The 72,089-nt window shown below is 47.2% G+C and overlaps 1 long non-coding RNA gene across 5 annotated transcripts; it reads right to left on the bottom strand.

The window, feature by feature from the left end:
- Positions 1-24,801: 24,801 nt before the first annotated feature.
- LOC147096025 (uncharacterized) lies at positions 24,802-48,906 on the bottom strand. 5 transcript variants are annotated; one of them, XR_015074859.1, is made up of 5 exons: positions 48,736-48,879; positions 42,132-42,243; positions 33,036-33,143; positions 27,593-27,751; positions 24,802-24,988 (listed from the first exon to the last, which is right to left on the bottom strand). It is a non-coding gene; the product is annotated as an uncharacterized LOC147096025 (long non-coding RNA). The 5 variants fall into 5 exon arrangements; XR_015074860.1 differs by lacking the exon at positions 24,802-24,988 and adding an exon at positions 43,974-43,987 and having other exon boundaries at positions 25,020-27,751; positions 48,736-48,880; XR_015074862.1 differs by lacking the exon at positions 24,802-24,988 and having other exon boundaries at positions 25,020-27,751; positions 48,822-48,906.
- Positions 48,907-72,089: the final 23,183 nt, after the last annotated feature.

The following is a 72,089-nucleotide window of genomic DNA, read 5'->3' on the forward strand; positions in this document are numbered from 1 at the left end:
TGGTCCTGCTCGTAGCAATACCTCTCGCGAGCAGGTACTGCCGAAGTTCGTCGCTCATGAAAGATGAGCCCCGGTCGCTATGTATATAGCTAGGGAACCCGAACAAGGCGAAGAGGTCATTCAGGCATTTGATGACCGTGGCACTGGTCATGTCTGGGCAAGGGATGGCAAAAGGGAAACGGGAGTACTCATCAACTATGTTGAGGAAGTACACGTTGCGGTCAGAGGAAGGGAGAGGCCCCTTAAAGTCGATGCTCAAGCGCTCGAAGGGGTGAGTGGCCTTGATCAGGCGTGCTCTGTCTGGCCTATAAAAATGCGGTTTGCATTCGGCACAGATTTGGCAGTTCCTGGTCATAGTCCTGACCTCCTCGATGGAGTAGGGCAGGTTGCGGGCCTTAATGAAGTGGCAGAATCTGGTGACCCCGAGGTGGCAGAGGTCATTGTGGAGGGTCCGCAGTCTATCAACTTGCGCGTTGGCGCATGTACCTCGTGATAGAGCATCTGGGGGCTCATTGAGTTTCCCGGGCCGGTACAAGATATCGTACTTGTAGGTGGAGAGTTCAATTCTCCACCTCAAGATCTTGTCATTCTTGATTTTGCCCCTCTGCTTATTATTGAACATAAAAGCAACTGAACGCTGGTCAGTGAGAAGGGTAAATCGTTTTCTGGCCAGGTAATGCCTCCACTGTCGCACCGCTTCCACAATAGCCTGGGCCTCCTTTTCGACAGAGGAGTGTCGAATCTCGGGGCCCTGGAGGGTCCTTGAGAAAAAGGCCACGGGTCTCCCCGCCTGGTTAAGGGTTGCAGCTCGGGCGAAGTCGGATGCATCGCTCTCCACTTGGAAAGGGATTGACTCATCCACTGCGTGCATTGTGGCCTTCGCAATATCACTCTTAATAAGAGTGAAGGCTGCACACGCCTCTGATGTCAGGGGGAAGGAGGTGGACTTGATGAGGGGTCTGGCTTTGTCCGCATAGTTGGGCACCCACTGAGCGTAGTAAGAGAAAAACCCTAGGCATCTCTTCAGTGCTTTTTAGCAGTGGGGGAGGGGGAGCTCCATAAGGGGGCGCATTCTGTTGGGGTCGGGGCCGATGACTCCGTTCTCCACTACGCAGCTGAGAATGGCAAGGCGCGTGGTGCGAAACATACATTTCTCCTTATTGTATGTTAAATTCAGCCGCTGGGCCGTACGGAGGAATTTCTCTAGATTAACGTCATGGTCCTGCTGGTCGTGGCCGCAGATGGTGACGTTATCCAGATAGGGAAAGGTGGCCTGCAGCGCGTTCTGGTCAACCATCCGGTCCATCTCCCTTTGGAAGACCGAAACCCCGTTGGTGACGCCGAAGGGAACCCTAAGGAAGTGGTAGAGGCGGCCGTTTGCCTCGAAGGCAGTATACTGGCGGTCCTCAGGGCGGTTAGGGAGTTGGTGGTATGCTGACTTAAGGTCAATGGTGGAGAATACCCTGCATTGCGCAATCTGATTGACCATATCAGATATGCGGGGAAGGGGGTACGCGTCCAGCTGAGTGTACCGGTTTATGGTTTGGCTGTAGTCAATGACCAGGCGGTTTTTATTGCCGGTCTTAACGACTACAACCTGGGCTCGCCAGGGGCTGGTGCTCCCTTCGATAATGCCCTCCTTCAGGAGCCGCTCCACCTCAGAGCTAATAAAAGCTCTGTCCCCGGCGCTGTACCGCCTGCTCTTGGTAGCGATGGGTTTACAGTCGCGAGTGAGGTTAGCGAACAAGGGAGGGGGGGAGACTTTGAGTGTGGAAAGACTGCAAATGGTGCGCGGCGGGCAATTTAAAAGCTGTTGGTTGCAGACTGTGAGTGGGGGGAGGGGTCCACCGTATGCCAATGTGACACTTTTAAGGTGGCACTGAAAATCCAACCCTAGCAGAATGGCAGCGCAAAGACGGGGCAGGACAAGAAGTTTAAAATTTTTATATTCAGTGCCCCTAACCGAAAGGGTCACCACACAGTAGCCGCCGACGTCCGTTGAATGGGACTTGGACGCCATAGAAATCCGATGGCGCGTTGGCAGGAACGTGAGGGAGTGGCTACGCACCGTGTCGGGGTGAATAAAACTCTCCGTGCTCCCGCTGTCAAACAGGCAAGTAGTGGCGCGGCCGTTTACCGTAATGTCCATCATGGACCTGGACAGATGATGAGGGAGAGCTTGATCCAGCGTAACGGAGGCCAGTGTATGGCTGAGTGAGCCGATGTGGTCGTCAGACGAGACGGTGGTCGAGTCCGGAGACAAAATGGCGGTTGAGTGCGGCGGACAAAATGGCAGCGGCCATGATTCCGATCCCCACGCGGCCGGAGGTGCACAAAATGGCGGATAAGATGGCTGCCCCCACGGTTCACACGCGGCGCTGCTGGCGTTCGCAGGTTTCCCTCTGCAGGCGTTGGCGTAATGGCCTTTCTTCCCGCAGCCAGAGCAGGTAGCGGTCTTCGCCGGGCAGCGCGCTCTAGGGTGTTTTAACTGGCCACAGAAATAGCATTTTTGGGCCTGGTTATGGGACATCGCTGCAGTAGTTGGTACCAGGGGCGGCGGTCCCAGTTGATTTTGGGACATCGCTGCAGTAGTTGGTACCGGGGGCGGCGGTCCCATGTCCCAAGGTCGCTATGACCATGGCGCGGCACCATTACGTGAGTATGCTTCGAGGTTTCGGTGGGCCGCATCTAATGAGAGTGCGAGGGCTACGGCCGTCTTCAGGTCGAGCTCCTTGCTTTTGAGCAGTCTCTGCCGGGAGTAGTTGGACTGGAGGCCCTTAACGAAGGCATCACAGATAAGTCCCTCCGCGTGCGCCGCAGCCGATACCGCCTTACAGTCGCAGTCCCTGCAGAGTGTCTGTAATGCCCGTAAAAATGCCTCTACCGATTCCCCCGGTTGCTGCCTGCGGGATCCCAGGAGGTGTCTGGCGTAAATCGTATTCACTGGGCGCGTGTATTGCCCTTTTAGCAGGTCGAGAGCCGCCGTGTACGTAGTAGCGTCCCGGATGAGTGTATATACTTGAGGGCTCACCTGGGCGGTCAGAACTTTTAATTTGTTCTCCTCCGATATCACGGCGGAGGCTTCTAGGAAGGATTCAAAACAGCTCAGCCAGTGTTCGAAATTGGTAGCTGAACCCGCCGCTTGAGGGTCGAGGTCCAGGCATGCTGGTCTGAGGGCTCGCAGCAACGCCTGCTGCTGTTGCTGTTGCTGCTGCTCAGGTCCCGACATTTTAATTTAGTTAATAAAATTGATACGCTTATCAATTAATCCATAAAAAGCGATGAATTAGGATAGTAATGAAAAGGTTTTTATTAACTAAAGAACAGAGCATGCCTCTCGTGGATGACTGGTTCCAAGAAGGAAGTGGGTTGCCGAGCAGCCACCTTTATACCAGGTCATGTAGGCGGAGCCATGGGTGGAGCCAGCTGAGGCATGCATTGGTACACAGTGAGTAGCAAGAGGTAACAATGTGTAATAACGATAACAGTAGTGAACAACAGTGAACAACAAAGAAAGCGATAACAGTGGTTTACCACAGGGATCAAGTGTAGAAATGGGGTATCAAGTGTAGTAATGGGGGATCAAGTATATTAATGGGGGATCAAGTGTAGTAATGGGGATCCAGTGTAGTACTGCGGGGATCAGGTGTAGTAATGGGGGATCAAGTGTAGTAATGGGGGAACAAGTGTAGTAATGGGGGTTTCAAGTGAAGTAATGGGGATCAGGTGTAGTAATGGGGGTTCAAGTGTAGTAATGGTGAGTTCAAGTGTAGTAATGGGTGGTTAAAGTGAAGTAATGGGGGATCAAGTGCAGTAATGGGGGATCAAGTGTAGTAATGGGGGATCAAGTGTAGTAATGGGGTGTTCAAGTGAAGTAATGGGGGATCAAGTGCAGTAGTGGGGGGTTCAAGTGTAGTAATGGGGAGTTCAAGTGTAGTAATGGGTGGTTCAAGTGAAGTAATGGGGGATCAAGTATAGTAATGGGGGATCAAGTGTAGTAATGGGGGGATCAAGTGTAGTAATGGGTGGTTCAAGTGAAGTAATGGGGGATCAAGTGTAGTACTGGGGGGATCAAGTGTAGTAATGAGGGGATCAAGTGTAGTAATGGGGATTTCAAGTGTAGTAATGGGGGATCAAGTGTAGCAATGGGCGATCAAGTGTAGTAATGGGGGATCAAGTATAGTAATGGGGATTTCAAGTGAAGTAATGGGGGAACAAGTGTAATAATGGGGGATCAAGTGTAGTAATGGGGGATCAAGTGTAGTAATGGAGGATCAAGTGAAGTAATGGGGGATCAAGTGTAGTAATGGGGGATCAAGTGTAGGAATGGGGGATCAAGTTTAGTAATGGGGGATCAAGTGTAGTAATGGGGGATCAAGTGTAGTAATGGTGATCGAGTGTAGTATTGCAGGGATCAGGTGTAGTAATGGGGAATCAAGTGTAGAAATGGGGGATCAAGTGTAGTAATGGAGATTTCAAGTGTAATAATGGGGGATCAAGTGTAGTACTGGGGGATCAAGTGTAGTAATGTGGGTTCAAGTGGAGCAATGAAGGATCAAGTGTAGTAATGGAGGATCAAGTGTAGAAATGGGGGATCAAGTTTAGTAATGGGGGTTCAAGTGTATTATTGGGGGGATCAAGTGTAGTAATGGGGGATCAAGTGTAGTAATGGGGGATCAAGTGCAGTAATGGGGGAATCAAGTGTAATAATGAAGGTTTCAAGTGTAGTTATGGGGATCAAGTGTAGTAATGGGGGGTTCAAGTGAAGTAATGGGGATCGAGTGTAGTAATGGGGGATCAAGTGAAGTAATGGGGATTTCAAGTGAAGTAATGGGGGATCAAATGTAGTAATGGGGGACCAAGTGTAGTAATGGGGGACCAAGTGTAGTAATGGGGGATCAAGTGCTGTAATGGGGGATCAAGTGTAGTAATGGGGATCAAGTGTAGTACTGCGGGGATCAGGTGTAGTAATGGGGGATCAAGTGTAGTAATGGGGATCAAGTGTAGGAATAGGGAATCAAGTTTAGTAATGGGGATCAAGTGTAGTAATGAGGGATCAAGTGTAGTAATGGGGATCAAGTATAGTAATGGGGGATCAAATGAAGTAATGGAGTTCAAGTGTAGTAATGGGGGATCAAGTGTAGTAATGGGGGATCAAGTGTAGTAATGGGGATCAAGTGTAGTAATGTGGGATCAAGTGTAGTAATGGCGATCAAGTGTAGTAATGGGGGGTTCAAGAGTAGTAATGGGGGATTCAAGTGAAGTAATGGGGAATCAAGTGTAGTAATGGGGGTTCAAGTGAAGTAATGGGGGATCAAGTGTAGTAATGGGGGGATCAAGTGTAGTAATGGGGGTTTCAAGTGAAGTAATGGGGATCAAGCATAGTAATGGGGGTTCAAGAGTAGTAATGGGGAGTTCGAGTGTAGTAATGGGTGGTTCAAGTGAAGTAATGGCGGATCAAGTGTAGTAATGGGGGATCAGGTGTAGTAATGGGGGATGAAGTGTAATAATGGGTGGTTCAAGCGAAGTAATGGGGGATCAAGTTTAGTAATGGGGATCAAGTGTAGTAATGGTGGATCAGGTGTAGTAATGTGGGATCAATTGGAGTAATGGGTGATTTAAGTGAAGTAATGGAGGATCAAGTGTAGTACTGGGGGATTAAGTGTAGTAATGTGGGATCAAGTGTAGTAATGGGGGACCAAGTATAGTAATGGGGATCAAGTGTAGTACTGGGGAGTTCAAGTGTAGTAATGGGCGGATCAAGTGCAGTAACGGGGAATTCAAGTGCAGTAATGGGGGATCAAGTGTAGTAATTGGGGATCCGTTGTAGTTATGGGGGATCAACTGTAGTAATGAGGGGATCAAGTGTAGTAACGGTGGGATCCAGTGTAATAATGGGGGATTCAAGTGTATTAATGGGGATTCAAGTGTAGTAATGGGGGATCAAGTGTAGTAATGGGGGGATTAAGTGTAGTAATGGGGGGTTCAAGAGAATTAATGGAGGATCAAGTATAGTAATGGGGGATCAAGTGTGGTAATGGGGGATCAAGTGAAGTAATGGAGGGATCAAGTGTAGTAATGGGGAATCAAGTGTAGTAACCGGGGATCCGTTGTAGTGATGGGGGATCAACTATAGTAATGAGGGGATCAAGTGTAGTAATGGGGGATCAATTGTAGTAATGGGGGGATCAAGTGTAGTAATAGGGGAATGCAGTGTAGTAATGGGGATTCAAGTGTAGTAATGGGGGATCAAGTGCAATAATGGGTGGATTAAGTGTAGTAATGGGGGATCAAGTGTATTAATGGGGGGATTAAGTGTAGTATTGGGGGATTCAAGTGTACTAATGAAGGATCAAGTGTAGTAATGGGGGATCAAGTGTAGTAATGGGGGATCAAGTGCAGTAATGGAGGGATCAAGTGTAGTAATGTGGGCTCAAGTGTACTAATGGAGGATCAAGTGTACTAATGGGGGTTCAAGTGAAGTAATGGGGGATCAAGTGTAGTAATGGGGATCAAGTCTTGTAATGGGGGTTCAAGTGAAGTAATGGGGGATCAAGTGTAGTAATGGGGGATCAAGTGTAGTAATGGGGGATCAAGTGTAGTAATGGGGGATCAAGTGTAGTAATAGAAACATAGAAGATAGGAGCAGGAGTGGGCCATTCGGCCCCTCAAGCCTGCTCCGCCATTCAATGTGATCATGGCTGATCATCCAAATTCAGTACCCGGTCCCTGCTTTCTCCCCATATCCCTTGATCCCTTTAGTCTTGAGAAATATATCCAACTCCTTCTTGAATATATTTAATGAATTGGCCTGAACTGCCTTCTGTGGTAGAGAATTCCACAGGTTCAACAGTCTCTGGATGAAGAAATTCCTCCTAATTTCAGTCCTAAATGGCTTACCCCTTATCCTTAGTCTATGACCTCTGGTTCTGGACTCCCCAGCATCTAGTCTGTCTAGTCCTGTTAGAATTTTATCAGTTTCAATGGGGGATCAAGTGTAGTAATGGGGGATCAAGTGTAGTAATGGGGGGTTCAAGTGAAGTAACAGGGGTCAAGTGAAGTCATGGGGGATCAAGTGTAGTAATGGGGGGATCAAGTGAAGTAATGGGGATCAAGTGTAGTAATGGGGGATCAAGTGTAGTAATCGGGGATCCGGTGTAGTAATGGGGGGTCGAGTGTAGTAATGGAGGGATCAGGTGTAGTAATGGGGGGATCAAGTGTAGTAATGGGTGATCAAGTGAGTAATAGGGGATAAGGTGTAGTAATGGGGGATCCAGTGTAGTAATGGGGGATCAAGTGTAGTAATGGGGGGAACCAAGTTTAGTAATGGGGGATCAATTATAGTAATCGGGTGTTCAAATGTAGTAATAGGGAATAAGTGAAGTAATGGGGGATCAAGTGCAGTAATCGGGGATCCGGTGTAGTAATGGGGGATCGAGTGCAGTAATAGAGGGATCAGGTGTAGTAATGGGTGGATCAAGTGTAGTAATGGGGGATCAAGTCAGTAATAGGGCATAAGGTGTAGTAATGGGGATCCAGTGTATTAATGGGGTATCAAGTGTAGTAAAGGGGCGATCAAGTGTAGTAATGGGGTTCAAGTGTAGAAATGGGTGATCAAGTGTAGTAATGGGGGTCAAGTGTACTAATGGGGGATCAAGTGTAGTAATGGGGGAACAAGTGTAGTAATGGGGGATCAAGTGTAGTAATGGGGGGTTCAAGTGTAGTAATGGGGGAACAAGTGTAGTAATGGGGGATCAAGTGTAGTAATGGGGAGTTCAAGTGTAGTAATGGGTATCAAGTGTAGTAATGGGGGACCAAGTGTAGTAATGGGGGAACAAGTGTAGTAATGGGGAGTTCAAGTGTAGTAATGGGTATCAAGTGTAGTAATGGGGGATCAAGTGTATTAATGGGGGATCAAGTGTAGTAATGGGGGACCAAGTGTATTAATGGGGTTTCAAGTGTAGTAATGGGGGGAACAAGTGTAGTAATGGGGATCAAGTGTTGTAATGGGGATGAATTGTAGTAATGGGGGAACAAGTGTAGTAATGTGGATCAAGTGCTGTAATGGGGATGAATTGTAGTAATGGGGGAACAAGTGTAGTAACAGAAACATAGAAACATAGAAGATAGGAGCAGGAGTAGGCCATTCGGCCCCTCGAGCATGCTACGCCATTCAATGAAATCATGGCTGATCATTCAAATTCAGTACCCTGTCCCTGCCTTCTCTCCATATCCCTTGATCCCTTTAGCCTTAAGAAATATATCCAACTCCTTCTTGAATATATTTAATGAACTGGCCTCTACTGCCTTCTTTGGTAGAGAATTCCATAGGTTCACCACTCTTTGGTGAAGAAATTCCTCCTCATCTCTGTCCTAAATGGCTTACCCCTTATCCTTAGACTGTGACCCCTGGTTCTGGACTCCCCAACCTTCGGGAACATCCTTCCAGCATCTAGTTTGTCTAGTCCTGTTAGAATTTTATAAGTTTCAATGAGATCCCTTCTCATTCTTCTAAACTCCAGTGAGTACAAGCCCAATCAACCCAATCTCTCCTCATATGTCATTCCTGCCATCCCAGGTATCAGCCTGGTGAATCTTCACTGTACTCCTTCCATGGCAAGATCATCCTTCCTCAGATAAGGCGACCAAAACTGCACACAATACTCAAGATGTGGTCTCACCAAGGCCCTGTACAACCGCAGCAAGACATCCTTGTTCCTGTACACAAACCCTCTCGCTACGAAGGCCAACATACCATTTGCCTTCTTAGCCGGCTGCTGCACCTGCATGCTTACTTTCAGCGACTGGTGCACAAGGACGACCAGGTCTCGTTGCACTTCCCCTTCTCCCAATCTCTTGCCATTCAGATAATAATCTGCCTTCCTGTTTTTGACACCAAAGTGGATAACCTCACATTTATCCACATTATATTGCATCTGCCATGCTTCTGCCCAATCACCCAACCTGTCCAAATCATACTGGAGTTTCTCAGCATCCTCCTCACAGCACACACGCCCACCCAGCTTTGTGTCGTCTGCAAACTTGGAGATATTACATCTAGTTCCCTCGTCCAGATCATTAATATATATTGTGAATAGCTGGGGTCCTAGCACCGATCCCTGTGGTACCCCACTAGTTACTGCCTGCCACTCGGAAAAAGAGCCGTTTATTTCAACTCTTTGCTTTCTGTCTGCCAACCAGTTCTCTATCCAAGTCAATACCTTGCCCCCAATCCCATGTGCCTTAATTTTACACGCTATTCTCTTATGCGGGACCTTAACGAAAGCCTTTTGAAAATCCAAATACACCACATCCACTGGTTCTCCCTTATCTATTTTACCAGTTACATCCTCAAAAGATTCCAGTGGATTAGTCAAGCACAAATTACCTTTTGTAAATCTATGTTGACTTTGTCCGATCCGGTCACTTTTTTCCAAGTGCTCTGCTATTACATCCTTTATAATGGACTCTCGCATTTTCCCCACTACCGATGTCAGGCTTACTGGTCTGTAATTCCCCGATTTCTCTCTACCACCCTTTTTGAACAGTGGGGTAACATTTGCTACCCGCCAATCCATGGGTACTGTTCCAGAGTCTATTGAATTTTGGAAGATGACCAGCAATGCATCTACTATTTCTAGGGCCACTTCCTTAAGCACCCTAGGCAGGCCCTGGGGATTTATCGGCCCTCAATCCCATCAATTTCCCTAACACCATTTCCCTACAAATACTGATTTCTATCAGTTCCTCCCTTTCATTGGACCCTATGTTCCCCGACATCTTTGGGAGGTTATTTGAGTCCTCCTTTGTGAAGACAGGACCAAAGTATGTATTTAATTGGTCTTCATTTCTTTGTTCCCCATTATAAATTCCCCTGATTCTGACTGCAAGGGACCTACGCATGACTTCACCAATCTTTTTCTCTTCACATATCTATAAAAGCTTTTACAGTCAGTTTTTATGTTCCGTGCAAGCTTACTCTCATACTCTATATTCCCCCCTCTTAATGAATCCCTTTGTCCTCCTTTGTTGAATCCTAAACTGCTCCCAATCCTCAGGTTTACTGCTTTTTCTGGCCAATTTATATATCCTCTCCTTGGATCTTATGCTATCCCTAATTTCCCTTGTTAGCCACGGTTGAGTCACCTTTTTTGTTTTATTTTTATGCCAAACTGGGATGAACAAATTCTGTAGTTCATCCATGCGATCTTTGAATGTTTGCCATTGCTCATCTACCGTCAACACTTTGAGTGACATTCCCCAATCAATCCTACCCTACTCGCACCTCATACCATTGTAGTCTCCTTTATTTAAATTCAGGACCCTGGTCTCTGAGTCAGCTACTTCACTCTCCATCTTAATAAAGAATTCTATCATATTATGATTGCTCTGACCCAAGGGGCCTCGCACAACAAGATTGCTAATTAATCCTTTCTCATTACATAATGCAGGAAACTTTGTGCTATCCGGCACCGACGGGACCGAGCTGTTGCCGTCCCATCAAAACTGCCGGACAAACCAGCGCTAATGTTGAAACATATGGAGATTTTGAGCTCCGTATCTGGCAACAGACCACAGCTTCTAAACAGTCGGCTGTACCTTGCAAGCGTCTCTGTAGCTTAGCAACAGCTTCAGCGACACCTTGCAGAGCCTGACTGGTGAAAAAAAAGCAACGAAAAGAAAAAAAAACTAACGAAACGGCTCCTGATTTTTGCCAGTGGCTCGAGCATTCCGGACAGTTAACCTCCAGATAAACCAAAGTTTCCTGTACTCAGTCAAAGATGGCCTGATCTCTAGTTTGTTCCTCAACATATTGGTCCAGGAAACCATCCTGTATACACTCCAGGAATTCCTCCTCCACAGTATTGTTACTAATTTGGTTAGCCCAGTCTACATGTAGATTAAAGTCACCCATGATAACTACTCTGCCCTTATTGCACGCTTCTCTAATTTCCCGTTTAATGCCATCCCTGACCTCTGCATTACTGTTTGGAGGTCTATATACCAATCCCACTAACGTTTTCTGCCCCTTGGTATTTCTCAGTTCTACCCATACAGATTCCACATCATCAGAGCTAATATCCTTCCTTTCAATTGTGTTAATCCCCTCTTTAACCAGCAATGCTACCCCACCTCCTTTTCCTTTTTGCCTATCTTTCCTGAATATTGAATACCCCTGGATGTTGAGTTCCCAGCCTTGGCCACCCTGGAGCCATGTTTCCGTAATCCCAATCATATCATATTCGTTCACCTCTATTTGCGCAGCTAATTCATCAACCTTATTATGAATGCTCCTCGCATTAAGACACAAAGGCCTAGAAATTCAGTATAGCCACGTTTGGGGCGCTACAACCTGGCGTTCGCTAAATTTTGCACCCGGCGCAACTTAGCGCCACCTTCGCTGATATTCAGTTGCATCGCCCCAAGAGGTTGCTGCTGCGCTAAAGCAGGTGATGCACGACTATCATAAGGCGCTAAGCCGGCGAGCCAGGGCGCTACCACCGAGGGCGGGCACAGCGCAGGTGCGGCGAGTTGCTGATTGAAGGCAGACACGCTGGCGCCGGTCAGCTCTTAAAGGGGGAGGGTGGATTTGTTTGGCTGCCATGCCCTGTACACTGCAGCCCTGAAGCAAGGCCTGACCATTGCTGCTTGAACAGTTCAACGCCCAGGACAATGGAGAAGGCCAGGGAGAGAGCGCAGCGCTTCAGCGAGGGTGACCTGAAGGTACTGGTTGGCGCAGTGGAGCACAGGCGCCTTGTCCTCTTCCCTGAAGGTGGCAGGAGGCCGCTGCCCAACGAGTATTGAAAAGCCTGGAGGGAGGTGGCAAACAGGGTGACCTCCAACAGCAGCAAAAAGTTCAACGACCTCACTCGGGTTGTCAGGGTGCATACCCTTTCCAGTATCCTCCTCATCCCTGCATGTGCACCTCACTTTATGGCCAAAGGGACCTGAAAGCCCTAATGCCCAGCCCTCATCCAGCAGCTATGGGACTGTCATGAAAATCGCTTGCACATTCAGGACTTTACACACTGTCAGGGCTATTCCACCATGGGAGGCAGTGCAGGCAAGATGAGGGCTTCACACTGTCAGGGCTATTCCAGCATGGGAGGCAGTGCAGGCAAGATGAGGGCTTCACACTGTCAGGGCTATTCCACCATGGGAGGCAGTGCAGGCAAGATGAGGGCTTCACACTGTCAGGGCTATTCCACCATGGGAGGCAGTGCAAGCAAGATCAGGGCTTGACACTGTACTTAGAGGCCGTCCTTTCTCTTGCGGGGCAAGCTGGCCCACAACCGAAGGCAGCAGCGACAGACCGGGGGAGGCCGTCCTGACTTCAAACAGCTCAGCGACCTGGAGCAGCGTGTGGAGCGCATTATGTAAGGCCGGCTGATTGGCCCCGTCGCCAGTAGAGATGTCGACCCTGTTCTGGGCCCCAATGGTAAGGGCATTACCTTTTTGGCCTCTCTCTTTCCACTTGTGCCTCACACCAGCATCCTTTACCACTATCGAACCAATGCAGTGCATAGCAGCACTCATGCCTCCCTCGCTACCGCCCTGTCCTCACTCTAAAGCAACTCTTGTGCCTCCCTGCTTTCAGATGGTGAATCACCAGGTGAGGAGGCGGGCCCTCAAGCTGGCACTGTGTCTGAATCGGAAATCGAGGAGGAGGAAGAGGAAGCCGGCCATGATGGGGACACGTCTTCCCTGGAGGGGAGCAGGGGGGAAGGGTCTGAGGAGAGTGAAGCTCTGGGACACAGCAGGCTGCAGCACGCGGGAGGGGTGGGGAAGCTCGACGGCCTTCTCCCCAGAGGGTGAGTGCGGCCTCCAGCCCTGCTTCGGTGAGCGCAGAGGAGGTGCGGCTCCTTGCTGAAATGGGCGCCCAGGCTGAGCACAGGCACACTGAGCTCATGGCTGCAGTGGCAAGGATGCCTGACTCCAGAGAGTCACTGGCAAGGAGTGTACAGGAATTCGGGGCAGCACAGGCCAGGAGTCAGCAGGACTTCGCTGCATCACAGGCGGCTTCCAGCCAAGTGCTCAGTCGTGCCGTGCATTCACTGGCTGGTGTCATGCAGACACAGACCAGGGCCACACGGGCACTAACTGCTGCCACCCTTGCTGGATTGGCCAGGCATCGCCGGGGCACTCGCCGTGCCGCAGCAGCCCAGCAGTCTGTGCTTCAGCAGATTGCTGCGCATGCTGCAGTGCTGGTCCGTGCGAGTGCCAGTGCATCAGCCGACCAGGGAGTGCCTGTGCTCTGTCAGGTTGGCAGCATTCCTGCAGCCAACACTGTCACTCCTCCACTGCAGCTGCCACCACCCATAGGACAGACTGCTGCCGCCCAAGCAGAGTTGGAGCAGTCAGCAGCCGGCCCCTCCAGGCCCAGAGCTGGTCCAGGCCGACCCCCAAGGGCATCTGCCGTCTCACCATCTGACCCTCAGCAGCCTTCCCCCAGCCTTGCTGCAGCCACTGGGGTCCCATTGAGGAGCTGCAGGGCGGGAAGGGGCCACTCGCGGAAGCAAGACGGATCACCCTCGTAGAGGAAAAAGTAGAAGGTGTGGTCAAATGATTTTTTTATATATGAGGCCGCCATTAGCGCCCCGCTAAATTTCGCGGGAGGCATGTCCAGTGGCGCTAAACCCACTAAGTGCCCTCTTTGGGTGCTAACTGGTGGCGCAGTCCACTGAATTTCTAGGCCCCAAAGTTTGCATTCTCTCCCAATGATTCTTGAGGCATAAAAATAATCCTTTGACTGTTTCAAGTGTGTATTAGAAAAGCCATGTCAGCTGTTCTATGTATTCTGAAACTAAGTTAGCTGTGGCTCAGTGGGCAGCACTCTTGCCTCTGAGTCAGAAGGTTGTGGGTTTAAGTCACACTCCAGAGCACAAAAATCTAGGCTGACACTCCCAGTGCAGTGCTGAGGGAGCGCTGCCCTGTCAGAGGTGCCGTCTTTCAGAGGTGCCGTCTACATCTGTTTTCAGCTGGATGTAGAAGACCCCATGGCCACTATTTCGAAGATGAGCAGGGGAGTTCTCCCCGGTGTCCTGGCCAATATTTATCCCTCAACCAACATCACTAAAACAGATTATCTGTTCATTACCACATTGCTGCGTGTGGGAGATTGCTGTGCACAAATTGGCTGCCACGTTTCCTACATTACAACAGCGACTACACTTCAAAAAGTAATTAATTGGCTGTAAAGCGCTTTGGGGTGAAAGGCGCTATATAAATGCAAGTCTTTCTTTAACCGCAAACATTTTTCAGGTTTGATGGCAGACTGGTCACGAAGTTAAAAGCCCATGGAATCCAGGGCAAAATGTCAAGTTGGATTCAAAACTGGCTCGGAGACAGGAAGCAGAGGGTAATGGTTGACGGGTGTTTTTATGACTGGAAGGCTGTTTCCAGTGGGGTTCCACAGGGCTCAGTACTGGGTCCCTTGCTTTTTGTGGTATATATATCAACGATCTTGACTTGAATATAGCGGGTATGATTAAGAAGTTTGCAGCTGATACTAAAATCGGCTGTGTGGTTGATACTGAAGAAGGAAGCTGTAGACTGCAGGAGGATATCAATGAATTGGTCAGGTGGGCAGAACAGTGGCAAATGGAATTCAATCCAGAGAAGTGTGAGGTAATGCATTTGGGGAGGGCTAACAAGGAAAGGGAACACACTATAAATGGTAGGACACTGAGTAGTGTAGAGGAACAGAGGGACCTTGGAGTGCATGTCCACAGAACCCTAAAGGTAGCAGGCCAGGTAGATAAGGCGGTTAAGAAGGCATACGGAATGCTTGCCTTTATTAGCCGTGGCATAGAATACAAGAGCAGGGGGGTTATGCTTCAAATGTATAAAACACTAGTTAGGCCTCAGCTAGAGTATTGTGTGCAGTTCTGGTCACCACATTAAGGAAAGATGTGATTGCACTAGAGAGGGTACAAAGGAGATTTACAAGGATGTTGCCAGGAGTAGAGAATCTTAGCTATGAGGAAAGACTGGATAGGCTGGGTCTGTTTTCCTTGGAAAAGAGGAGGTTGAGGGGAGACCTTACTGAGGTGTATAAAATTATGAGGGACATAGATAAAGTGGATAAAAAGGACCTATTTCCCTTAGCAGGGGGGTCAAAAACCAGGGGGTACAGATTTAAAGTAATTGAGGGAAAGTTTAGAGGGAATTTTAGGGGAACTTTCTTCACCCAGAAGGTTGTGGGGGGTCTGGAACTCACTGCCTCACAGGGTGGTAGAGGCAGGAACCCTAACCACATTTAAAAAGTACTTGGATGTACACTTGGGATACTCTAACCTGCAGGGCTACGGACCAAGAGCTGGGAAGTGGGATTAGGCTGGATAGCTCTTCGTTGGCTGGTGCGGACACGATGGGCCGAAATGGCCTCCTTCCGTGCTGTAACTTTCTATGATTCTATGATTGATCTGAAGCTGAAGGACGTCTTTCCTCATCTCTCTTTAACCTCTCAAAAAAGTTAAAAATGAAACACATTTAGATTTTAATGGTTGTTGTCAGCATCATCATGTTGGGTAAGAAACAAATCTACAGCATATAATGAAATTAAAACTGAAGAATGATTTGTTTTTTCAATTTGAATATTTTTTCCTGACCATTTACTAGTTGTGTTACATTTCTGATATAAATGATTTCATATCGAAGATTGTTATGCTAACTTTACATTTACCATTCATATGCAAGGATGACTGGAGCCATCAATTGCATATATCAACTGGAAATGGGTCCCTTCATCTTATATTTTCATATTTTTAGAAATAATAATTAACCTTCTGTTTGTGATTATTACCTGTTAATAAAACTGTTGTGACTCATCTTGGCTTCCTCCAGTCAGATTTGTGCCTTGTGAATTCAATAATCTCACCAGGCTGTATTTAGCTAATCATCATGTATGTATAACTTGTGGGTATTTTTACTTTACAAGCAGCTGATAAGCTGCTTATCACCATTTCTTCCAGGTGGGCTGTCAATACTGCTGTGTAGTAAGGAAATCAGAATGCACAAGTAATAGCTGCTTGGTTTCTAACTGCGCCCTCACTACCCTTCTTTCCAGGCTTGATGAAAAAGCCGAGTGAGCTTTTCAGGACCAGAGGGCAATCCATTAACCTAGTTCAGTGCTAAGCTATCTGGATGTGGGTTACACAGCATACAGTAACTGGAGTGGCCACCGCAGTATGCTGTGGTGGAATCCATCAAAGAAGGGTTACAGGCATCTGCTGAGAGAGAGTCAGGAACATCAGAGATGCGCAGTCTTCTGTCTCTGACAGATGAGTGAGTTATCTAAGGATGTCTTCACAAACAGCACGCATGTACAAGCACAGGGGCAGCCAAGTGAGGGAGTTGTCAGCATGAGCTCTGCCAGCCTCAAGTTGTTTGGGTATGTTTAGCATTGTGACTACTAGGTGTCTTTCCACTTCACCCTCAGTTATTTCAACACCGTTAATGGAGTACTGCTGATTTTTCCATCCAAAAGCAGTTCTTTACACTTGTCTACACTGAAATTCATCTGCAATTCATCTGCCCGCATATTTAATCAATTCAACTCTGTCATTTTTTGAGCTGCTTTCTAAAATTCCATGGCCCCTCCTAGTTTACTATCAACAGCAAATTTGACCACATCACACTGAGATTCTGAGTCCAGGTCATTTATCTAAACGAGCCGTGGGGCACCTTCACTGATACCTGGGATGGCAGGAATGATGTATGAGAGATTGGGTCGATTGGGCTTATATTCGCTAGAGTTTAGAAGAATGAGAGGGGATCTCATTGAAACTTATAAAAGTCTAACAGGACTAGACAGACTAGATGCAGGAAGGATGTTCCCGATGGCAGGGGGGGGAGGCCCTGAACCAGGGGTCACAGTCGAAGGATAAGGGGTAAGCCATTTAGGACGGAGATGAGGAGGAATTTCTTCACCCAGAGAGTGGTGAACCTGTGGAATTCTCTACCACACAAGGCAGTTGAGGCCAATTCATTAAATATATTCAAGAAGGAGTTAGATATATTTCTTAAGGCTAAAGGGATCAAGGGATATGGGGAGAAAGCAGGGACAGGGTACTGAATTTGGATGATCAGCCATGATCTCATTAAATGGCGGAACAGGCTCAAGGGGCCGAATGGCCTACTCCTGCTCCTATATGTTTCTATGTTTCAGTACGTCCACCACAACGACCTATCTCGTAAGAACATAAGAAATTCAGAAATAAAACACTCTGTTGAAGTCCATTCTGTTTAATCCCACTCTGTGCAGACCTCTCTGTGCTCGCAGGAATGTTTACTTTTATACACTAGGAGCCTCACCCAATTTACAAGTGATGACTCTGCTCCCCTGCTCCTGGTCATAGAGTCATAGAGTCATAGAGTTTTACAGCACAGAAAGAGGCCCTTCGGCCCATCGTGTCTGCGCCGTCCATCCATCCCTGTCCAGTCTAATCCCATTTTCCAGCATTTGGTCCATAGCCTTGTATGCAATGGCGTTTCAAGTGCTCATCCAAATGCTTCTTGAATGTTGTGAGGGTTCCTGCCTCTACCACCCTTTTAGGCAGTGAGTTCCACATTCCAACCACCCTCTGGGTGAAAAAGTTCCTCCTCAAATCCCCTCTAAATCTCCTGCCCCTTACCCTGAATCTATGCCCCCTTGTTATTGACCCCCCTACTAAGGGGAAAAGTTCCTCTTTATCTACCCTATCTATGCCCCTCATCATTTTGTACACCTCAATCAGGTCCCCCCTCAGCCTTCTTTGCTCCAAGGAAAACAGCCCCAGCCTGTTTAGTCTTTCTTCATAGCTGAGGCGCTCCATCCCAGGTAACATCCTGGTGAATCTTCTCTGCACCCTCTCCAAAGCAATCACATCCTTCCTATAGTGAGGCGACCAGAACTGCACACAGTACTCCAGCTGTGGCCTCACCAGCGTTTTGTACAGCTCCATCATAACCTCCCTGCTCTTATATTCTATGCCTCGGCTAATGAAGGCAAGTATCCCATATGCCTTTTTAACCACCCTATCTACCTGTTCCGCTGCCTTCAGGGATCTATGTACATGTACACCAAGGTCCCTCTGACCCTCTGTACTTCCTAGGGTCCTACCACTCATTGTGTATTCCCTTGCCTTATTTGTCCGTCCAAAATGCATTACCTCGCACTTTTCAGGGTTAAATTCCATTTGCCACTTTTCCGCCCATCTGACCAACCCGTTTATATCGTCCTGTAGCCTGAGGCTTTCCTCCTCGCAATTTACCACCCCACCAATTTTCGTGTCATCTGCAAACTTACTGATCATACCTTTCACATTCTCATCCAAATCATTTATGTAGATCACAAACAACAAGGGACCCAGCACCGATCCCTGAGGTACCCCACTGGACACAGGCTTCCAGTCACAAAAGCAACCTTCGACCATCACCCTCTGCCTCCTGCCACTCAGCCAGTTTAGGATCCAACGCGCCAAGGCACCCTGGATCCCATGGGCTCTTACCTTCTTGACCAGTCTCCTATGCGGGACTTTGTCAAAAGCTTTACTGAAGTCCATGTAAACCACATCCACAGCATTTCCCTCATCCACCCCCCTAGTCACCCCCTCGAAAAATTCAATCAGATTTGTCAGACATGATTTACCCTTGACAAAGCCATGCTGACTATCCCCGATTAATCCCTGCCTCTCCAAGTGGAGACTAATTTTGTCCCTCAGAATTTTTTCCAATAATTTCCCTACCACAGATGTTAGGCTCACTGGCCTGTAATTCCCTGGTTTATCCCTGCTACCCTTCTTGTATAATGGTACTACATTAGCTGTTCTCCAGTCCTCTGGTACATCCCCTGTGGCCAGAGAGGTTCTGAAAATTTGTGTCAGAGCCCCTGCAATCTCCTCCTTTGCCTCCCACAGCAGCCTGGGATACATCTCGTCCGGGCCTGGGGATTTATCCACTTTTTGGCCTGCTAAAACCGCGAGCACCTCCTCCCTCTCGATGCTAATGGTGCAGTAATTCGGGTCCGGGGCTTGCCGCGCGTGCAAGGCCCCGATATGCACTTACCTGACGCGCCGGCCATTCACCTCCAGGGACGCCTGGAATTTGATTTTGAAAAAGAAGAATCCCGGGCAGCGTCTGACGTCACGCCGCCCAGGAGTGCAGCCAGCGCAAAGCCTGTAGCGCGCTGTGCAACTGAGACACGCCCCTTGAGGTCTCAGTTTAACGGGACATGCCCCCAATGTTTCTGACAAGCTGCTAAGCATTTTTACATGCAAAGCAGCAGTTTAAATAGGTTTTTGGAAGTTTTTTGAAGATTTTGGTAACTTTTATAAACTTTTAAAAACGTTTACATTATTTTGAAGAATCTGAAGTAGTTTTAAACAGAATTAAAGCAATTTAAAGACTTTTAAAAGCCCTAAAAGAATTTTTTTAATTCCATTTATTTATTTAGCAATGTCGTCATACGTGTCTTCACACTGTTCCCTTTGGGGAACTGTATGAAGTGGTGGAAGGATTTATGGCCATGAGTAACGCTCATTCCGTGACCGTAACCATCTTTGAACCAGCCATTAGGCGGTTAGTCCTATGGTGGGAGGGTTTTACGGGCTCCCACAAGCTATACAAGGAGGGGGGGCCACCCACACCCATGGACGCAAATATCCCACTGGATGTCAACCCAGAATTTAGAGCCGGAGCTCCGACTCCACTTGCCGGGACTGTCTGGAGCGGGGTTCAAAACCCTACCCTGTCTGGCCCAGCGGCGGGGATCCTACCGCTATGCCAAAGGCCCAATCAGATTAGCAATGTGAAATGGCTGGAATGAGCACAATTCACGGCATTAAAAGAACTCACAATTGAACTGATGATGACCTCAGCAATCTCCTCAAGGAGGTGGAGGCGCAGCGCCTGCTCATCATTGGTAATGAGAAGTCAAAGGCGCCGCAAAAAGGGCAGATGTTAGCTTGGTCTTTCAAGTGGCAGCATAGGGCTCCAGTCACGGGGAGGGAAAAGGCGCAGGAAACGTATGGGTGTCACCTTTTGTGCAGAGTGGGCCTTTTGCGTAGCAGTAAGCATCCCCGCCGCTGGGCCAGAAGGAGTAGGGTTTCGAACCCCACTCCAGACAGTCCCGGCAAGTGGAGTCGGAGCTCCAACTATAAATTCTGGGTGGACATCCAGCGGGATACTTGCGTCCGTGGGTGTGGGTGGCCCCCCCCGCCTCAGATGGGTTTTGGGAGCCCGTAAAACCCTCATGCCATAGGACTAACCACCCTAATGGTTGGTTCAAAGATGGTTATGGTCACGGAATGAGCGTTAATCACGGCCATAAATCCTTCCACCACTTCATACAGTTCCCGAAAGGGAACAGTGTGAGGATACGTACGACGATGACCTCTTGCGCAATGCACCTCCTTGGACCCTCAGTCGCAGATGCGACGGGGCAAATCGTGCAATTGTTAAATTTTTCATTTTATTGACATGTAAAATGTTGGCCCAGTGATTCCCTTCCAAACGCGCGAGTACGGTCAGGGTACTTACGCGTCTGGCCGGAGGAAATGCCGGTTTTCAGCATGCACAGCGCATGCGGGGAAAACCGGCATTTCCTGTCCTCTGAACGAAGGGGTTCAGAGGCAGAACGCATGCGACTGCACAGGCAGCGCATGCGCAGTAAAATTCGCCGCTTTCATTCATGCTTTCAGTGAGGTCAAGTCCTTACAACTTACACATGAAAAAAGCATGGGTACAGTTGCTCCAGAGGCTGCGGAGGAAGATATTTCTTATCGTGGAGCTTCTGAAAGTATGTATATGTCTGTATATATTCCTTTGCGTGTTATGTATATATTCCTTTACTTATGTGTATGAATGTATTATTTAATTATGACTTTCAGAGAAAGTAACTTATTGGAAAATCATAATTAAAAACATACATTCATACACATAAGTAAAGGAATATAAAACATACATACATATATGTAAAGGAATATGTGCGGACATACATACATAATTACTTATTACTGATGAAAAGTTTCTTTCTTAAAAGTGCTGGAAATGTTACATTACTCATTTTAGAACACTCATTTTCACATCCAATTCACACAGCCACAATTGCTCCTTCTACCTACCGTACTGAAAACCCGTTTAAAAAAAAAATTTAAACGTTAAAACTTACTTAAAATTTCTTAAAATAACTTTCCTCCCTTTCCCAAACAAAAATATTGCCTTTCAGAAGCTCCACGATAAAATATATCTTCCTCCGCAGCCTTGGAACAATTTTACACATGCTTTTTTCAAGTGTAACTTGTAAGGACTTACCCTCACTGAATCCATGAATGAAATCGACGAAGTTCACTGCGCAAGCGCTGCCTGTGCAGTCGCACGCGCTGTGCCTCTGAACCCCTTCGTTCAGAGGACTGGAAATGCCGGCGTTCCCCGCATGCGCTGTGCATGCTGAATGCTGGCATTTCCACCGGCCAGATGCATGAGTACCCAGACCGTACTCACGCATTTGGACCCAAATTACTGGCCCAATATGTTCAAGTATGTCACAGTCCCCTTGCCCGATTTCTATGTCTGCATCGTCTTTCTCCATAGTGAACACAGATGCAAAAACTTCATTTAAAACCCCGCCTACATCATCTGGCTCTACACACAGAGTGCCACTTTGGTCCCTAATGGGCCCTACCCTTTCCCTGGTTATCCTCTTGCCCTTAATATACTTATAAAACATCTTAGGATTTTCCTTTATTTTGCACGCCAGTGTTATTTCATGGCCCCTCCTCGCCCTCCTAATTTCTTTTTTAAGTATGCCCCTGCACTTTTTATACTCCTCTAGGGCTTCTTCCGTCTTTAGTCTTTTGTAACTGCCAAAAGCCCCCCTTTTATTTCTAATGCATTTTTGTATATCCCTTGTCATCCAAGGTTCCCTTTGCTTGTTGGTCCCACCCTTGACCTTTACAGGAACATGTTGGCGTTGTACTCTCTCTATTTCCCTTCTGAAAGTCTCCCACTGTTTTGATGTGGATTTTCCTATAAGTAGCTGCTCCCAGTCCACTTTGGCCAGATCCTGCCTTATCATATTAAAATCGGCCTTCCCCCAATTTAGAACCCTTATTTCCGGGCCGTCTTTGTCTTTTTCCATGACCACCCTAAATCTCACCAAATTATGGTCACTGTCGCCAAAATGCTCTCCTACTGACACTTCCACCACTTGCCCAGCTACATTCCCCAGAATTAGGTCCAGTACCGCCCCCTCTCTTGTAGGACTTTCTACATGTTGGCTCAAAAAGCTCTCCTGGATGCACTTTAAGAATTCTGCACCCTCTAAGCCTTTCACACTCTGACTATCCCAATTAATATTGGGGAAGTTGAAATCCCCCACTATTATTACCCTATTATTTTCGCACTTTTCTGAGATTTGCCTACATATCTGTTCCTCTATCTCCCCCTGACTGTTTGGGGGCCTATAGTACACTCCCAGCAAAGTGCTTGCCCCCTTTTTGTTTTTAAGTTCTACCCATATGGCCTCATTAGAGGAACCCGCTAATATATCATCCCTCCTTACAGCAGTGATTGACTCCTTAATTAATATTGCAACACCCCCTCCCCTTTTACACCCCCCTCTGTCTCGCCTGAAGATTCTATACCCCGGAATATTGAGCTACCAGTCCTGACCCTCCCTCAACCATGTCTCCGTGATAGCAACAATATCGTACTCCCATGTGTTCAACAACAACTTCAGTTCATCCACCTTATTTGCAAGACTCCTTGCATTAAAATAAATGCCTTCCAGCCCTGCCATATTCCCTTTTGCCTTCACATATTTGCTCTGCCTTCCCAGCTGACTTGTTTTTTCCTCTGTATTTGGCTGTAAGTCACCCCCTACTATAGCTCCACTCTGTACCCCATCCCCCTGCCAAGTTAGTTTAAACCCCCCCCAAGTTAGTTTAAACCCCCCCCCAGCAGTGCTAGCAAACCTCCCCGCAAGGATATTGGTTCCCCTCTGGTTCAGGTGTAAACCGTCCGACTTGTACAAGTCCCACCTTTCCCAGAAGCAGACCCAGTGATCCAGGAAACTAAAGCCCTCCCTCCTGCACCATCCCTTTAGCCACGCATTCATCTGTTCTATCTTCCTATTCCTATACTCACTAGCACGTGGCACCGGGAGTAATCCAGAGATTACAACCTTTGAGGTCCTGCTCTTTAATCCTTCACCTAGCTCCCTAAATTCTTGCTGCAGGACCTCATCCCTCTTTTTACCTATGTCGTTGGTACCAATGTGGACCACGACCTCTGGCTGTTCACCCTCCCCCTCCAGAATGCCCTGCAGCCGCTCAGTGATATCCTTGACCCTGGCACCAGGGAGGCAACAAACCATCCTGGATTCATGTCTACGGCCACAGAAACGCCTATCTGTTCCCCTTACTATAGAATCCCCTACCACTATTGCTCTCCCACTCTTTTTCCCCCCTTCCTGGGCAGCAGGAGCACCCCCAGTGCCAGGAAGTTGGCTGCTGCTGCCTTCCCCTGGTGAGTCATCCCCCTCAACAGTATCCAAATCGGTATACCTGTTTGAGAGTGGAATTGTCACAGGGGTCTCCTGCACTACCTGCCTGCTTCTATTGCTCCACCTGGTGGTCACCCATTTCCTATCTTCCTGTGCAGCCCTTCCCTGCGGTGTGACCAACTCACGAAACGTGTTATTCACGAACCTCTCAGCATCGTGAATGCTCAACAACCCATCCACCCGCAGCTCCAGCGCCTCAATGCGGTCTGCTAGTAGCTGCAGATGGATGCATCTCCGGCACACGTGGTCATCAGGGGCACCGGGGTCCCTGAATTCCCACATAGAGCAAGAGGAGCATATCACGGGGCTGGGCTCACCTGGCATGACCTTCCCTTTACTTAATTTAAATTAATTTACTATCACCAATTAAAGATATCTCTAAGGCGCTTGTATAGTCTACCAACAGTCCCTGCTACACCAGAAAAGACCCGAGTAACTATAAACTACAGAGTTTAAGTTTAAGTTTAAAAAAGAGAAATACTCACCAACCAATTGATTAGAGTCTATTCAAGACAAACACTTACAGCTGACTGACAGTTAAATGCCACTGGCAGTGAGCTTGTTAACTACAGTTTTAGTTCTAGGTTAAAATCAAAATCTTAAACTAAATTTCACTTTTTACCGTTTCTACTTACCCAATACTTGCCAGAAATGTAGGTTTTAAGGAGCACCATAAAAGGAAGAAAGAGATGTAGAGAGGTTTAGGGAGGGAATTCCAGAGCTTAGGGCCTCGGCAGCTGAAGGCACGGCCATCAGCGGTGGAGCGATTAAAATTGGGAATGTTCAAGAGGCCAGAATTAGAGGAGCGCAGATATCTTGGAGGGTTGTGGGGCTGGAGGAGATTACAGAGATAGGGAGGGGGCGAGGCCATGGAGGGATTTGAAAACAAGGATGAGAATTTTAAAATCGAGGCACTGCTTAACTGGGAGCCAATGTAGGTCAGCGAGCACAGGGGCGATGTGTAAACGGGACTTGGTGCGAGTTAGGACACGGGCAGCAGAGTTTTGAATGACCTCAAGATTACGGAGGGTAGAACGTGGGAGGCCGGCCAGGAGTGCGTTGGAATAGTCAAGTCTAGAGGTAACAAAGGCATGGATGAGGGTTTCAGCAGCAGATGAGCTGAGGCAGGGGTGGAGTCGGGCGATGCACCCTTGTATTATTCATTTATGCTGTAATAGGACATCAAAAACCTCCCCTACTACCTGATCAGATTTTCCATTTGATTTTGCAGCAATAGAATACTGCACAGGTTCCTCATTGATGGCTTTAAAAAGCCTGAACACTAATTGGTTCTTTATTTTTGGAGGGGAAGCAATGCTCAGAGCAGGACTAAACACAGATAAATAGTTTGTATATTCAATCTTCTGGATATGCCATGGTCCAACGGATAATTCCGTAAGTGTAGTTTTCATGTTTGCAATCCGACACTTCACTGTGTATCTCCTGCAAGTACAATTTTTTTTTAATCTGTTCATCACTTTAAATAACAAAACAATTTTAATGAAAAATGTAACAGGGGACCAATTCTATCAATTGGGAATAAGTACAGATGCATAAAATGATTACATGTAAACAGTTTCTTTGACTTCAGTAGTTATACTTTGATGATATTTAGCATCAGAAAGATACCTTAAAATGCTGACTGTTATCAATTATAATAATTTGTTATACTGCAAAGAATCTTCAAGATTATGCAGATAATACCAGTTAGGTAAACCAAAACGTATTGTACTGCAGTTTAATAGAACAATTTGTAATCAGCAAAAAAGTTATTAAGTTTCAACTGGAAAATATGACACAAAAAGTACCTGTGCGTTTCTCCAGTTGATAGCAGAAGGTGGACTATGTGTTTGCTAATGCTACCACAACCTTAAATAATAGTGAGGAAGAGTGGTGAGGAATGAAGGCCAGCGAGGTGAACACACAAACCTCAGTCTTCAAATTGAATTCTACTGCAAAATCCTGAGTGTCTTCTCTAGGGGGATGGAATTCCAGGAGTCCCATTCCACTGGTGGAAGCCCATATACCTCTGTTTGCACTGAAGTATAGGAACAGAAACACCAAAATCACAGAATTCTCAGTTGGGCCCCCATCCCTTAGGGGAAGAGGTGCCTGCCCAACAGTGGCAAGGAGAATTGAAGCAACACTGTGCCACACTGATGGCAAAACATGGCCAAGAACAAGCAGCGTAGGTTTATCAAAAATGCTCCTAAGGGAGCCAAGTGCCAGTTAGAAAGGCAATTTATTACCAGCAAGAGTCTTGCAAAGGTGTATTGGGTGGAATTCCTGGGGTAGCTCGGGACAGTCCAGGACACATCCCTATGACATGGGGGGAAGGGGGAGGGGGTGGGTCTGGATAGAAGACTCACCAACTTTCCCCCGACTGTAATTGACAAGCAGGTTACACAGGGCAGAATCCTGGCCGAAGCAGGTTCTGCCCCAGATTCTGGGGTCCCTAGCAGCCGGTGCAACTGCTCACCATGCTCCCTTGCAACCAGAATCTTTGGGCCAAGGTGTCTTTAGCTCCTAACTGTATATCTGAAAGATTCCATTACTCACCACTGGATGAATTACTCTTTGGAATGAAGGGGTATTATACGGCATGAACAGTCAGCCAAATAACAGGGAAAGACACAGGGAGGCGTTTTAGATGCTATCATCTGACTGTCCCTGCCTCCACTGTACCAAATGTCTATCTATAACTAGCAGTTCTGTTGAACTGAAAGAGTTGGCAAGCAACCCAAAGAGTTGCCTACACCTTTATGAAAATAGAGAGGAAACTATGTCAAGACAGAAATGGGTAAAAACTAAACAAAATGCGACCATAGCTAAATTATCCACTTAGCGGCTTTATCAGGACTGGTAGTGAAGGATTTGGGCCAGGTTGCAGGACAGTGTCTAGATTATAGGGGCATATTTTCCTGTTCTTGCACCTATGGATATTGTACCACCTGGGCAAAGCATTGGCTGGGAGGTTTATATTAATGGATGGGGAAATGAGGCAGTCTCCACTACAGCCGTGCTCTCCTCCACGGCTGACCCTCCTGTATTTCCTGAGCCCAGGCAATCCAATAGCTGGAGACACAGGAACAGGAAAATGCTCCATAGTTTTATTTGTGATGATTTCTTCCTATTCTGAGGAAAATCTGTTAGCCTCCTTCCAACTAGGAACTTTGGGGGTCGAAATTGTCTGGGTGCTAATTTTAGAATTCCATCAAGGGTTAAATTCCATTGAATGCTATTTTAATGACGGTGTTAAAACAGGTTTGTAATACTTTATTAAGATGGGCCACAAAGGAATTTCACATGATCGAATCAGCCAGTGTGCTAAAGAATAGCACTTAAACAGAATTTCTACCCCGATGTTGGAAGCCAGGTGAAGAATTACCTTCGATGCTTCTCTTTAAATTTGGGCAGAACTCTCTTCGCCCTTTTTTTAGTCATTAAACTCACATTTGCGATTAAGTTTTGAGTGCTTCTAGCTGTTCCTACTATTCAGAGTGAGTTGTCTCCAGGGTGGAGTGAACTGAAAACCGGAACTCAGCTGAAGCTGTTGACCAGTGACGATAACTTATAACATTTCTAGTAGGGATTCTGATTATTTTTCACACCGCCTCAGGGATTCTTCAAGTTTTATAATCAGAGTACTGTCGCGTATAAAGCATATATAATGTAGCTAAACTTGGCTGCTTGTAGACCTCTTTAAACAGTGCATGTAGGGATGCTGGCATTGTAACTTATACCTCTGAAGGTTTAAGTGTCCCTGTGATTTATTTTTTACAATTGGGCTGGTTAGCTATCCAGGACAACTGGAATATAATGTATAACCATGGGCAGCTGCGGTGGGCTGTCCCTTAAACATTCTTGTACTTCATTTTTGTTGGAATTTCTTCATGAGTGTGAGGATATATATTCATTTTCACATCAATTGCTAACAAATAGTCTCAGAAATAACTATGGCAGTACTATGTGTGCACACAATGTGCTGCAAGAAGTAGCTCTGACTCTACAGAAAACATATTAACCAGCCAAGCACCAACACAGCACCTATTGTAAGTGATATTTTCACATCCACGCTTCCATTACACAAGTCGTTGTCACAGCACATTGTTTTCAAGGAGACTGTCAATCCGGCATATTCGCTTGAGTAACTTTTCTGACATTCATCAGGCGCAAGGCATCCACGACTTACAAGCACACTTTTTTCTGTAAAAAAAAATATATATAATTATCCACATTACATTGGCCATTCAGAGTCATCAGAGACAAGGTGGGAGCACTATTTTAGTAGTGAAACATAAACATTCTCATGGAATCATATAGCACAGAAAGAGGCCATTCAGCCTCTTAATTAATCAGAGATGAAAGAGAAGAAGTTGAAAAAATCTAAAAGCACCTAAGGGAATATCCAGCTGAAACCTGTAACAGTGACGTTCGTGGACATTCATACAAAATCTCTTTCTCCGTTATTTCAGTGGAGCTGTTAACTCATTTGATATAAACAGCTTGATGCCTGCATTAAAATAGTGGACAGGGGGGAATATCGTGCAAATGCATTAAGTGCTCTTCTGCTAATATCGTCAACTGTCAGTTCTAGACTATAATCGTCACAATTTTCTTTTTGATGCATTTACGAAAAAACCAGGAAATTACATTTTACCCACATGAAAATCCTTGAATTGAGTCTCGCTCCCTGCAGGGCTGCTCTGGGGCATCAGTGAGAGGAGTATCCCACTGGAGTCGTGGGAACCTGAATGTGCTATAGGGTGAGCACTCTGCATCCTGCGTACTCTCCTTTGAAAAAAAATCTGATTTTTTCAAAGAGTGGTAAATGCTTGAATATTCTGTAGGCAAGTTAGTAGAGACAAAAATAGCTTTTGTTTTGCCCTTGACTGTTATGTTCTCCCCCTTTGAACAAGTTTTAATGTGACCACACTTTCTAAACAACATCCAAAAAATTTGAAAATGCTGGAAGTACTCAGCAGGTCAGGCAGCATCTGTGGAGAGGGAAACAGAGTTAACATTTGGTCTCCCAATGTTTGGAGGCTGCATTGTGAGCAACGAGTACAATATACTAAATTGCAAGAAGTATAAGTAAATCGCTGTTTCGCCTGGAAGGGGTGTTTGGGGCCCTGAACAGTGGGGAGGAGGTAAAAAGGGCAGGTGTTGCAACTCCTGCGCTTGCACAGGAAGGTGCCATGGGAAGGGGAGGAGGTGTTGGGGGTGATTGAGGAGTGGACAAGGGTGTCGCGGAGAGAGCGGTCCCTTCGGAATGTCGAAAGGGGAGGGGAAGATGTGTTTGGTGGTGGAATTACGCTAGAGGTGACGGAAATCGCGGAGGATGATCCGTTCAATGTGGAGGGTGAAAGGTGAGGACAAGGGGAATCTTATTGTGGTTTTGGGAGGGAGGGGAAGGGGTGAGAGCAGAAGTGCAGGAAATGGAACAGAAACGGTCGAGGGCCATGTCAACCACGGTAGAGGGGTATCCTCGGTTGTGGAAGAAGGAAGACATATCAGAAGCACTAGTATGGAAGGTGGCATTGTCAGAACAGATGCGACGGAGACGGAGAAACTGGGAGAATGGAATAGAGTCCTTACAGGAAGTGGGGTGGGAGGAAATGTAGTCCAGGTAGCTGTGGGAGTCAGTGGGCTTATAGTGGATTTTTGTCGATAGCCTGTCCCCAGAAATGGAGACAGAGAAGTCAAGGAAGGGAAGGGAAAAGTCGGAGATGGACCTCATGAAGGTGAGGAAAGGGTGGAAATTGGAAGCAAAGTGAGCAGGAAACGACACCAATACAGTCATCAATGTACCGGAAAAAGAGTTGAGGGAGGGAACCTGAGTAGGGCTGGAACAAAGAATGTTCCACATATCCCACGAAAAGGTAGGCATAGCTAGGATCCATGTGGGTTCCCATAGGGTAATCTTGGTTTGTCACATGATTTAGTATGAGCATGCTCAGTCCGCTCTGGCCTAGTAAAGCAAGCTCATGAACTAGCAACTCGTGTCTCTGTCCTTCATTTGTTCTATCCACATATATTAAATTTTTGGCGACAAGGATGGAATCCCAAAGCCATTTTTAGGGACCATGGAAGGACACAGTACTCAACCTTCGAGTGGAAATGTTTACGGTGAATTTGTGACAGCTAAACTGAATTTTTTGCTAAGTTTTACTATTAATGCTCATGCAGAATCGTCTGTGCTTCGCTTTCGTGTGTATGTATACACAGTGACAGTGACGTTGATTCTCAAAGGTACACAGGTAGCGTGCTGAGTCACTGTTCAATGGGATCAGGGCAATCATGGCCGCGCCTACGGGATTCATCGGAAGCCTCGGTATGTATGACCGAGCTTGCGAACCATTCAGTTCTTACATTGAGCGGATGGAGACTTTTTTAGAGCCAATAACATTATTGAGACCGAAGGTGCAGATGAGAATGTTCAAGCTCAAAATAACATAATTCGTGAACGTAAAAAAGCAATTTTTCTAACGGAGATGTCTACGGAACATTGATAAATTTAATCGCACCAAGGAAAACGAAGGATGTGTCGTTTGAAGACATTGTCGAGAAACTCGAGGACCATTTTGACCCAAAGCATTTAGAAATAGCAGAGAGTTATAAGTGTGGTACTAGAAACCAAAAACAGTGAAACCATCAGTGAATACATTGTAGCTCTTAAAAACCTGTCTTTGCATTGTAACTTTGGCACATTTTTGGATCGTGCATTGCGAGATAAGTTTGTGTGTGGACTGGTGGATATGAGCGCACGCAGTCCAAAACACTGAACACTCCGAACCTAACCTTTGACATAGTATATAAAATTGCCCTATCTATGGAGATGGCATCTAAGGATGCTAGGGAGCTCTGTCCAACTCAAGTGACTAGTGCAGCTGAGGTCTACAGTCACAAAGCCACCGCTGAACCTAAAGCTGTGAGTCCAAGTCAAAAGCATGTCAGTGAGAGCAGTTCAGTGAATTGTTATCACTGCAATGGAAATCACTCACCACAGACCTGCAATACAGAAATGCGAAGTGTTTTCACTGCCAGAAGCAAGGCCATATTTCAACAGCTTGCAGAGCTAGATCGAAAGCAGGAAATAAGAACCATTCCAGTGGCAATTGAAATCCGTGACAAAAAAAGGGAGGAATTCACAATATTGAAGTGAACACACCTGATATTGAAGAACTAGGCATCTACAGTATCTATGCCACTAGCGGCAATGCTAGCAGTTGTGAGAAAGACTTCCATACAAAACTTTTGATCATTGATATGTGCATCAACACGGCAGCAGACAGCTCTATCATGAGTAAGGACACATATGTTTAATCAAATAACACTTACAAAGAGTACTGTAGATTTAAAAACCTACTCCGGAGAAATCCTAGTGACATGTGGACAAATGGAATGTACAGTTCAACACAATGGCCAGTCAGTAAAGCTGCCTATTATTGTAGCGAGCTACATCAACACGCCAACCCTCATGGGCAAAGACTGGTTGAGAAAGTTGAAACTAGACTGGAAAAACATCTTCCGTGTAGATGCTTCAAAGAAGCGACTCGACACAATGCTGAACAAGTATAAAAGCATGTTGTCAGACATTTATGAGGGCATCACTGGGTATGACGTGCATCAAGTCCAACGCGAAGCCTGTCTATTGTGAGGCCAGGCCGGTCCTCTATGCATTGAAAAGTCAGTTGGAGGAAGAGCTAGAGAAACTGTGAGAGAATGGAGTGCTAGTAAAAACTGACAAAAGTGAATGGGCTACCCCAATTGTGGTAGTGCCTAAAGCAGACAAAACTGTATGCTTGTGTGGTGACTACAAAATTACTATTAACCAAGCAGCTGATGATGAACAGTACCCATTATCTACATCACAAGATTTGTATGCAGCACTCTCTAGGTCAAAGGATTTCTCTAAGCTTGACCTGTCGCACGCTTATGCTCAGCTGAATGTTGACAAAGAGAGTCAAGAGTATCTATCAACACACACAAGGAACTGTACTCATACACCAAGCTGCAGTATGGTGTAAAGTCCTCCCCCAAAATCTTCCAGGCTACGATGGATAAGATTTTGCAAGGAGTTCCAAATTGCTTATGCAATCAAGACGATGTGCTGATCGCTACAAGCAGCGAGGAAGAAAATCTAGAGGTGTTAGATTTAGTGCTTCAAAGGTTCAAATTCCCACGTCAAATTGAAAAGGAGCAAATGTACTTTTGTGCAGCCCGTGGTTGTGTACTTTGGTCTGAAAGTTGATGCAAATGGCTTGCAACCAGTTAAGGAAAAGGTTGATGCTGTCATCAATGCTCCAAAGCCACAGAATGTATCTCAGTTAAGATCTTTCCTTGGAATGATCCAGTACTATGCACGTTTCATACCTGAGTTAGTGACCATGTTAGCTCCATTGCACGAGCTCAAGAAGGATGTCCAGTGGAAGCGGACAAAAGCGCGACAGGAAGTTTACGACGCTTCTAAGAGAAGTCTCTCTAGTGATGCTCTACTTGTGCACTACGACACAGAGCGTGAGCTTCTAGCTATGGTGTGGGAGCTGTCATAAGTCACGTAATGGATGACAACCAAGAGAAACCAATTGCATTCACATTGCGAACCCGCACAAAGAGCAAAAGAAATTATGCGCAAATTGAAAAGGAAGCACTCGCTATAGTGTTTGGAATCAAGAAATTCCAACAGTTCCTGATCAGCAGAAACTTAACCCTGATATCCGATCACAAACCACCCCTAGCAATATTGGGGCCCAAAGCTGCCATCCCTGCAATGGCCGCATCAAGAATGCAACGTTGGGCAGTGTTGTTGTCACAATATGACTATACGGTTGAATATCGCACTTCAAAGCAAAACGCAATCGCAGATGCCTTGTCCAGGTTGCCACATGAAGACTCATGTGTTGGGAGTGAAGGTGAGATTTTCACGCTAGGTGCAGTTGACAAAGACTTTCCTGTGAATGCAACTGAGATTGCAAATGAGACGCAAAAGGACTCAGTACTGAGAAGAGTGTGTGAAAACACCTTGAATGGATGGACTGATTAGTGTCTGGACACAGAGTTGAAACCATGTCCTTCATTTGTTCTACCCACATAGCAACACCTTTAATTTGGAAAAAAAATGAGTGGAGTCAAAGGAGAAGTTGCTCAATGTGAAAACAAGTTGAGTCAGGCGGAGGAGGGTGTTTTTGGATGGGAACCTGTTGGGCCTCTGTTCAAGGAAGAAGTGGAGCGCCCTCAGGCTGTCCTGGTAGGGGATGGAAGTGTAGAGGGATTTGACATCCATAGTGAAAAGGAGACAGTTGGGGCCAGGAAGCTGGAAACTGTTAAAGTGGCAGAGGGCGGCGGAAGAGTCGCAGATGTAGGTAGGAAGAGACTGGACAAGCGGAGAAAAAATAAAGTCAAGATAGGAAGGGGAGAAAAATATTGGGGGAACTGCTGTGTCATTTATATTCATGTTTAAGGTAAAACCTAGGTGATTCCAACTTACTTATTTTACCAGTTCTTTTGTAGCACACTTTAGTCTTGTTACAGGTGATTGTTACCATTTTGCATGCTAAGGGACTTAAACTATTCTGGTAGCACTTCAGACTGGTACCTGTTTGTTAAGAACATAGAAGAAATTGTTGTCAGCACCCAGCTTTTAATTGTTTCAAGGTAAAATTCATTGTACAAATTAGTCATATATTAACCCATGAACAACTTGACTTATAATGTAAAATATTACAAATTAAATTTAGTACAGGAGCAGCAAGCAGGTTTATTGATGAGCTTAGTGAGCACTGAACAGATGTTAAACAAAGCGACTTGAGGCTGCACTAAGAAATGTTCACTCACCACACTAAGTTTTCATGGTGTAAAAAGGTGAAGTGTATAAACTGGTGAGGAATCCATTCTGTAAATTCTCGGCAAAACTGCATTATTATTGAGTACAGAGGAAAACTGTTAAATGAATAATGATTTTGTCAAGTAATTTTATTCACTTAACCATTCCATTCTTTTGGCCATTTTAACTGTTGCATCGAATTTGGCAAGAAGCTAATAATGGGATACAAACTGGATTGCAATTACAGCACTGCAACAATGGTCAGACAGTTATTATGGATAACTTAAAGTGTATTTATGGCATTTGCTTAATTAAATTATACACATTATGGTGCAGCGCCACACATCTTTTCAAAAAAGGCTGTGATACACCAAACTGTTTAACTATTTGACTCTGGGAATCTGGGGAACTTTTAGCCCATTCAGAATCGCAATTACTTACACCTTATCAGCAAAAGAAAAAAACCTTCTTTAGAGATGGCATTTCCATTATTCACAGAGACAGAGGGATCAATTTTAACCTAACTTGCCAGGTGGGAAGCCGACGGGACCGGGTCGAACGCTGGATTTACACCCCGTCCAGTATTACTCTCCACTGACTTCAATGGAGAGCAAAATCAGGCGGGGTGCAAAACCAGCTCCGACCGGCGGATTAGGTTAAAAATGCCCTCTGTTTTCTGTCGCAATTTGTTGTCAAAGGATTTGTGTGCCGTTAAACATGGGCAAGTTATAAGCATCATGGAGTATAATGTGGGAAAGTGTGAGGTTATCCACTTTGGCAGGAAAAATAAAAAAGCAAATTATTATTTAAATGGAGAGAGATTACAAAATGCTACAGTTCAGAGGGACCTGGGGTCCTTGTACACAAAAAGTTAGCATGCAGGTACAGCAAGTAATCAAAAAGGCAAATGGAATGTTAGCCTTTATTTCAAGGGGGTTGGAGTATAAAAGCAGGGAAGTCCTGCTACAACTGTACAGGATACTGGTGAGACCACACCTGGAGTACTGCGCACAGTTTTGGTCTCCTTATTTAAGGAAGGATATACTTGCATTGGAGGCAGTTCAGAGACGATTCACTAGGTTAATTCCAGAAATGAGGGGGTTGACTTATGAAGAAAAAGGTTGAGCAGGTTGGGCCTATACTCATTGGAATTTAGAAGAATAAGAGGTGATCTTATTAAACATAGAAGATATTGAGGGGGCTCGACAAGGTAGATGCAGAGAGGATGTTTCCCCTCGTGGGGAAATCTAGAACTCGGGGGCATAGTTTCAGAATAAAGGGTCGCAATTTTAGAACTGAGACGAGGAGGAATTTCTTCTCTCAGAGGGTCATAAATCTGTGGAATTCTCTGCCCGAGAGAGCTGTGGAGACTGGGTCATTAAATACATTTAAAGTGGAGATAGACAGATTTTTACAAGATGAGGGAGTGAAAGGTTATGGGGAGCGGGCGGGGAAGTGGCTTTGAGCCCAAGATCAGCCATGATCTTACTGAATGGAGGAGCAGGCTCGAGGGGCCAAGTGGCCTATTCCTGCTCCTATTTCTTATGTTCTTATGTTCTCATCACAAGGCTTGAGCATTAGTGCCTGATGAGGCGGTTTTCACAAGTAAACATAAATCCTTGTCACATTGATTGCCAAAAGTGTTTGCACCCAAACACACAAATCCAGACATTTACAATTAATTTAAACATTTTATTCATTTAACAGTTATTTATTTACCAGGGGCAGCTGTCATTAAAAAAGCTAGAAAATTGATTTGCGCATGGAGATTTTATTCACTTAAATGTTTTTATTCTTTTATTAGTTGTTCACTGAAGTGAGCTTGACTGTAGTATAGTCTCCAGTGCATAAAGCGGGTGTATTCATGCTAACGCCATTTGCCCGCTATACGCAGTGGACAGTAAATCCATCCGATTGAAGCTGCCCAAAGTCTTCACTGTTCTGCAGTTGTTAACAGTGTTTCAATCAGCTGATTGGAGACTTTGGGCAATTTCAATCAGCTGTTTGCAGTTAACTGTTAACAACTACGGGAGGTAGTCAGAAAGTGAAGCTGCCCAAAGTCTTCACTGTTCTGCAGTTGCTAACACTGTTTCAATCAGCTGATTGAAATTGCCCAAAGTCTCCAATCAGCTGTTCATACTGTGTGCATCCCTGCCAGTTCGCGCCATCCTCTTTTTGGGAAAACAAATAAGTTAGACAAATAAAAACTGTAAATAAACCATTAAAACTTCAAATAAACCTTAAAAATCAAATTAAAATTTGGTTTTCCAGCCCAATTATGCACTCCAGTCCCCGCGGCGCCCACCGGTCACGGAAGTGATCGAGCACGCCGGCGTACACCGCGTGCTCCATCTCCAGGGCCACCCGGGCGCGAACATAGCCGCGGAAGAGAGGGAGGCAATCCGGCCGGACGACCCCCTCGATCGCCCGCTGCCTGGACTGATTCAGTTCTCGCCATGATGACTGACAGCTGCAGGCACCATGGAGTATCTTAAATGAAGGAAGTTCCTTGGCAGCTCCGTCCGGGTTTTGTACGATTTTCAGCTGCAGGCTGCACATGGGTAATGAAAGCCGAGAACACAGCAGCAAAACCAAATGTGAAGACGGATTCCTATAAATGGGTAGCTTCCGTCTGGTAAGTACTGAACTGTATGAAATAGCCGGTGCACTTAATACGGTTCAAGTGGTGCCTTTGTAATTGGCGCCAATGGTGATGACAAATGGTTAGTGCCATTTGCACGATATAGGTGCCATTCCAGGATAAGTGTAGACGGTGCACACACAACCAAATAAACTGTAACTAAAATTAAAACTTTAAATGAAACTTAATAAATTAAATTAAAATTTGATTGGCCGGGGTGATGATGCACTCTAGTCCCTGCGGTGCCCACCGGTCGTGGAAGGCCTCGAGCGTGCCGTTGGGCACTGCGTGCTCCATCTCCAGGGCAACCCGGGTGTGAACGTGGCCGCGGAAGAGAGGCAGGCAGAACGACCCCCTCGACTGCCCGCTGCCTGGACCAGTTGATAGCCACATTGGCCAGGCCCAGGAGCAGTCCCATGAGGAGGTCCTCCGATCTGCCCACTCCCCTCCGCACCGGGTGACCAAAGATCAGGAGCATGGGACTGAAGTGCAGCTAAAAATCAAGGAGCAGCCCCTTCAAATAATGGAAGAGGGGCTGCAACCTCGCACACCATGTAAACGTGGAACACGGACTCCTCCAAGCCGCGGAAAAGGCAGGCGCCCTGGGAGTCCGTGAACCTACTTAATAGCTTATTGTACGGAACTGCTCCATGAAACACCCTCCAGGCCAAGCCCCCAATAGATAAAGGGAGGACTCCCGCGTAGAGAGCCCTCCATTGGGGACCACCACCTCCTCCGGGTCTAGACGGTGTAAGTGGTGAGGTCTGTACCTGTAGAAGAATCCCGCACATTCATAATGTGCTGAGATATAAATAATAAATGGCAGAGAGAGGAAAAAAAGAAGCTGGTTAAGGACCTGTTTATTATTTGCAAGTATCTCCGCTTGTTGAAATTTATTGAATTGGTGGTTTCCTTATCATGGACTAATAATCCAGAGAATGTGAGTGCAAATCCCACCATGGCAGTTTGAGAATTTGAACGCGGTTTAAAATAAAAAATTGGAAATAAAAAGCTGATATCAGTAAAAATGGGATTGTCATAAAACCCAACTGGTTCACTAATGTCCTTTGGGGAAGGAAACCAGCCGTCCTCACCTGGTCTACATGTGACTCCAGTTCTACACCAGCGTGGTTGACTCTTAACTGTCCTCTGATGTGGTAAATAAATGCCGGTCTTGCCAGTGACACCCATATCGTGAGAATGAATGAAAACATTTTAGACCAGATACTTTCTGATAGAGCTGCAGCTCCAAATGAACGCTGATAAATTGTATAGTATTTTTGGTGCAGGCCAAATGGATATTCTCAGCACAGTATAGCACTTTGTGCCAGATTCTGTAAGGAGCTCTGTAAATCACCCATTCTGAATGATTACTTCCGGAGGATATTAGCAACATGTCCTCCCCAAGTAGAGTTAACCTAAGTAAAATTAATGACTTTGGGTATTGTTGAGATAGAAGTCGTAAACAGACTAAAATTGCTTAAAGTAAACAATCACCAGGCCTAGATGGCATTTATCCGTGAGTGCTAAAAGAGACGAAAGGAGATTTATGCAGCACTGAAAACTATTATGAGGGTGTCATTGGACACTGGGGTGGTATCAGTAGTTTGATATTAGGCCAATTAAGTGCCCATATTTGAAAAGGGATATAAAATAGGCACTGGCAACTACAGACCCATCAGTGGAATTGATCATCAGGAGTCAACTTGAGTATCTGTATAATAATAAATAGTAGCCAATGTGGATTCAGAAGGGGAAATCATACCTGACTACCATCTTCAACTTCTTTGAGGAAGATACATCCCAAGTAGACTGTGGAAAGCCCTATGGCATAGTGTGCCTAGACTTCCAAATACATTTAGCAAAGTGAAAAGAAAGAAAGACTTGCATTTATATAGCGCCTTTCACGACCACTCGACATCTCAAAGCATTTTACAGTAATGAAGTACTTTTTTTAAGTGTAGGCACTGTTGTAATGTGGGAAGCACGGCAGCCAATTTGCGCACAGCAAGCTCCCACACACAGCAATGTGATAATGACCAGATCATCTGTTTTTGTTATGTTGGTTGAGGGATAAATATTGGTCAGGATAATTCCTTCAAGCCCTTCATAAAAGGCGATGGGCTAGTAATTCATCTCGGGCACTGCGTATAACGAGCAGCCGATCCGATACCACCCATTTTGTGCCACCGCCTGAGATGAATTTCTAGCCCATAGCCTTTTATGAAAGGTATAAAGCAATGAATTCGTTAGACGATGGTCTTTATTACAAGAGGATTTGAGTACAAGAGTAAAGACGTCTTACTGAAATTATATCGGGCCCTGGTGAGACCACACCTGGAGTATTGTGTACAGTTTTGGCCTCCTTACCTAAGGAGGATATACTTGCCCTAGAGGGAGTGCAATGAAGTTTCACCAGACTGGTTCCTGGAATGGGGGGATTGTCCTATAAGGAGAGATTGAGTAGACTAGGCCTATATTCTCTAGAGTTTAGAAGAATGAGAGTTGATCTCATTGAAACATAAAAAATTCTTACAGAGCTTGTCAAGGTAGATGCAGGGAGGATGTTTCCCCTGGCTGGGGAAGTCTAGAACCAGGGGTCACAGTCTCAGAATAAGGGGTCAGCCATTTAGGACTGAGATGAGGAGAAATTTCTTCACTCAGAGAATGGTGAATCTTTGGAATTCTCTACCCCAGAGGTCTGTGGAGGCTCAGTCATTGAGTATATTCAAGAAAGAGATCGATAGATTTTTGAATATTAAGGGAATCGGGATATGGGGATAGTGCAGGAAAGTGGAGATGAGGTAGAAGATCAGCCATGATCTATTGAATGGCGGAGCAGGCTTGAGGGGCCAAATGGCTGACTCCTACTCCTATTTCTTATGTTCTTATGAGATAGGTCATTGTGGTGGACATACTGAGGGTGCCCCACAGCTCATTTAGATAAATGACCTGGACTCAGAATCTCAGTGTGATGTGGTCAAATGTACTGTTGATATGAAACTAGGAGGGACCATGGAATCATCGAAAGCAGCTCAAAAAATGACAGAGAGAGTTGAATTGATTAAGTATGTGGGCAGATGAATTGCAGATGAAATTCCGTGTCGACAAGTGTAAAGAACTGCATTCGGATGGAAAAATCAGCAGTACTCCATCAACGGTGTTGAATTAACTGAGGGTGAAGTGGAAAGACACCTAGTAAGTCACAAAGCTAAACATATCCAAACAACTTGAGGCTGGCAGAGCTCATGCTGACAACTCCCTCACTTGGCTGCTCCTGTGCTTGTACATGCGTGCCGTTTGTGAAGACATCTTTAGATAACTCACTCATCTGTCAGAGACAGAAGACTGCGCATCTCTGATGTTCCTGACTCTCTCTCAGCAGATGCCTGTAACCCATCTTTGATGGATTCCACCACGGCATACTGCAGTGGCCACGCCAGTTACTGTATGCTGTGTAACCCACATCCAGATAGCTTAGCACTGAACTAGGTTAATGGATTGCCCTCTGGTCCTGAAAAGCTCACTCGGCTTTTTCATCAAGCCTGGAAAGAAGGGTAGTGATGGCGCAGTCAGAAACATAGAAACATAGAAGATAGGAGCAGGAGTAAGCCATTCAGCCCCTCGAGCCTGCTCCGCCATTCAATGAGATCATGGCTGATCATCCAAATTCAGTACCCTGTCCCTGCTTTCTCCCCATATCCCTTGATCCCTTTAGCCTTAAGAAATATATCTAACTCCTTGAATATATTTAATGAATTGGCCTCAACTGCCTTCTGTGGTAGAGAATTCCACAGGTTCACCACTCCCTGGGTGAAGAAATTCCTCCTCATCTCTGTCCTAAATGGCTTACCCCTTATCCTTAGACTGTGACCCCTGGTTCTGGACTCCCCTGCCATCGGGAACATCCTTCCTGCATCTAGTCTATCTAGTCCTGTTAGAATTTTATAAGTTTCAATGAGATCCCCTCTCATTCTTCTAAACTCCAGCGCGTATAGGCCCAATCGACCCAATCTCTCCTCATACGTCATTTCTGCCATCCCAGGTATCAGTCTGGTGAATCTTCGCTGCACTCCCTCCATGGCAAGAACATCCTTCCTCAGATAAGGCGACCAAAACTGCACATAATACTCAAGGTGTGGTCTCACCAATACCCTGTACAACTGCAGCAAGACATCCTTGTTCCTGTACTCGAATCCTCTCGCTATGAAGGCCAACATACCATTTGCCTTCTTAACCGCCTGCTGCACCTGCATGCTTACCTTCAGCGACTGGTGCACAAGGACACCCAGGTCTCGTTGCAGTTCCCCTTTTCCCATCTATTGCCATTCAGATAATAATCTGCCTTCCTGTTTTTGCCACCAAAGTGGATAACCTCGCATTTATCCACATTATACTGCATCTGCCATACATCTGCCCAATCACCCAACCTGTCCAAATCATACTGGAGTTTCTCGGCATCCTCCTCACAGCACACATGCCACCCAGCTTTGTGTCGTCTGTAAACTTGGAGATATTACATCTAATTCCCTCGTCTAGATCATTAATATATATTGTGAATAGCTGGGGTCCTAGCACCGATCCCTGCGGTACCCCACTAGTCACTGCCTGCCACTCGGAAAAGAGCCGTTTATTCCAACTCTTTGCTTCCTGTCTGCCAGCCAGTTCTCTATCCAAGTCAGTACCTTGCCCCCAATCCCATGTGCTTTAGCTTTATACGCTAATCTCTTATGCGGGACCTTATCGAAAGCCTTCTGAAAGTCCAAATACACCACATCCACTGGTTCTCCCTGATCTATTCTACCAGTTACATCCTCAAAAAATTCCAGTAGATTAGTCAAGCACGATTTACCTTTTGTAAATCCATGCTGACTTTGTCCGATCCTGTCACTGTTTTCCAAGTGCTCTACTATTACAACTTTTATAATGGACTCTAGCATTTTCCCCACTACTGATGTCAGGCTTACCTGTCTATAATTCCCCGTTTTCTCTCTACCACCTTTTTTGAATAGTGGGTGTCATAAATCGCAACTTCTACAAGAAGTAACTCAGGAAGTACTACTGAACGGCCAGCTGAGGGCGCCGCCCGAGGAGTATAAATACTCAGGCGTGGGCCCACCTTGGCCAGAGACAGTCTGGAAACAGGAAGCTAGTGACTACTAACTAGACCTCCATGTTTTGTTACAAGTCGATTAAAGCCTTGCTTTATGTACAACCAAGTGCGTAGTGAGTCTTTATTACGTCAGTGGGGTTACATTAGCTACCCTCCAATCCATGGGAACTGTTCCAGAATCTATAGAATTTTGGAATATGACCAGCAATACATCTACTATTTCTAGGGCCACTTCCTTAAATACCCTAGGATGTAGATTATCAGGCCCTGGGGATTTATCGGCCTTCAATCCCGTCAATTTCCCTAACACCATTTCCCTACAAATACTGATTTCATTCAGTTCCTCCCTCTCATTAGACCCTATGTTCCCCGGCATCTCTGGGAGGTTATTTGTGTCCTTCTTTGTGAAGACAGAACCAAAGTATGTATTTAATTGGCCTGCCATTTCTTTGTTCCCCATTATAAATTCCCCTGATTCTGACTGCAAGGGACCTACACTTGACTTCACCAATCTTTTTCTCTTCACATATCTATAGAAAACTGGGCTTTGCAAACAATGCAAGCAGCCATTGCTTGTGCATTCTGATTTCCTTACTACACAGTAGTATTGACGGCCCATCTGGAAGAAATGGTGATAAGCAGCTTATCAGCTGCTTGAAAAGTATAAAAATAACCGCAAGTTATACATACACGATGATTAGCTAAATACAGCCTGGCGAGATTATTGAATTCACAAGGCACAAATCTGACTGGAGGAAGCCAAGATGAGTCCCAACAGTTTTATTAATCACAAACAGAAGGTTAATTATTATTTCTAAAAATATGAAAATATAAGACCAAGGGACTTGCATATGAATGGTAAATGTAAAGTTAGCATAATAATTTTTGATATGAAATCATTTATATGTAACACAACTGGTAAATGGTCAGGAAAAAATATTCAAATTGACAAAACAAATCATTCTTCAGTTTTAATTTCATTATATGCTGTAGTGCTGTTTCTTACCCAACATGAAGATGCCGACAACAACCATTAAAATCAAAACGTATTTCATTTTTAACTTTTTTGGGAGGTTAAAGAGAGATGAGGAAAGACGTCCTTCAGCTTCAGATCAAACCTGAAAAATATTTGCTGTTAAAGGAAGACTTGCATTTATATAGCGCCTTTCATGACCACCAGACATCCCAAAGCGCTTTACAACCAATGAATTACTTTTTGAAGTGTAGTCACTGTTGTAATGTAGGAAACGTGGCAGCCAATTTGCACACAGCAAGCTCACACAATCAGCAATGTGATAATGACCAGATAATCTGTTTTAGTGATGTTCATTGAGGGATAAATATTGGCCCAGGACACCGGGGAGAACTCCCCTGCTCTTCTTCGAAATGGTGCTATGGGATCTTTTTACGTCCACCTCAGAGGATAGTCAGAGCCTCGGTTTAATGTCTCATCTGAAAGACGGCAGCTCTGACGGTGCAGCACTCCCTCAGGATCAGCCTAGATTTTTGTGCTCAAGTCTCTGGAGTGCAACTTGAACCCACAACCTTCTGACTCAGAGGCGAGAGTGCTACCCACTGAGCCACAGCTGACTTAATTTCAGAATACATAGGACATCTGCCATGGCTTTTCTAATACACACTTGAAACAGTCAAAGGATTCTTTTTAAGATTCAAGAATCCTTGGGGGAAAATTCAAACTTTGGAACTCTCTTTAGAATTTTGGGATTTCTTACATGAAAAATATAAGTGGAAGATTCTGTGGGCACAGGCAATCGCAACCTCTCCAACAAAAATAAAGCATATTTTAAATTATGAAGAATAACATGCATTGAACATGATGAACTGCTCTTGGGAGCCCCATAGCCCTGACACCAATGGAATTGAGTTGTTCCACCTCAAATGCTTGTCTATTAAATCAGAGACAAAATTGAAGATACTTATTTTTAAATACATATACCACCACTTTAATATAATGTGGATCCTGGTTCCACCCTTTCTACTTGAATTGAATTGATGGGGGGTCATTTTAACCTAACTAGCCGGGCAGGAAACCCACAGGATTGGGTGGAACGCCATTTTACACCCGAGCCAATATTGCTCTCCGTTGACTTCAATGGAGAGTAAAATCGGGGCGGGGGTGTAAAACCAGCATTACACCCGATGCTGTCAGTTTCCTGATGGGCGGATTAGGTTCAAATTGCCCCCATGATATCCAAAAGGCCATTTCTCTCTAGCTACTGGTTCTTAAGGAGAATGGGCAGAATCAAAGGAGGCATGCAATACAGCCCAACCAGAGTGTCCAAAAATATTGGCCCAGAAATTCGGGTCGGGGGCTTCCCACGGGTGTAAGGCCCGATCTGCACTTACCGTTGAGCTGTGGGCCCGCGTGGAATTGCGATCCGGGGCCTGGTCCAGCTGCCGGCGCGCAGTGCTTGCGTATCCCAGGGGCGCAGTTAGTTCGATACATCCCCTGGGATCACGTGGGCCATGGGCAGCCAATCGGAGCAGGGAAAGCGCCATTCATAAGTCTGACAGGAAGTGCTGTCAAGACTTATAAATACGACAGCCCCAAAATAGCACTAAACCTTCAAATACATTTTTTTTTAAATCACATTTTTAAATAAACTATAAATTACACGAAATAACTATTTCAAACAATTTAAATTTTTGAAAAAAATAATTTTATATTCTAACGGGGCTAAAAATAAACTTACAGTACCTTGCTTTAAAGTATTTAAAAATAATAAACCTGTGGAAAAAATGTTTTAATTTTAATTAATTCACCACTTACCTTGTAAAAAGCAGGCCTTACGCCTGCTTTTTATATTTCTAAATTCTGCAGACTTACCCTCACGGAGAAATCTGTAAAAAAAAAAACGAAGTTCGATGCGCACGCGTAGCCTCCCCCGCGCACGTGTTCGACCTCTGAACCTCTTCGTTCAGAGGAACGGAAGTGCCGGTTTCCCACGTATGCGCAGTGCATGCAGGAAACCGGCACTTCCATTGGGCCTACTGGTGAGTACCCCGTGCGTACTCACCCATGGAGTCCTGAATTTCTGGGCCACTGTTACTTGCTGCATCTTGCACAACTTTGCCCTGAAAGGAATCCTTGCCATGGGCCAGGAAGTAGAAAACGGGCACAGCAACAACCAGTGTCAGAAGGCAAATCCAACCCGAAAACAGGAGAGCTGTCTACACAAGGAACTGATCACTCAGCAAGATTTGTGTGACAGGTACAATGGCCATCCACACATGTGCCCAATATCGTTGCCAAACAGCACCTCTATATGGGTGTCAGCCACATATCAAAACACATGAATATAACAGCATTTCTCCCTAACCATCTTAATCTACTTAACACCAAAAGAATCTCCAGGACAAATTAGTGTGAAGTCACTCCAACTTCTATTAACCTTTAGAATGTGTGATGCAAATGTGCTCAGTGTGTTTTGCCCTGGTGCTTCCGCTTAGTAAAAATGCGTGGTGTGTATCTTCTACTTCTTAACCATGTGTCTTCTTAGCGTTTCCCCAGTAGGAGGAAGAAGCAAAGTGAATGGCTGCTAGGTGCCCACGAGCCTGCATTGAATTAAAAGAATAAGGATTGTCCTAACAGACACTAACAGAAAGGCTTATGGAAGCTGGTTCTTCTGAGACAGCTGATTCATTGAGATGGAAGTCACCTCAGGCCTCAAATCTCCAGGGAACCATCCCAACTATACACTGCTCAACCTTGTCTTACTCAGAAAGAACCTCATAAAAGTAGTAGACTATCAGCTTGGGATGGCACATCATCCCTTGCATACGGGGAGAAATTCGGTTGCTAGCGCCACCGATTAACGCCTAAAGAGGCCGAGAAGTGGGGCGCTAGCCAATTTCCGGGCGGGCGCAGGGAGCCTAGCGCCTCGCCCCATATTGAGCATGCATTTAGCGCCGGCGCAAAATCTTAGCGCCCGCTCATGGTCGCAGGCAGATTATGACGTCATTTGAGTGTGCAACGCCTTTTGGGCGCCCCAGACCAGAAATTCAGTGGCGCCCCCCTCCGTAGCGCCTGGCGCTAATAGTGACAGCTTACATGGAGCCTTACCCACTTGCTCTCGGCCTGCGGGGGCGTTATTTAAAGGGCACTGGTGTGGTTTAAAAGCGGCAGCCTTTTTGGCTCACAACTTCTTCGAGAGCTACAGAGAGTTGCTGGGCTGCAAACTGCGAGCCATTTCACCACTGAGCCAGCGCTGGCAGAGGAACTTCAGCCTTCTGACCATCACCTTGCTGTTGGTGAGCATTTACAACGGAAAATCTTTCTTTGCGCACTTATTATGGGGGCTGCATTGGAGGGGAACGTCCTGCTGCTGAATCATCTGGAAAGGGCACAGAGACGCATGGAGAGAGGGGCAGGCATGGCCAGACGGAGGAAGACCAACAGACGTCGCCACACCAGACCTTACGCTGCCAGGGTTTTCCGACAGCAGTTTTCCTACATGAACATGTCGGAGGAGCAGTGTATCAGAAGGCTGCGCTTTAGAAAGGAGGTGGTGACTGAGCTGTGCCAACTGCTTCAGCCAGATCTGCAGCCTCAGATAAGGTGCAGGACATCTCTGTCGGTGGCTGTGAGGATGACTGTTGCCCTAAACTTCTACGCAAGCGGCTCCTTTCAGGCCACAACTGGGGACATAGGCAACATCTCGCAGTTTGCGGTGCATTGCTGCATCCGTCAAGTGACTCAAGCCCTGTTTAAAAGGAGGCGGCAGTACATCTCCTTCCCAATGACCCCGGACAAGCAGCGGGAGCACGCAGAGGGCTTCGCAGCAATAGCGGAATTCCCCATGGTGCAGGGCGTCATTGACTGCACACACGTGGCTTTGCGGGAGTCTGTAGAGAATCCGGAGGAGTTCCGCAACCGCAAGGGGTTCCATTCCTTGAATGTCCAGCTGGTCTGTGACCACTGACAGCTGATCCTCGCAATGAATGCACAGTTCCCAGGCCGCAGCCACGACGCCTTCATCCTGCGCCAGACTTCTATTGCAGACATTTTCGAGGCCCCGGCTCACTCAGGAGGCTGGCTTCTCGGGGACAAGGGCTATCCTCTGTTCCCGTCGCTGATGACCCGCCCCTTTAAGAGCTGGCCGGCGCCAGTGTGTCTCGGGGAAAGTGATTATTGACAGCACCTGCGCTGAGCCCCGCCGCCGCGAAATTGGGTTGCGCCGCCGGGTTAGCGCCTTAAGAGTATCGTGCAGCGCTTGATTTAGCGCCGCAATCACCCTCAGGGGCGCTGCAACCCAATATTGCACCAGGTGGCGCTAAAATTTGCCTGGCGCTAAGCTTTGCGCTTTGCCAGGACTAGCGCCCCAAAAGTGGCTATACCGAATTTCTAGCCATAGAAACATAGAAGATAGGAGCAGGGGTAGGCCATTCGGCCCTTCAAGCCTGCTCCACCATTCAATGAGATCATGGCTGATCATCCAAATTCAGTACCCTGTCCCTGCCTTCTCCCCATATCCCTTGATCCCTTTAGCCTTAAGAAATATATCTAACTCTTTCTTGAATATATTTAATGAACTGGCCTCCACCGCCCTCTGTGGCAGAGAATTCCACAGGTTCACCACTCTCTGGGTGAAGAAATTCCTCCTCATTTCAGTCCTAAATGGCTTGCCCCTTATCCTTAGACTATGACCCCTGGTTCTGGACTCCCCGGCCATCAGAAACATCCTCCCTGCATCTAGTCTGTCCAGGCCTGACAGAATTTTATAGGTTTCGATCAGATCCCCTCTCAATCTTCTAAACTCCAGTGAGAATAAGCCCAATCGACACAATCTCTCCTCATACATCAAAGGACACCCAGGTCTCGTTGCACTTCCCCTTCTCCCAATCTATTGCCGTTCAGATAATAATCTGCCTTCCTGTTTTTGCCACCAAAGTGGATAACCTTGCATTTATCCACATTATACTGCATCTGCCATACATCTGCCCAATCACCCAACCTGTCCAAATCATACTAGAGTTTCTTGGCATCCTCCTCACAGCACACACGCCCACCCAGCTTTGTGTCATCTGCAAACTTGGAGATATTACATCTAGTTCCCTCGTCTAGATCATTAATATATATTGTGAAATAGCTGGGGTCCTAGCACCGATCCCTGTGGTACCCCACTAGTCACTGCCTGCCACTCGGAAAAGGAGCTGTTTATTCCAACTCTTTGCTCCCTGGCTGCCAGCCAGTTCTCTATCCAAGTTAGTACCTTGCCCCCAAGCCCATGTGCTTTAACTTTACACGCTAATCTCTGATGTGGGACCTTATCGAAAGCCTTCTGAAAGTCCAAATACACCACATCCACTGGTTCTCCCTTATCTATTCTACTAGTTACATCCTCAAAAAGTTCCAGTAGATTAGTCAAGCATGATTTACTTTTTGTAAATCCATGTAGACTTTGTCCGATCTTATCCCTCCCATACCATTCCCATCCTAACCTCCATGCCATTCCCATCCAATCCCCATGCCATTCCCATCCTATCCCCATACCATTCCCATCCTAACCCTCCCATACCATTCCCATCCTAACCCCCATGCCATTCCCATCCAATCCCATACCATTCCCATCCTATTCCCATACCATTCCCATCCTATCCCTCCCATACTATTCCCATCCTGTCCCTCCCATACCATTCCCATCTTTGCCCCCATACCATTCCCATCCTACCCCATGCCATTCCCATCTTATCCCCATGCCACTCCCATCCTATCCCCATGCTATTCTCATCCTATGCCTCCCAAACCATTCCCATCCTATCTCCCATATGGGTCTAATCCTATTCTCATACCATTCCTATGCTAGCACTCATGCCATTCCCATCCTATCCCTCCCATACCATTCCCAACCTATCGCCATGCCATTCCCATCCTATCACACCATTCCCACCCTATCTCCATACCATTCCCAACATATCCCCATACCATTCCCATCCTATCCCTCCCATACCATTCTCATCCTATCCCATACCAGTCCCATCCTATCCGCATACCATTCCCATCCTATCCCTCCCATACCATTCCCATCCTATCCCCATGCCATTCCCATCCTATCCCTCCCATACCATTCCCATCCTATCCCCATACCATTCCCATCCTATCCCCATACCATTCCCATTTAATCCCATACCATTCCCATCCTTTCCCCATGCCATTCCCATCCTATCCCCATACCATTCCCATCATAACCCTCCCATACCATTCCCATCCTATCCCCATACCATTCCCATCCTATCCCCATACCATTCCCATCCTATCCTCCCATACCATTCCCATCCTATCCCCATACCATTCTCATCCTATCCCATACCATTCCCATTTTAACCCCATACCATTCCCATCCTTTCCCCATGCCATTCCCATCTTATTCCCATACCATTCCCATCCTATCCCTCCCAAACCATTCCCATCCTATCCCTCCCATACCATTCCCATCCTATCCCCATACCATTCCCATCCTATCCCTCCCATACCATTCCCATCCTATCACCATACCATTCCCACTTTAACCCCATACCATTCCCATCCTATCCCTGCCATACCATTCCCATCCTATCCCTCCCGTACCATTCCCATCCTATCCACATACCATTCCCATCGTATCTCCACCGCATTCCTATCCCTCAGGGCAGCAATCTCTGTAGCCAGGTGGCTTTGTTGCTGGGCCGCCCTTACCTGCAGCTGTTTATTTTTTTCTCTCCAACTCCCCCACCCCGGCCAACCGTTACCAGCCGCACGTGGAACAGCGCGTGCGCCAGGCCCCGCCCAACCATCGCCATTAAAGTGACCAATCAGAACAGCGCGCCCCGGTCACGCGGTCAGCTCCAGCACACCCTCCCTCTCCCTCGCCTTCGGAAGGGCGGGGGGAGGATGGGAGCGGAGCGTCTCCGACTCAACACACGTGACTGGGTCTCGGCTGGTCTCATTGGGCGGTTTTTGAATTTTTCGTGTGAGCGCGAAGACAACGGCCGCGGGGCGGAGGGAAGCAGCGAGGCCCGATTCTCGACGCCTTGTTGACTGATTGCGGTTCTTACATTATATATACACACATATATAAAATACACTGAAGGTAAATTTAACTGCTTTTCCCACCTGACTGTCAGGTTTGCGGGGACGAGCGTCATATTGACGCCATTTGCAAAGGCTCACTGGCCCAAGGTCAATATCCCAAGCTGCAAAGAAAAACCCAATCTCTTCCTGGAAAACCCTGCCTCCATTTACATTCCAGCATACCTCAGCTTTTTCCTTCCCTATGGCTGCAACCACCTCCAGCTCCCCCGCCTCCCCCCACCCCGACAATCTCTCCGCTCCTCCAATTCCTGCGCATTTCCACCCCCACCCTGATATCTGTCGTTCCGCCATTGGCGGCCGTACCTTCTGCTGCCTGAGCTCTGGAATTCCCTCCCTAAATCGCGTTTAAAACATGCTTGGATATGCACTTGAAGTGCCGTAACCTACAGGGGTGCGGACCGAGAGCTGGAAAGTGAGATTTGTCTGGCTCGCTCTTTTTTGGCCGGCGCAGACATGATGGGCCGAATGGTCTTCTGTGCCATAAATTTCTATGGTTCTAACCTCTTTGGGGGGTGTAGTGTATGTAACTGTCTACCTTTAAGAGACTATTGTATGTAACCGTTCACCTTTAAGAGAACTATTTTAGGTGTGGCACTACTTGTTTGGCTTCTGTATACGGTAATACCGACAGTGACCACACCGGTATATAAGTGCTGTGGCATGATTTATAGGGCAGATTCGCCCTGACCTTCGAATAGTAAAGTCCTGTTGTATGTTACTCCTGAAGTCTGTGTCGTAATTAACTGCACAACCCACAGACTTTACAGTGGCGACGAGTCCGATCGTACCCTGCGGCAACAATACTTTCAAAGCAACGAAAGAGCGTCGAAAAGAGGCAACCGCCCTCGTCATTCGGCTGGGAGAAAACTCAAGGCTGCAGCAATAGAAAGGAGGAAGACTTTAGCGACAAAAACTTCCATCAGCAACAGGCACTGACTGTCCCTTCTGCCACGGTGACTGTGAGTAAGGGAAAGTGAAAAGAATAGCCGGAGGATAAGGGCTGGGCACTCGACCACGGTCGAGGGGGAAAAGGAGCCGGACAAAAAAGTCGGGTCCAACGGCGTCGTGAGAGACCGCGACCGGCGGGAAAAGCCGGGCGGTGACCGAAGCCACGAAGCGCTGCGACCGGGAGCGTAGGCGCGGGAAGAGAGAAACTCAGCCGCAGCCGGGGAGAGAAGCACCGGACTGCGAGAGGGCTGGGAGGCGCGATTGGGGTCCGAGCGAGCGGGAGAGGCAGAGCCGACCAAGAGAGACTGCACGAGAGCCAGTCCAGCGGCTGTACTGTCCTCCGTCAACGGGGTGTACCCAGCGCCGGTAGAGCCGAGCGAGCGGAAGAGAGACTGCGAGAGAGCCAGTCCAGAGGCTGAACTGTCCTCCGTCAACGGGGTGTAACCAGCGCCGGTAGAGCCGAGCGAGCGGGAGAGAGGCAGAGCCGAGCAAGGGGAACTGTGCGAGAGCCAGTCCAGCGGCTGAACTGTCCTCCGTCAGCGGGGTGTACCCAGCGCCGGTAGAGCCGAGTGAGCGGGAGAGAGACAGAGCCGAGCAAGGGGAACTGTGCGAGAGCCAGCCCAGCGGCTGAACCTGTTCGCCGTCAACGGGGTACCCAGAGCCGGTCGCCCTGCCATAAAATTTAAAAAAAAGGGAAAGCCTTGAAGCCGACGCGCAGGCTGTGAACCTGAAAGCCAGCGGCCGTCGCCCGTGGGGAAAGTGTACCCCTCCCGCCAGGGAAGAAAAGCGGGAAGCCGCCATTAGGCGGGGAAGAAGACAGAAGCGGGAAACCGCCGTTGAAGTGGGCGGGGAGAGAAGATAAGAGCGGGAAACCGCCATTTTTGCGGGAAAACCGCCATCTTAGGAAAAAAAAGAAATAATTTAAAGAAATACTTGTGTTGTTCCCAAAGAGAGGAAGATGCCTAAGCGTGGTAACATCAACGATTTTAATTCGGAGATAGAAGACTGGGCCACGTACGTGGAACGCATTGAGATCTATTGTGAGGCCAACAAAATAGAAGAAGACGACAAAGCTATAACCTTGCTAAACTCGATGGGCGCAAAGACATATGGGCTCTTGAAGCATCTACTATCACCAGCTAAACCGGCGGATCAGACTTTCGATGAGATAGTGGCTGTTCTGAAGGATCACTTGAACCCCACACCGTTGATGTTGGCTGAACGATTCAAATTCTATGCGAGAACGCAACGGAAAGACGAAAGCAACGCGGAATACTTGGTCGAACTGCGTAGACTAGCGAAATACTGCCAGTTTGAAGGGAATCTGACAAAGGCATTGCGAGACAAGTTCGTATGCGGACTGTCCAAGGAAGGGACGCAAAAGCGACTACTCGAAGAGAACGACCTTACACTTGACAGGGCTGTCCTTATAGCAGCATCGCACGAAGCCGCAGCGAAAGGAACCGCGGAAATGCAGCTAAAGGCAGCGGCACTCGGTGTGGACCAAATTACCTCGAGTATAACAAAATGCTATCGCTGTGGGAAGACAACACACGATCAGAACCAATGCTGGTTTAAGAACCAGGAATGTTGGAAATGTGGCAAACTGGGTCACATCGCTAAGGTATGCCGGTCAGGGAAGAAGACCAACAACCAAAGGAAGCCATCACAGGAAAAGTACAACAAGGTACACAAGGTGGCTGAGAAGAGTTCAGACGAACAGAATTCAGACTCAGACCCAAACGGCCAGGAGCTGGGTAGTCTGAGAATTCATAATGTGAGTAAGGAAGCTGACCTACAAACTATCTGGGTCATGCTAAAAATAGCTGGAGTCCAAGTGAAAATGGAGTTGGACACTGGATCAGCTGTATCAGTCATAAATCGAAGGGATTACCACCGGCTATTCTCACATATACCCTTAAGAGATACCAAGTTCGTATTGCAGACATACACGGGGCATAAAGTATACCCCATGGGAAAGATAAGAGTCAAGGTGAGAGATAGGGGTAAAGAACACCCAAGAATGAACTTATACGTACTACCTGAGGGAGGACCACCACTTCTAGGACGGGAGTGGATCAAGAAAATAGACATGGAATGGCACTACCTACAAGCAATGACGAGTGAGGACTCGGTGCAGACAAGCAGCTCAGACTCTGAGCCGGAAGACGATAAGTCCAGCCCAAGTATGAAAAACAAGGTTAACATGAACTCACTGACTAAGGTTGGAAAAACGATGGCGTGTATACAGACAGAGAATTCTGAGTCTGTTCAAGTTACAGACATATGCATTACGGAGGAACACCGGGCTCGAACTCAACGTTATCTCAAAGTACGACAACAATTAGAACAATTGAGTTACCGTCTCGTACAAGAGATGAAAACAATGAAAAAGTTCTATGACATCGAATGGGAGAGTCTGGAAAGACAACAGAACCTGCTGGCTCAAGCAGAGAGCGACCATAGAGCCATCGTGACCAATTACCGATCACATCTCCCTTATGATGTTCAGGAGTTAGAATATTTGCATGATCTAGAGATACAGCATAAAGGCAAACCACGCTACACTGAGGATTTTGTTCTGCAATTGGAGACGGAGCTAGTGCAGGCAAGGTTAAGAGAAGCTGAATCGCAGTGTGCACTTAAAGAGATGCAGAAAAAAATCTTGGACATAGAAAAGAGAAACGCTTCTTTACCTGATGAGAATAATGTGGCCATGTTGCAAGAGGAGCTTATAGGGGCGAAACTGAAAGAAGCTAAGCAAAGGATGTTGGAACTTGAAACACAGAACCAAATCAGCAGTAACCAGCTATGTCGAGCAGAGAAGGAGTGCAATGGTCTACAGGAGAAGGTGCAATATCTCTCAGCCCAGAATAAGGGACTACTCACTCAGTTAAATGAAAGTAAAGGGAAAATGGCTGAGATAGACTGCAAGAATAAAGAAGATTTGATGGCAGTGAGACTTCGAGAGGCAGATAGCATAGCAGCCTTGGCTGAACTCCAACAGAAAATTGCGAAAGAAGCAAATGAAGAGGAATCTTCAGGAAGCCAGGATTTTATTCCAGTTCTTCTCTACGACTCCTTACAAGCAGAGTGTGAGAAGTTGAAAGAACATTATGAACAGGCCCAGGCTACAATTCTGGAGGGGGTTAACTCGGCAACCTCCGAAAAGCTAGTTTCAGTAGAAGCATATGAGCAACTAAAGGTTGAACATGAGCAAGAAGTCCAAAGGCTGCAGGAAATTCTTGATGAGCTCAAGGCCAAGACAGACTCATCGGTAGAAGTTCCATCCATAGATGAGAAATTAGAGGTGAAAGACATGGCAGAACATGAAAGGCAAGATGTCCAAGAACTCAGAAAATTATTGAAGGAAACCCAAGACAAATATGAGGCGGCAATGACCGAGGTTCAACAACTTGAAGAACAGATTCAACTGGGAATCCTTTCAGTGGAAGAAAAGGAAACTGTAAGAAACACAGAGACTGTAAGACATGAGCTAGAGAGCATCATGGCACAAGAGCTAGATAGCATCATGGCACAACTTCTCCGAGCGCTGAAAGCCAAAGTCCAAGAGGAAAAGAAGGTGAAAGCATTGGAGGAAAAGGTGGATGAAATGGAGATGACTCTGATTCACAGTGTTCCCGTGGAAGAGTTAACGGTCAGCCAACTCCTTCATATGTTGAGGGACAAGACTCTGCAATGGGAACAATCTGAACACGAGCTTCAATCTTCAGAGGGAAGGAGTTCGGAGCTCTCAAAAGTTACGGATATAGCTGAGGGTGCAACACGGATTTTACTGGGATGCCAAAAGTACGCTGAATCACGTCAATGGGAACAACAGAATGTTGAAACAGATGCTCCAGTAGAAGGATTGAATAGCCCGATCAATCAATCTCCGATGGAAGGGGAAGTATTGAAGTCATTAGTGAAGGATTTGCAGGAAACCCAGGAAGAGTGGGATGAATATGAACGCATAAAGAAGTCTCTTCAGGAAAGATGTCTAGGGAGGGAACAACAGTTGGCTAACGTCCAGTTGGGTAAGGAAGAAGTAGCAGGCCCTCTCGCTAGACTAGCTCAGGATGACACCGAATATTACCATGACCTGTTGAGTGACACGGAATATTACGAGGACTTGGTCTGCCCAGCTTGTGATGAAAACTCCCAAAGTGCAGAAATCAGGATGAAGCACTTAAAGTCTAAGGAACATAGGGAGATGGTGGCGCTACAGCTGGCAGCTGATAAGGGAGCCCCGAGAGTCTCCAAGAAGCAAAAAAGGAAAAGACGAAGCCGAAGATGATAACCATCTAAATCATTATCACTTCTAATGGGAAAGTAGGGAAAAATTACTAAGGCAGTCCAGCTGTTTGTAAAAGTCAGCACTGCTGGTTCAGCAGGACGGAAGTTCAAGCTGTTACGTCAAGGGAAAGACTATTGGATGAATCACGCTAGCAATGTGAACCGGCTACACCACAGAGATGTTGTTCGGACCGAGTCAAGACCAGAGACTGAATCTGTGAACTGTTCCCACAGAGACTGAACCTGTGAACTGTTTTCCGCAGAGACTATATCTGTAAATTGTTTTACATGAAGTTGAATATATGTTATGTTTAATGGGGAATACGTATGTTGTAAGCTAAAAAGGGAGGATTGTAGTGTATGTAACCGTCTACCTTTAAGAGACTATTGTATGTAACCGTTCACCTTTAAGAGAACTATTTTAGGTGTGGCACTACTTGTTTGGCTTCTGTATACGGTAATACTGACGGTGCTGTGGCATGATTTATAGGGCAGATTCGCCCTGACCTTCGAATAGTAAAGTCCTGTTGTATGTTACTCCTGAAGTCTGTGTCGTAATTAACTGCACAACCCACAGACTTTACAGGGGGAAAATTCAGTTGGTAGCGCCACCCGTTGGCGCCTTAAGAGGGCGCTAAGTGGGGCGCAAGCCAACTAGCGCCCGGGCGTGGCGATATCTGCGCCTCTCGTGAAATTGACCGGATATTTTGCGGCAGCACTAAACAATACCGCCCGATCTCCTGCGCACGCAGATCTTGACGTCATTTGAGAGTGCAACGTCCTTGGGGCGCCCCGGACCGGAAATTCAGTGGCGCCCCCCTCCTTTCCGCCTGGCGCTACCAACGACAGGTTGACTGGAACACTTCCCAGTCGCTGTGGGGCTGGGGGGGCGCTATTTAAAGGGTGCCTTTTCCTGGCTTTTGTGTGGTAGCCATTTTTGCACCACTCGTTCTGAGAGAGAGATGGAGATTTGGAGAGACACAAAGAGAGAAAGAGAGACTTCTGCATTGAGTCAACGCTGTCTGAGGTAGTTTTGGCTTCTGACCATAACTTTGCAGGTACTTTGCTTTTTGACCTTCATAACTTTGATTGCCCAGATATTATGGGGGCTGCAATGAATGGGAACGTCATCCTTCTCCATCACATTCGGAGGGCACAGAGACGCAGAGAGAGAGTGGCAATCATGGCCAGACAGAGGAGGGCCAACAGGCCTCGGTACAGGAGACCTTACCCTCCCAGAGTTTTTCGCCAACAGTTCTCCTACATTAATATGTCTGAGGAGCAGTGTTTGTGAAGGCTGCGATTCAGCAAGGAGGTGGTCACTGAGCTCTGCCACCTGCTTCAGCCAGATCTGCAGCCTCAACTGAGGAGCAGGACGTCTCTGTCGGTGGCAGTGAAGATAACAGTGGCTCTCAACTTTTATGCCACCGGCTCATTTCAATCAGCTACTGGGGACATCGCCAATATCTCCCAGTTCGCGGTGCATTGTTGCATCTGTCAGGTGACAAATGCCCTCTTTAAAAGGAGACGAGAGTACATCTCTTTCCCCATGACCCCAGCCAAGCAGCAAGAACGCGCAACGGGCTTTGCAATGATAGCAGGCTTCCCCATGGTGCAGGGCGCCATTGACTGCACACATGTGGCTTTGCGGGCGCCGCAAGAGAATGCCGAGGATTTCCGCAACCGAAAGGGCTTCCATTCCTTAAACGTCCAGTTGGTCTGTGACCACAGACAGCTGATACTCGCTGTCAATGCCCACTTTCCAGGCAGCAGCCACGATGCCTTCATCCTGCGCCAGACTTCTGTGGCAGACCTTTTCCAGGCACCGCATCACCCAGGAGGTTGGCTTCTCGGGGACAAGGGATATCCTCTGTGCACCTGGCTGATGACACCACTCTGTTCGCCCAGCACCCCTGCTGAGCTACAATACAACGAGTGCCATCAAGCTACCAGGAGCATTGTTGAGCACACAAACTGCAGTGGAGAAGTGCCAGTGGTGGCAGCAAGAATGCTGTCATCTTGAGAGAGGACAGCAACTCCCTGCTCGACTGACACACTGGCACTCCCAAGGGGCAGCACTTCAGCAACCGGAGCAATCTGATGGAGCACAGATTGCTGGCCTGCTGCGGCGCGGTGAGAGCCCTGGGGAAATCTGCCCGATCCAGCGAGGGTGGCAGCAATCAGTGCTCGCGTTGCCTCAATCTGCGTCTGCATGAGACCAGCCACTGACTGCATTGCAGCACTTAGCATTTGCGTGGCAGCCACATGTGCTACAGCGAAGTGCTCCACACTCCTTGCCAGTGATTCAATGGATTCGGGCATCCTTGCCGCTGCAGCCATGAGCTCAGTGTGCCTTTGCTCCGCCTGGGCGCTCATTTCAGCGAGGACCCATTCCTTGTCTGCGTCCAGTGCAGCAGGACTCAAGGCCATACTCTCCCTCCGGGGAGAAGGCCCCCGAGCTTCCCTACCCTCATCGCGTTGCTGCAGCCCGCTGGGTCCTGGAGCTTCACCCTCATCAGACCATTCCCCCCTGCTCCCCTCTAGGGAAGACGTGTCCCCAGTATGGGCATGGGCTGCCTCGGTAGAGGGTGGCGCTGATGGTCCGGCTTCCTCTTCCTCCTCGCCTTCAGCTTCACTCTCACTGGCAGCTTGAGGGCCCGTCTCCTCACCTGGTGAATCTCCATCTGAAAGCAGGGAGATACAAGAGTGGCTTTAGCATGAGGACAGGGTGGCAGCAAGGGAGGCATGAGTGCAGCGATTTAGTGATTTGGATTGAAAGTGTCAAAGGCTGCTGTTGTGAGGAACAAGTGGAAGGAGAGAGGACAAAAAGGTGATGACCTTACCATTGCTGTCCAGAACGGGATCGGCGTCTCCAGTGGCGATGGGACCAATCACCCGGCTTGCCACAATCCTGTGGACGCGCTCCTCACGATCGCTGAGGGCTTGAAGGTGAGGCCGCCCTCCACCGGTCCGTTGCTGCTGTCTCCTATTATGAGACAGCTTGGCCTGCAAGAAAAATGATGGTGTTTGAGTAAATATGCAGCCATGATCTTGCCTGAAATGCCTCCCATGGTTGAATAGCCCTTACTGTATGCAGCCATGGTCTTGCCTGATGTGCCTCAAAAAGTTGAATAGCCCTTACTGTATGCAAAGTGTGGAATGTGCATGTGTGTTTGATGAAAGGGCCATAGGTGTTAGATGAGTGTTGGGCATTGGGGCTTTCAAGACCCTCTGGCCATAAAGTGAGGTTGAGATGGAGGGATGAAGAGGTTTTGAAAAAAAAAGGCACTCACCCTAACGACCCGAGTGAGGCCATTGAACTTTTTCCTACATTGCACATGGGTCCTAGGCACCATGCTGCTTGAGGAAACGCTTTGAGCCACCTCCCTCCACACTCTTCAGTACTCGCGTGGCAAAGGCCTCCTGCCACTCTTTGGGTACAGAATGGATCTTCTGCGCTCCACCCCGTGAACCAGAGCCTCTAAAGCCCGCTCGCAGAAGCGCTGTGCTCGCTTCCTGGCCCTTTCCATAGTGTCTGGCTGCTAGATTTAGCCACAAGTCTGCCCAGGCCGAGATTCAAGGCTCCAGTGAGCAGGGTGTGGCTGCAGAGCAAGATCGACCCTCCCCTTTAAGCCAGTGTGCCTGTGTTCAATCGCTAACTGACAGCACCTGCGCTGCGCCCGCCCTCTGAGGTAGCGCCTCGCTCCTCGGGCTTAGCGCCTTAAGAGAGGTGTGAAGCGCCTGATTTAGCGCTCCAATCACCTCCAGGGGCGATAAAAGCCAAGTTTGCAGTCGGAGGCGATAATTAGCGCCAGGCGCTAATCTTTGCGCCCGGCCGATAATTGTGCCCCAAATGGGACGATACCGAATTCCTCCCCCTTTGTCTCTCCACCTCTCTCCTTCGTTAAGACACTCATTAAAACCGACCTCTTTCATCTGTCATCTGTCCTGATATCTCCTTATAGGTCACGGTGTCAAATTTTGTTTCATAATCGCTCCTGTGAAGCGCCTTGGGGGCGTTTAACTACGTTAAAGGCGCTACATAAATACAAGTTGTCCTGGAAAGAATTAAATAAAATGGAAGACACGGCAATGTTCATAATGAGTTAAAGAACACAGCAGAATCTTCCTGGGAGCTAAGAATTCTTGTGGCACGAGCAGGCAAACAGTTAATGTATTGTATTCAGTTTTTAAAGAAAAAACCTGGAAATGTAAAGCTGGTCTCCATGACCATGAAGCTGTTGGATTGTCATAAAAACCCAACTTGTTCACTAATTCCCATTAGGGAAGGAAATCTGCCATCCTTACCCAGTCTGGCCTATATGTGACCATGTTCCCTTCCTGGTATAGTGTGAAAGTGACTCCCAGATCACTGCCTTGATCAGAGGCACCACAGAGAGAAGGGGAGCGAGAGAGGTGTCCCTACATTAAAATAGTTTGCAAGTGGCAAGATTATATATTGGACACAGTCTTTGTCTTTCTTCTAGGCAACAATCTCCCTCTGCGTGCAGCAACAAACTTACACTGAAGTGCTGTTAAGAGGTATGGTAATGCAAATTACGAAAAGAAGCAAAATGTAAACATCACTTACCTTGACAGCTTTCCTGAGCCCAGCACATTCCTTCCTGACCTGCTTCCTGATTTTGTGAACAGCTGACCCATTTCAGCATTTTTAATCCATGAATCTCTGGTTCTGCCTTCCCTGGATTGTTACGTCCGTGTATAAGAAGACACAGACTGCAGAGAACGGTACAATAGGTGTTTACTCAACGTGGCTCAGACTGCAACTGATCTGTACAGATTACTACTCCGCATTATATACAGGTGTGGCCACTGCCGGTACTACAGTATACATGAGCTGTAAAAAGTAGTTCCCCCCTTAAAGGTACATACATTACAATTCCTCCCCTTTTAGATTAACAGTACCATAACACTCATTTAACAATTAAATATCAAATTAATTACAATTAACACATTTAACATGCAACATTAGTTAAAAATAGTCTATTTATAAATTCAGTCTTTGGGGAGGCTTCCTGATCCTTTCTGTGTAGCACCTTTCCCGAGTGTCTTGCTCTTGGTGCGGAGGCGATTCTGGCCCCCTGTCGTCGGTTGGTTCATCAGCTTCCGATGCTACTGTTTCTGGGGTAGATGCTACCTGTACGTCGGGTTCATCACCAGGTACGTATGGGCAAGGCATGGGGTTGACTTGTTCCTGTGACTCTAGGATCTGGTCAGCATGGCGTCTCACGATGCTCTCCCCAACGTCCACTGTGTACATTAGTGGGCCCTGCCGTGTGCATATCGTTCCTGGCTGCCATTTTTCTGTTCGGTAGTCGCGGGCCAAGACTGGTTGCCCTACATTGAAGCTCCTTGTTGGCTTCTCATGGATGTGCTGGAATTGCTTACTCTCAACATCTCTTCGTATGATTGGTCTGAGCAAATCCAGGTGAGATCTTAACCTTCGGTTAAAGAACATCATGGCTGGGGCCTGGTTGGTGACTGCATGTGTCACATTCCGGTAGGCGAACAGGAAATTGTCCACCTTGTGCTGCAGCGGAATGTTGTCATTGTACATAGCCTTTATTGCCTTCTCAAAGGTTTGTACGAACCTCTCAGCCAATCCATTTGTGGCTGGATGATACGGGGCGGATGTGTAATGCCTTACCCCATTCTTTTTCAAGAACCTCCGGAACTCTTCGGACACAAATTGTGGTCCGTTGTCGGAGCAAATCTGTTCTGGCAAGCCATTCCTGGCAAAAATGGTCCGTAGGACTGCAATAGTTTTCTCCGTGGTGGTGGAGGATATTTTGATGAACTCAGGCCATTTCGAGTGCGCATCCACGGCTATTAAAAACATTGAGTCCATGAATGGACCAGCAAAATCAATATGCACCCGTTGCCATGGAGATGAGGGCCACTCCCATGGGTGTAGAGGGGCCTGTGGTGGTGCATTTTGGACTTTCTGGCATCCTGAGCAGCTCTTGGTCAGGTCCTCGATTTGTTTATCGATTCCCGGCCACAACACATAAGCCCTAGCTAGGCTTTTCATTTTTACCCCTCCCAGATGACCCTCATTAAGCTCATTGAGCACTCTATCCCTTAACTTGGGTGGAATTACCACTCGGGAGCCACACATCAAGGTCCCCCAGCACACTGACAGCTGTTCGCTCCTTGTCGAGAATGCTGGCAACAGTGAGTCGCCATGTGCTGGCCATCCCTTCACCGTCAAATCATATACCCGAGACAGTGTCGGGTCATTTCGGGTTTCCATTTCGATACAAGCGTTAGTTACCGGTAGGTATTCAACTATAGTCGAATGGAATATTTCAACAGGATCCACTGCTGGTGCTTCCTCTGCAGTAGGCAGTGGCAGGCGTGATAGCCCATCAGCATTTCCATGCTGTTTCGTGCCCTTATATTCAATCTCATAGTGGTGCGCCCCTAGAAAAAGTGACCATCTTTGTAGTCGTTGCGCAGTCATCACCGGAATGCCCTTCTTCAGATTAAAAATGGAGACAAGAGGCTGGTGATCAGTCAGCAAGGTGAATTTCTGCCTGTGCAGATAGTGATTGAACTTTTTCACTCCCCACACTAGGCTGAGGGCCTCCCTGTCAATCTGGGCGTAGTTATGCTCGGCTGAGGTTAGTGAACGTGACGCGAAGGCTATTGGCCTCTCTGAGCCGTCCGAGAATTTGTGCGACAGCACTGCTCCAATGCCGTAGGGTGACGCATCACATGCCAACCGAATTGGTAATGCCGGGTTGTAATGGGCCAATACCTCTTTCGATGTGATTAGTGTTTTGCTCTTCTGGAAAGCTCATCTACATTCGTCACTCCACTTCCATGGCACCCCAGTTTGCAGTAGGGTGTTCAGTGGGTGTAGTATTGTAGACAAATTTGGCAAGAACTTATGGTAGTAGTTTACCAGCCCAAGGAACGACCTCAGTTGTGACACATTTTCCGGTGCTGGAGCCTTGACTACTGCCTCAATCTTCTCTGGGGACTTATGTAACCCCTCTTTATCGATAACGTGGCCGCAATACGAGATTTGTTTTCTAAAAAACTCGCATTTGGGGCGGTTAGCTCGGAGCCCATATTCCTGCAATCTAGTGAGCACCTGCTCCAGGTTGGCAAGGTGATCACTGTCATTTTCGCCCGTGACCAGGATGTCGTCCAAATAACACTGGGTCCCTGGGATCCCTTGCAGGACTTGTTCCATTGCCCTCTGCCAAATAGCCGGAGCTGATGCTACCCCGAATACCAGCTGGTTGTATTGGTAGAGACTTTTATGGGTGTTGATTGTGAGGTATTTTTTTGATGCTTCTTCTACCTCCATTTGCAGATACGCCTGGGCCAGATCAATCTTAGTGAAGCATTTCCCTCCAGATAGCGAGGCGAAAATATCTTCAATCCGCGGAAGTGGATATTGTATGGTGTGAAGGACCGGGTTCACTGTTACCTTAAAGTCCCCACAGATGCGAACCTTCTTTGGTTCCCCAGGCGTGCTGCTCAATGACTTTTTTATCACAGGGACGATGGGTGTAGCCCACTCGCACCAGTCTACCTTGGACAATACACCTGAACATTCCAGACTCTCCAGCTCTGCTTCGACAGCTGGGCGGATCGCATAAGGTACCGGTCTGGCCTTAAAAAGTTTTGGGCTTGCGTTTTCTTCAATTTTAATCATCGCTGTCATGCCTTTTAGTGTTCCGAGTCCTTGCTGGAACATTTCTTTCACGTCAGTTAGGATCTTTGACAGTCGCCCAGGTGTGATGTCATCATCCTTTTTGTCAGCCACAGTCAGTGCCTGTATGGAATGCCAATCCAGTTGTATTTTCCGGATCCATTCACATCCCAGTAATGGTGGTCCTCCATCTTGCAATACATACAGGTCTAGTTTTGGTGTTTCCTTACCGTTATATATAATGGTCACTCTTATTTTTCCTTTGGGGTAGACTTTTTGCCCCGTGTACGTCTTCAAAAAAGTTTTTGTGTCTCTCAAGGGTATGTGTGAGAATAGCCGCTCATGGTCCCGTCGGTTTATGACTGTTAGGGCTGATCCTGTGTCCAATTCCATCTTTACCTGGACTCCTGCTATCTTGAGAGTGACCCAAATGGTTCGGTGATCCTCCATTGTGATCACATTATGTAGTTTCAGACAACTCAGTTCCCTGCTTTCAGAGTCGTTATCACTCTTTTGTTCGTCTGAACTATTCTCTGTCATCTTATGTACCTTCTGGTACTTTCCTTTGGTAGGTTTCTTATTGCTGGTTTTCTTTCCCGACCTGCAGACTCGTGCTCTGTGTCCTACTTTTCCACACTGTCTGCACACTTTGTCTTTGAACCAGCAATCATTCTGGTCATGTGTTGTTCTGCTGCAGCGCTAGCACTTCTCTGTTCCATATGACATTTCGTTTGTGCCATATTCTTGCGGTCTCTGTTGTATCTCTGCAGCGCCCCGTGCTGCTGCTTCATATGATACCGCAATGCTGAAAGCCTTTTCTAGCGTAAGGTCCTTTTCAGATAAAAGTCGTTTCTGGGTTCCTTCACTTTGAAGCCCACACACAAACTTGTCCCTTAAGGCATCTGTCAGTCCCGCTCCAAACTGGCAGTGCTTCGATAGTTTGCGCAGTTCTGTTAAATAATCAGCATTGCTTTCATCCTTATGCTGGTTCCGTTTATGAAACTTGAATCTTTCTGCTATCAGCAGCGGTGTGGAGTTTAAATGTTCCTTTAGTATCGTTACTATGTCTTCAAAACTCTTTTCCATTGGCTTCGTTGGGGTTACTAGATTTTGTAATAAACCATACGTCTTTGCACCCATTAAATTTAACAATACCAACGCTTTCTTGTCATCTGACACCCCATTTGCCTTGCAGTACACCTCTATTCGTTCGACATATGTAGTCCAATCTTCGACTTCATTGTCAAATGCGGTGATACTGCCACTCTTTGGCATTTTGGGTGTGGTTTAAAATGGCGTCTCCCAGTGGCTTAAAATGGCATCTCCCGCGCTTTCCTTCCACCCCCGCTGCTGCCGATGCCGCTCCCGGCGGTTCTCGTGGCAATGGCGGCGCCCTGTAGGTTTTGCGTGCTTCTCATGCGCGTCTCTCTCTCCCTCTCTCCGACGCTGCTCGGCCCCTGAACACCGGCTGCGCCCTGTGCGCTCTGCCCTCTCTCTCTCCCCCGTCGATGCTGCTCAGCCCTTTGCTGTTCCGCTCGGTCAGGCTCTAGCCCGCCGCTGTCCGGGAAGGGTCTGCGCACTAGCTGTTGCCAGCCCGTTTCGCTGGACCACCTCGACTGGAAAGCCAAGCCTGTCTCTCGACAGCCTCCCCCGCAATTCTCGAGTCTCTGCTGGATGACTGGGCGTTTGCCCGTGGTCGACGCCCGAGTCTCTGGCCTTGACCTCCAATCCACTGATCTCCAGGAACGAATCCCCGGGAGGAGATGCAGAGTTGTAGGTAGGTTCGAACCTGCCTCGTCGCCAATGTTACGTCCGTGTATAAGAAGACACAGACTGCGGAGAATGGTACAATAGGTGTTTACTCTATGTGGCTCAGACTGCAACTGATCTGTACAGATTACTACTCTGCGTTATATGCAGGTGTGGTCACTGCCGGTACTACAGTATACATGAGCTGTAAAAAGTAGTTCCCCCCTTAAAGGTACATACATTACATGGATGCTGGCCTTTTGTTCCAAAAATGACTTTATGCTTCCCTTTACCCAGCGATTTTCTCTGCAGGAAATCGGATGGGTGCAATTTCAAGATTGCAAAGCCTTAAGCAAGAAGACTTAAGTAGCATTAACTGTTGTGTATGTAATAGGTATGTTACTTTAAACCTATGGCCAGAGCAGCACTACTTTGTAGGGCGTAGTGATACCGTCGTACCACCCCTGGCCATAGGGGTATAAATAGTACTGTGGGTACTGATCTCCCCTCAGTTCCCGCCTGTTGGTATTAAGTAAAGACCTATGTTGAATCTTCCAAGCTGTCTCTTCATTATTGGATTAAGCATAGACACATACTTTATATTGGCGACGAGTAAGGTTCGAACTCACCAGTACACGTTGCAACAAAGGAAACCGCCCAGCACTCCAGGTTCGGGAGGAGCAGCAGCAACAGAGAGAGAGAGAGAGGGTTCCAACAGAAGCTGCAGCAGCTGAGAGAAGAGGCTGAACGGGAGCTCCAGCCACGGGGCAAAAGTCCACCCAGGGCCAGGTAAACTGAAATCCTTCCCGGGGAACGGGAGCTGCAACGGCCAGAACGGGCAGGTGATCTGGGGAACAAACGGCGCCACGAGGACTAGCACGCCATCTAGTGGACAAAAGGGGAAAAGCTCTTCAGCAGTTTAAAATGTCTAAAGAAGGTTGGTTGGCAGCATTTGTTGAGGACACAGAAGAGTGGGATGCCTATATCGAAAGGCATGAACTTTATTGCATAGTAAACAAGGTGGAAGATGACCAAAAGGTAGCAACCTTATTAAATTTTATGGGGGCAAAAACATACGGTCTGCTGAGGAATCTTCTTACTCCAGAAAAGCCAGCAGACAAAACGTACGCCCAAATTGTTGATACGTTAAGGGAACATTTAAACCCTAAGCCACCATTTATAGCGGAAAGGTACCGCTTCTACAGACGCGACCAAAGGAATGATGAGTCGCAGGCAGCCTATTTAGCTGAGCTCAGAAGGTTGTCCAAACATTGCCAGTTTGGAGCCATATTGGCGGACGTGATCAGAGACAGATTTGTCTGTGGCATGTTAAATGAGAATACACGTAAACGGTTGCTAGCCAAGAAACAGCTCAGCCTAGATCAGGCGATTGAAATAGCATTGTTCCACGAAGCAGCAGCACAGGGTGCTGCTCAAATACGACAAAACACAACCGGCTATGACACCCATGAGGTGACATTTCACAAAGGTAAATGCTACCGTTGTGGCAAAACCACCCACGACCAAAGTAATTGTTGGTTTCGTGATAAAATATGCCGGCAGTGTGGGAAAAAGGGGCATATAGCGAAAGTTTGTCGGTCTGGTACGAAACCCAATCATGGGGGCAATCCGAGCAGTACCAAGGCAAGGACAAAAATACATAAGATGTCTGACAGTAGCTCAGACGAGTCACAGGAAGGCACAAAAGCAGAGCCTAAAGATCTGGGATGTCTCAAGTTATATGGTGTAGACAAAACGGAGGACCACAGCACAATGTGGGTTAAAATGACGGTAGCAGGCGTCGAAGTTAATATGGAGCTGGACACGGGTTCAGCCCTATCAGTAATTAATGAACAAGATTATAACAGGCTGTTCAAACGCATTCCCTTAAAGGATACGGAAATTAAATTTAAAACATATACGGGACAAAAGGTTTACCCGAAGGGAAAAATGCAAGTAACAGTTAAATACAATGGCAGAAAAGTGCCAGGACTTTATTTATACATCCTACCAAACGGTGGACCACCACTTTTGGGTAGGGAATGGATAAGAAAAATCCACTTCGACTGGAAGTCGATACACGAGTTAAAAGTAGAGACCACCATGGATGATGCAACCATTACAAGCAGGCTGTCGAAACTATTGGCAAAAACGCCAGAGGTGTTCCAACAAGGGCTGGGGACCTTAAAGGACATTAGAGCAAAAATAACTATTGCTCAAGACGCAAACCCCAAGTTTTGTAAGGCCAGACCGGTGCCTTATGCCATTCGGCCAGTGGTGGAAGCAGAACCGGATGCCTTAGAGAGTGCAGGTGTCCTTACAAAGATTGAGTGGAGCGAGTGGGCCACGCCCATCGTCCCAGTTATAAAGAAATCTGCAAATAACACACCAGGGGAACCAAAGAAGGTTCGCATTTGCGGGGATTTTAAGATAACTATTAACCCAGTCCTGCACACGGTACATTGAGGACATATTCGCATCGTTAGCTGGGGGTAGACACTTTACGAAGATTGACCTTTGTCAAGCTTATTTACAGATGGAGGTGGAGCAGGACTCGAAAAAGCTCCTAACGATTAACACACACAAGAGATTGTACCAGTACAATCGCCTGGTATTTGGTGTGGCGTCCGCCCCGGCAATATGGCAGAGGACCATGGAACAGGTCCTACAGGGCATTCCAGGAACGCAATGCTACCTGGATGACATCCTGGTGACAGGACAAACGGATAACGACCACCTCGCTAACCTGGAGCGAGTACTTCTGCGGTTACAACAATACGGACTCAGGGCGAACAAGCAGAAATGTGAGTTTTTCCAGGAACGTATCTCATACTATGGTCACATTATAGATAAGGAAGGCCTGCATAAGTCCCCGGAAAAGATCGAGGCAGCAGTGAAGGCCCCGCCCCCTGAGAATGTATCTCAGTTACGATCATTCTTAGGCCTTATAAACTATTACCATAAGTTCCTCCCGAACTTATCGTCCATTTTACATCCACTAAATTCATTGCTGCAAAAGGGAGTCTCCTGGAATTGGGACGGAGCGTGTGAGGCGGCTTTTAAAAAGGGTAAACAACTCATTACATCAAAGGAAGTGCTCGCACACTTTGACCCAAAAATGCCAATGAGGTTGGCATGTGACGCCTCCCCGTACGGTATAGGGGCAGTGTTGTCACACAAATTTCCCAACAGGATGGAGAGGCCAATAGCATTTGCCTCAAGGTCGTTAACTACAGCCGAAAGAAACTATGCGCAAATCGACAGGGAGGCCCTCAGTCTGGTGTGGGGTGTAAAAAAATTCCACCACTACCTGCATGGGCAACGTTTCACACTACTGACGGATCATCAACCGTTGGTGTCGATATTTAATCCAACAAAAGGGGTGCCCCTGATGACGGCCCAAAGGCTACAGAGATGGTCACTGTTCTTAGGAGCACACCAGTACCTTATCGAATATAAGGGTACCAAACAGCATGGCAATGCGGATGGCCTGTCGCGGCTACCCTTGCCTGCCGAGATCGAAGAGGTAGTAAAGGACCCCGTGGAAATATATCATACGGCTGTTATGGAACACTTGCCCATCACCAGCCAATGTATCGAGCGGGAAACACGGAACGACCCGACATTGGCAAGGGTTTACGAATTAACCGTGAAAGGCTGGCCGGCGCAGGGTGACGCATCATTGCCGGCGTTTTCGGCAAGGAAGGACCAGTTGTCCATCTGCCGGGGCACATTGATGTGCGGAGCCAGGGTGGTGGTCCCTCAAAAATTACAACATAAAGTGTTGCAGGACTTACACGAAGGTCATCTGGGGGGTGTCAAAATGAAAAGCCTCGCCAGAGCCTACGTCTGGTGGCCCGACATTGACAGGGACATTGAGGAAGTAGCAAAAGCGTGCCAAGGGTGCCAGATGGTACAGAACGTACCACCACAAGCCCCACTACATCCGTGGGAGTGGCCCTCAACGCCGTGGCAAAGGATCCACGTGGACTTCGCTGGCCCCTTCCTGGATGCGGTGTTCCTTATTGTAGTGGACGCCCATTCAAAATGGCCGGAGGTCATAAAGATGTCATCAACGACAGCCGAAAAGACGGTCGCAGTCTTAAGGACCATTTTTGCCCGAAACGGGGTGCCCGAGCAAGTCTGTTCGGACAATGGGCCACAATTTGTGGCAGAAGAATTTCAAGCATTCCTAAAAAGGAATGGAGTGTGACATTATACGTCCGCACCATATCATCCGGCTACAAATGGGCTGGCAGAGCGATTTGTACAGACTTTTAAAAAGGCCATCAAGGCGATGGGGGAGGAAAGGCTGCCACTACAACACAAGGTGGACAACTTCCTATTCGCATACCGTAATGCTGCACATACGGTGACCAACCAGGCCCCTGCCGTCATGTTCTTTAATAGAAGGTTAAGGTCTCGCCTTGAATTGCTCAGACCAAACATTCGGAGAGATGTGGAAAACCGAGTATTTCGTAGGGCTCCTGACAGACAGACACGGAGCTTCGAGGTGGGGCAGCAAGTGTTGGCCCGTGATTATAGGAATGAAAAGTGGCGGTCTGGTACGATAAAGGCCCGCCAGGGACCCTTGATGTACACAGTTGAGACAGGGGAAGGCATAATCAGACGACATGCTGATCAACTTGTGGAGTCCAGAAACCCAACTGATTCACTACCTCAAACGTCTCAGCACATTGTTACAGCGGAATCACGGCCCAGCTCGTCGTTACAGAGGTCTCAGGATTGCGAGGAGTTCAGCACTCCAGTGATCTCCACGGCACAGGATGTGCCATCAGACACCGACGAGTCCAGCGATGAAAGGGTGACGGAAGTACCGCCGCCTACACCGAGACCGACTAGAGAAAGACGTTATCCTAGTCGAGACAGGAGGCCTCCTCAGAGACTGAATCTATAACATGTTTCTGTTTATATATATATATAAGTAGACAACTCTTGATGTAAATATGTTATGTATATTGTGTTACCAAATGTTATTAGCCCTAGTTATGGGGCATCTATTGACTTAATTGCACGGGTACGTTTTAATTAAAAGGGGAGGAATGTTGTGTATGTAATAGGTATGTTACTTTAAACCTATGGCCAGGGCAGCACTACTTTGTAGGGCGTAGTGATACCATAGTACCACCCCTGGCCATAGGGGTATAAATAGTACTGTGGGTACTGATCTCCCCTCAGTTCCCGCCTGTTGGTATTAAGTAAAGACCTACGTTGAATCTTCCAAGCTGTCTCTTCATTATTGGATTAAGTATAGACACATACTTTATATTAACCAGAAGTGCTTCATCTGGAAAATAATAGAGCACTCTACACACTCGTAATTCTATGTCCTACACACTTAAAATATTTTTCAGGTTTGATTTGGAAGCTGAAATAATAACTTTTTACCAGAGGATTATACCTCCTTTGATCCCCAAGACTATAAATGAGGCATCTTCTGTTATTCGCAGGTGCTTTAGTGTCCTGTTTCATTATAGGTAAGAAATAATAGCAATTTTTTTTAATAAAGGGACCATTTTGTTATGTTTTGCAGTGCAATGTGATTTTTTTAATTCTCTCTTGTCCAGCCTGTTTTTCAACACTGTTATGTTTGGTAAGTGTCACCTTATGGGTTTAAACTCACTTCCAGGATTTGAGCACACAATCTTGGATGACACTTCAGTGCGGCACTGAAGGAGTGCAAAATTCAGGTGCGATACTGAACCAAGGTTCACCTGTCTCAGCTAATGGCTCAGGTAGCATAACTTCACTGAAATCTGTGGCATTCTTGCCTCAGAGTCAAAAGGTCATGGGTTCAAGTCCCGCTCCCACTCCGTGAGACTCAAGCACAAAATCTAAGCTGACAACTCCCAGTGCAATACAGAGGGAGCACTACACTGTTGGCGGTGCCGTCTTTCAGGTGAGACATTGCACCATAGGCCCTGACTGCCCTCTCAGGTGGGCGTAAAAGATCCCATGGCCTGATTTTGAGGAAGAGCAGGGGCATTCTCCCTGGTGTCCTGGGCCAATATTTATCCCTTAACCAACGTCACTAAATCAGATGATCTGGTCATTATCACATTGCTGTTTGTGGGATCTTGCTGTGCGCAAATTGGCTGCAGCCTGTCCTACCTTATAACAGTGACTACACTTCAGAAGTGTGTCCCGGAAGTGAGTTCAAACCCATTAGCTGAAAAGCGCTTTGAGACGTCCTGAGGTCGTGAAAGGCGTTGTATAAATGCAAGCCTTCTATTTTTTTCCTTAGAAGCAACTAAACCAGTCAATATCTCCACCTCCATGGAAGCACAGACTGCAACTCTGGTGACAATAGGGGAAAAAATAGACCGCATCCTGCACACTGGCTTTCAGATCATGACGGCCACGATGCAGGGGAGTTCTCCCATTGTTCTGGCCAACATTTATCCCTGAACCAACACCAATTTTAAAAAAAATCTACATTATCAGCTCATTTATCTGATTGCTTTATTGTGTGGAAATTGGCTGCTGCATTCTCCTACATTAACACAGTGACTAGATTTCAAAAGTCCTTCGTTGACTGAAATTCTTAAGGGCACCCTAAGGTTGTGAAAGGTGCAATTGTAGGAATGTCTAGTTCCTATCCAAAGACTGAAGTCCACTCAGGCGATCAAACAAAACAAAGTTTAATGGAAACTAACAGGTTTAAACAAGTAACTACAGGAGAACATCGAGTGTAGGTCTGCTCAGTTTGGAGGCTCCACGAGGACTACTCGGGCGGTCCCGTGGTTGACGTCATGACGTCATCACTTTCTTTCCGCCAGTGGGGGATCACGTGATGAACGGCGTGACATCATCACGTTTACCCGCGCTGTTAAAGTAATCACGCTCTGAACAAGTATCTATATATATAAAGTGGCTCTTCTGTCTGTCCCGATGTCTGTCTGTCTGTGTTCTATACGTTTGAAAGTTACAGAGCGTACCGACGCGCGCGTCACCTCAAAAGAAAGCTTGCGATTCCGGACCGGTCATAGGCATATTTATGTTTCGGCCGGACAAAAATCCCGCCCGCGGTATCCAAAAAATAATTCAGCGTTCCGCTCATTAGCATCTCATTAGCGACCGTGTGACGTCGAGGTCGACCAATCGTACGGCGGGTTCCTGGCGCGTGCCATCCTACAGTTGAGTGTCGAGTGACTCGACGATTGACCAATCCTACGCTTCGGTGACCTGACCGGTCGACCAATCGGTGCGTGTGTGGGCAGGCCTTATCCTTCTGAACCGAGGTGAGTGGTCGCCATCTTGATTTTTCACGATTTTTTCCCCCACACTTTCTGTGTGTGAGGGAACTAAGGTAAATATTTTAATGATGTGTTAGGGAATTAAATAACAATTTATTTGTGTTTTAAATTGTGTTTAGCAAATGCGCACGTGGTGGGCGGGGCAGTTGGCTCCTCGTTCGAGACCAGGCCTGCGTCCGACCCGAGGGGCCACTTAGTTAACCGGCAGCTGAGCCCTGCCTCCTATTCACATCTACCGTCCTTCTTGCATGGGCCTACCGAGCGACTCCTACTCCCTCCTCCTCTTTTGCTGCTCTCTATTTATTTAATCTCCTCTTACTCGGCGAAAGATGAGTTTAAAAAAAAAAGAAGAGGCCGCCAGTTGCGCGGCCGCCTTGACGACGGCACGCATTCGCACGGCCCCCGTTACCCCGGCAACGGGGCATGCCGGCGGTCTTGAAACCACGCATGCGCACGGCCCGCCACCCCGTGACGCCAGCACGCATGAGTTTAAAAAAAATGAAGAGGCCGCCAGTTGCGCAGCCGCCTTGACGCCGGCGCGCATGCGCACGGCCCCCGTGACGCCAACACACAGCCTCGGGAGATCGTGGGGGGGGGCGAGCCTCGGGAAATCGCGGGGGGGGAGAGCCTCGGGAAATCGCGGGGGGGAGAGCCTCGGGAAATCGCGGGGTGGGGGGAGAGCCTCGGGAAATCGCGGGGGGGGGGAGCCTCGGGAAATCGCGGGTGGGGGAGAGCCTCGGGAAATCGCGGGGGGGGAGAGCCTCGGGAAATCGCGGGGGGGGAGAGCCTCGGGAAATTGCGGGGGGGGAGAGCCTCGGGAAATCGCGGGGGGGAGAGCCTCGGGAAATCGCGGGGATGGGGGGGAGGGGAGAGCCTCGGGAAATCGCGGGGGGGGAGAGCCTCGGGAAATCGCGG

The sequence above is a fragment of the Somniosus microcephalus genome, unplaced genomic scaffold, assembly GCF_052327205.1.
Source record: "Somniosus microcephalus isolate GS21.2 unplaced genomic scaffold, FLI_Smic_1.0 unresolved_chr1, whole genome shotgun sequence".
Classification (NCBI taxonomy): domain Eukaryota; kingdom Metazoa; phylum Chordata; class Chondrichthyes; order Squaliformes; family Somniosidae; genus Somniosus; species Somniosus microcephalus.